The following is a 72,089-nucleotide window of genomic DNA, read 5'->3' on the forward strand; positions in this document are numbered from 1 at the left end:
AATAAATTTGAAAATCACTAACTCAATTGAACGAAAGTAAAGTTAAATAATTGAAATACCAAATTTGAGATCAATTAGCATTTTAGCCTTTTTATTTATTTAATATTATTTTTCATGTACATTTATGCTGTTTTGCGGGTTCTAATTAGTTTAACTGTTAAAGTCTAAAATGGTTGAACAAGAGATCTAGGTTCAATCTCCGCTTACACTAAAAACCAATTGGTATCTTAGGGTGAGTTTGGTTCAGCATTTTGTGAAAGTGCATAATGAAAAAGTTGAGTTTTTAAAAAGTTCATAATGAAAAAGTTGAGTTTCAAAAAGCTAAGTGTTTGGTAAAACTGTTAAAAAGTGCTTTTTGAAAAAGTTGAGTGTTTGGCTAGCACTTATAAAAGTGGCAGTTTGAGGGATAAATTACCAAAAAAGACAATGTATATATAAGGGAGTTTATTTCATACTTTTTTTTTTTAATGCGAATTTATTTCATACTTAAATCAACTACTTCATATACTTAAATCAATTTTTCTTTTTCTAAAAAAATTATTTTTTTCTCATCAATATTAACTAATAATAACCTACCACTTAAGATTTACTGTGAAAATATTGTGAAATTATTGTGATAATTGATACTGATTTTAATTTGAACGTACTCTTACAATTATTGTTTTCTCTTTTTTAAAAAATATTTTTTTCTCACCAATATTAGCTTATAATAACTTACTACTTAAGATTTATTGTGAAAATATTGTGATAAAAATTGATACAAATTTTAATTTTAACATACTATTAAAATTATTTTTTTCTCTTTCTAAAATAATTATATTTTTTTTCACCAATATTAGCTAATAATAACCTATCCTTTAAAATTTATTGTGAAAATATTGTGATAAATATTGTGGTAGTATTTTTAAATTAGTTCTTTGACTTTCTTTCACCTATACGTTTCCTCTTTTCTTTTCTTTTTTTTCTTTTTTTTTTCTTCTCTTGCATTTTGTCCACCACACACGTGCCCCATAGGATTCCTTCATCTCCTTTTTTTTCCCTTTATATTCCACTTGATTCCAGAGCTTTCTTTTCTCCTTATTTCCCCAGCTCTCTCATTCTCTGCTCTCTCTTTTTTTTTTTTTTTTTCTTCTTTTACTTGATTCTCTAGCTCTCTCTCTTTGATACTTGATTCCATAAATTCTCTAGCTCTCTCTGTGATGCTTGATTCCATAATCTTGCTTGCCTTTTGGTGTCATTATCTTCAAACACACACAGACACGCATGGAGAGAAAGGAGAAATCATCTTTGCTCCACCACACCTCCACCGCTGCTCCTCCTCCTCACTGTGGAGTGCATGCAACCAGGGTCAGATCGGCTTCTATTTTTTTTTCTTGATCATTTATTGTTCTAATTTTTTTTTTTTTTCTGTTCTTGATCTGCTGTTGTTGTTGTTGTTGTTTTGATTTTAGATTTGTTGTTTAAATTATATCAGTTTTATGAGAGCAAGAATTTTTTTGCTTTTATTGTTGTGGTTTGATTAATTTTAAGATTATGTTTTTGAGTTTATATTTTGATTATGCTTGAGATGAGAGGCGTGAGAGTGAGCTCGGACAGTCGTGAGAACTGAGGGCTTTTTATCAAGGGTAATTTGGTAATTGAATAAATTAGCAACGGATACTTCTGGAACGCGCATTGGACTTTTTGGTTATGGACCGAAGCAGACCCATAACGCAAATGCGCGTTTCTTCAGAAAAATAAAACGCCAACTTTTTCAGGAAAGTTGCATTTTATACTTACCAAACGCATGTTTTGGTCTGGCTTTTTTGAAAAGCCAACTTTTGGGCTTCAAACGTGCAAACAAACGGGCACTTAGTCTGATTATAAAATGCTATCATCTTGAGCAAAAGCCATAGGTTCAAAATCTCTAAAAATATATATAAAATGTTGCTTCTATTGGGCCTAAAACGATGTTACCACCACACCATTTGTCACACCCTAAACCCAAAAGGGTCAAAAGTATGAAAAATTGAGCCTTCAGGAGATATTGTAGGGGATTTTTTTTCTTTTCTTTACATTTGATAAAATAAATAAATATACTAATCTCTCCACAATATAAGTTAGAGCTCTATGACACACTTGCAAACAATACAAACTACAAATTATGTGTCTCCAAATATACATGAAACTCTAAAGCTCCAAATAAATAAACACAAAGTCACGATCCTCTCTAAGATACGTAACCTCAGCAAAAAATCTATGCCTATCACGCCCAAGTCTAACAAACCTCAAGAGCCCAACCTTCAATAGAATTAGCTATGGCCTCAAATAATTTAGTAAGTTGAGTCACCAATAATTTATAGCACAAATCTCCCACTTAGCATTGTACTTCAATCACCACCAACAAACTAAGCTCCATACCCGATGTATAGCTAATTTATTTGTAAAACTATTGGAGAGTGGAATGAGTTAATGACGTAGGACAACCACACACACAATAGAATAAGAAGATAAATCCTAGGAGTCAGCACCTAAGGCTTGCTTGGAGTCAGCACCAAGCAAAACTGGAGTCGGCAACAGTGAAAGAAAACGCATGTTTTTTTTTTTTAATAATTCTCAAAACTGTTCTACAATAATCCCAAAAGTGTTTAAATAGCTAACAATAATAAGGCATAAAGAAACCCTAAAGAAACCCTAATTATTAAATGTTCAGGCTTGCTTAAACTTAAGCCCAATAACTGATAGGCTCCATCCATAAGGCCACAGGTTGGACCGTCTTCTTTCTCCTATACGTGCGTGTAATTGGGGGCTTGTACCTCGTGTCTACACCAACTCCTCACGGGTGAGAAGAACTCGACCCCGTCGAGTGGAAATCTGAAGAGCTCTGATAGTACTCCAGCAAGTCAGGATCCAGTCGCTGTAGCTCATCTCGAGTAATCCAAGTGCAATCAGAATCTGGTCGCCCTCACCACCGGACTAGGAAACGGTGAACTCCTCCATCCCTGGTAGAAACAATATGCTCATCTAAAATAGCATCAATAGATTCTTTATGTGCATAAGGTAAATTTAAGGGTAGAGGGGTGGGAATAGGGGCATTAATAGGATCAGGCAACGACTCATCAAAAGGGGTATCAGGAATAGCTGTAGGGCTTTTATAAGCAACTAGATCCTCAATATTAAAGGAGGAGCTAATACCATAATCATGGGGAAGGTCAATGACATATGCATTTGGGCCCATTCGTTTCAATACCTTGAATGGTCCAGCATTACCAGCCTGCAATTTTTTAACGGTCCCAGAGGGAAACCGTTCAGGTCAAATCCAAATCATGACATAATCCCCTACTTGAAACTCTGCATGACGCCGATAAGTGTCAGCGTGAATTTTATATTGAGAATTACTTGCCTAAATTTTTTTGCGAATCTCATTATGCAAATCATGAATATGTCATGCAAATGCCTCAGTAGACTCAAACACCCTAACATATGGGGACATGGGCAAAAGATCTAAGGACTTCCTAGGTGTGTATCCATGCACAACCTCAAAAGGACTAGCACCTATAGACCTATTGACAGAGCTATTATATGCAAGTTGGGTTACAGGAAGAATTGAATCCCAATTCCAATTGGCTTCACCCACTAGACACCGAAGGAGATTGCCTAGACTACGATTAACCACCTCAGTTTGACCATCAGTTTAAGGATGAAATGCTGTGGAAAATTTCAATTTGGTGCCTACTAAATGCCACAAGGTCTTCTAAAAATAACTCACGAAGCGAACATCCTTGTCAGACAATATGGTTTTGGGAAGACCATAAAGTTTGACAATCTCATCAAAGTAGAGCTTTGCAATCTTAGAAGCATCAGAGGTCTTCAAGCATGGTAGGAAATGAGCCATCTTAGAGAAGCGATCAACAACTACTAGAATGGAATCATGCTTCCTAAAGGTGTGGGGCAAACCTAACACAAAGTCCATACTCACATCTTGCCACGGGCGGTCTAGCACAGGTAGAGGCGTGTACAGGCCAGTGTTTTGCTTGCGATGTTTGGCCAATTGACAGGTACGACAATGACCAACTATCTTGGCAATGCCCCTTTTAAGACCAGGCCAATAGAATTGACGTTCCACTTCCTCAATTGTTTTGTCTCGGCCAAAATGACCTGCAAGGCCTCCCGCATGTATCTCCCAAACTAGGAAATCTCGCACTGAAGACCGAAGGATACATAATTGGTTGGCTTTGAACAAGTAACCATCTCGAAGGGTATAATCATCCAGGATTGGCTGTGGGGCATTACTTAGGCTAATGTAGAGCTCCCCAAAATCTGGGCATGACTCATATTCATCCTTAAGTCGCTTAAACCCATTAACCTTAACACTCATGACGGATAGCAAAGACACCCTTCGACTTAGCGCATCAGCAGCCTTATTCTCAACTCCCACCCTATGTTTCACCACAAAGTAGTAGCGTTGCAGAAATTCAACCCAACTACCATGCCTAAAATTTAGCTTCTTTTGGGAATGAAGATAGTGCAAAGCCTCATGATCAGAGTAGATGACAAACTCTCAAGACAATAGGTAATGGCGCCAATGCCAAAGAGCTCAAATAATGGCATAAAACTCTTTGTCATATGTGGAGTACTTTTGCTTAGCGTCATTCAATTTCTCACTGAAATAAGCAATTGGGTGGCGCTCTTGACTAAGTACTCCTCCTATACCAATACCTGAGGCATCACATTCCACTTCAAAAGGCTTGGTAAAATCAAGGAGACGCATGACAGGTGCTTCAGTCATCTTTTGCTTTACCTCATGGAAAGCCTTAGTAGCAGTTTTAGTCCAAACAAACTCCCCTTGCTTCATGCAGTCAGTGATGGGGGACATGATGGTACTAAATCCCTTGATGAATCGGCGGTAAAAGGAAGCGAGCCCATGAAAGCTTCGAATTTCATGGATATTCTTGGGCTCGGGTCATTCCACAATTGCTTGAACCTTTTGGGGGTCGGCAGAAACTCCCTCAGAGGATACTATGAAACCTAAGAAGATGACTTTATCGGTGAAGAAAGAGCACTTCTTGAAGTTGCCATATAAACTCTCCTTCCTAAGGGTAGCACAAACTTGAGTTAGGTGGTCTAAGTGTTACTCCCTAGACTTACTATAGATGATGATGTCATCAAAGTACACAACCAAGAACTTTCCCATAAAAGGCTTGAGCACTTGAGTCATCACTCTCATAAAGGTACTAGGAGCATTGGACAATCCAAAAGGCATGACCATCCACTCATATAAACCATCCTTTGTCTTGAAGGTAGTTTTCCACTCATCACCTGAACGAACCCTAATTTGATGATAACCACTTTTCAAGTCTATCTTGGAGAAGATCACTGCTCCAGCCATTATATCCAACATGTCATCCAACCGAGGGATAGGAAAACGATATTTCACAGTGATCTTGTTGATGGCACGACTATCAACACACATCCTCCAAGTTCCATCTTTCTTTGGGGTCAAGAGTGCAGGGACTGCACAAGGACTCGTGCTCTCATAAACAAAACCCTTCCTAAGTAGTTCTTCTACTTGCCTTTGCAACTCGGCATGCTCTGCGGGGCTCATCCTATAGTGAGGCAAATTAGGTAGGGTCACTCCAGGCACAAAATCTATAGCGTGTTGTATGTCACGCATGGGTGGTAAATGATTAGGGAGTTCCTCAGAGAAAACATCCTTAAATTCCTGGAGCACTAGCTTCACTTCTTCAGGTTGCTTCTCACAGGCCTCTCCATGAACTTTCCTAGCAACTAAGACAAACACAATAGATTCTTGAACTACTACCCTTTCAAATGCCTTAGGGCTTATGATGTTCAGGTCTTTCGCCTTTGGTACTTCTTTCTTTTTGCTCATGTCGAATGGTTTGGGTATTAAAGGATTAAGCACAATCTTCTTACCCTCAAACATAAATGAGCAAGAATTTGATCGCCCATATAGGGTGACATCTAAATCATAAAGCCAAGGTCTACCTAAGATAATATGCCCTACATCCATGGGAATTACATCACACCATATTTCAGCCTTGTAGGTGAGGAATTGAAGTGGGACAACACATCTTTCTTTTATGGCTATGGAGGAAGTATCCACCCAAGAAACTTTATATGGGTTAGGGTGAGGGGTCAATTTCAAGCCTAGGCGGGAAACAACATTAGAGGACACCGCATTAATGCAACTCCTACTATCTATAATAACCTTGCAAGTTTCGTCTGCGCACTTAGTGTAAGTTTGGAAGATGGCACTCCTTCGCCAATCATCAATGTCTCTCTGCTCTGCCAAAGCACACCTTACCACATTCACTCTAGGGACACCAAAGTCCTTGAAGTTATCAACCTGGGGAGAAATGACTCTAATGCATGAAAGGTAGCTAGGATCATCTTCCCATTCTGCCTCAACATCTTAGGTTCCTTCAACATTTGGATCATACACTAGCTCCTCAATATCTTTAACCTTTTCATCATCTTCTTGAATGACAAGGGCCTTAGAGGGACACCTAACTGCGATGTGTCCAACCCCATTGCATTTGAAGCATTGGAGGCGAGAGCCTAATCTTGAAGGCTCATTGACCACACCTTTTCCTTTGTCCCCTTTTTCTATAGGGGTACTATTGGGGTTGACCTCAAGGGGTAAGGCAAGTCTAGATCTACTACCAAAAGGTTGAAGGTTGGTGGGAACACTCCGGGGCTCAAAACGTCGCTAAAAGATAGATTTGGATGCTAATTCACAATTCCTAGCAAGCTCATATGCTTCTCTTAAGGTAGTGACTCCTCGGGTGATAATCTCTCCTAGTAGGCTAGCATTTAAACCTTTCTTGAACCTATTGAATGTAACAACCTCTTCCTCGACTATTTGAATTCGTCTCTTGAACTCCTTGAACTTCTCTATATATTCAGCCACAGGAGTATTGCCTTGCTTTAGGCAATCCCATTCCTCAAGAAGGGAGCTCCTATAAGTTGAAGGGAGATAATTTTTTGAGAGTGCATTCTTCATCTTAAGCCAATCAGTAATGGGGGGCTCACGTCGTCGCCTAAGGGTTTCCTCAAAGTCTTCCTAGAAAAGGTCAGCTCTTCCAATTAACTTCATCCTGGCATACATCACTTTCTTGTTTTTAGCCTAATGGTAATAGTCAAAGAATTTCTCCATTTGATGCAACCAATCAGTGAAAACCCATGGGTCTAGGCAGCCATCAAAGGTGGGTGCTTCTATTTTTTCCTTAAACATCCTATCATCATAATCCCTAGGGCCATTGTGATTATAGTGATCAGGTTCAAAGTTTGGAGCCCTATTAAGGTAACCGAAGTTATGTTGCCTAAGCATGTTATCTCCTTCATGGTTAATGGTCTCTCGTTGAGATGCTTCAATTTGCTCAACCCTATCCAGTAAATTATGGACACTTTTTGCTAGTTCATCTATGGTTTGCTCTAAGGAGGTCCTGGACTCGGAAGTGGATTGATGTTCAGAGTTTGACATGATGCGACCACTACGTAGATGCATGCACACTATATCTATGAATGCAATTGAGATTCACAAAAGCTCAAGTAACCAATTCTCAATGTAAAATTAAGGTCAAGTAAGAGTGCATGTAGGGATTAGATCAATGAATCACAGTAATAAATTGCAGTCAAGTAGTGACAGTATTCATAATATTAAAAGATAGTCCAAATAAAAGTCAAATTCCAATAAGCCCCAAAATTAATAATGAGAATAAGATATTTCAAAGAAATTGGTTTTTTTTTTTTTTTTTTTTTTTGAATTTTAGAATAGGTACTGAAAGAAAGCACAATAATAAAATAGCTAACTTAAGCACAAAATGGGTAGGCCAGTAGGGTATGGTGGGACATGCACATAAAAAATATAAAGACATTATTTTTCAATAAGACAAATTGAATCCACCAAAAAGAGAGGAAGAATTATACCCTTGTAGTGGCCAACGTACTGCACTTGATAGTCACGTACTTGGCTCCTTAGGTGAATGGATCTTACTTGGAAAATGTGCCTGTAGATGAACAATTCAAAAGCCCAATACATGCAGTGGGCTATCACAGTAACAATATTTCTTTTCTTTTCTTTTTTTTTTGCAAAAATAATAAATACACTGAATGAACGTCAGACACGGACTAAAAGAAATTCAAAAGAAGGACTTTAAACAGACCTCACGACTCACAATACAGACTAAAAATGAAAACCACAAAAACTAAGAGAAACATTATAACTGGCTCGCGATGGAGAAGAAGAAGAAGGAAGAAAATCACTCTCGCAGGAGGAAAAGGAGAAGGAAAGAAGAAGGCCGACGACTGTGCGGCGCGAAGACAGGGAAGACACAGCGGCACGGGACACGAGTGGTGGTCGACGTCCTCAGCGACGGTGGTGACGAATGACGATGGTGTCGGCGGGCCAGGTGTTGATCTGGGGGCTTCGGCGCTGATGGTCTAATCTCAGCGGTGGGGATCGAAGTTGCCGATGGGTCTCGGCATGGGTCTCTCCTTTTTTTTTTTTTTTTTTGGTTTGTGGGTGTGGATTCTGTGATCAGAGGCGGGCGCGGATGTTGGTCACCGGCTTGGGAGGCGTCACTGGCTTCTTTGTTGGCTTAGGGATGAAAAACTCATGTGGGGCTGCGGGTATACACAGATTGCCGGGGCTGGTTTGGGCTTGTTCAAGATCTCATGTGGCAAAAACTTGAAAGGTAATGTCATCTTTGGCTGGATTGCTCGTTTGATGGTTTTGCTTTCAAGTGGTTGTCTACGGTTGTGTTGTATGGATTAGAAGTTTGCTCTGATACCAAAACTGACGTAGGACAACCACACACACAATAGAATAAGAAGATAAACCCTAGGAGTCAGCACCTAAGGCTTGCTTGGAGTCAGCACCAAGTAAAACTGGAGTTGGCACCAGTGAAAGAAAACGCACGTTTTTTTTTTTTAATAATTCTCAAAATTGTTCTACAATAATCGCAAAAAGTGTTTAAATAGCTAACAATAATAAGGCATAAAGAAGCCCTAAAGAAACCCTAATTATTAAATGTTCGGGCTTGCTTAAACTCAAGCCCAATAACTGATAGGCTCCATCCATAAGGCCACAGGTTGGGCTGTCTTCTTTCTCCTATTCGTGCGTGTAATTGGGGGCTTGTACCTCGTGTCCGCGCTAGTTAAACCCTAGTAAGTAGCATAATTAATGGGAGTAGGGGAAATGCAAGTTTCATGATAATTAGCATTTTTACAAAACACAAAACACGTTACACTTTGGGAGTTTTCAGTTAATTTCTACAAAATCAATCTTCATGGATAAAATGACAAGAATGATTGAAACAGTATAGAGCAAAGCTTTTTCAAAATATCTCCATGTGAAACTACATACTATATACTGTGAGCAACAATAACACCATTCCAAAACCAAAAAATCCAACCCAAAGCACGAACTCAATTGCCAATACAAAGTCGGAAATCATTGCCGACACAAAGCTGAAACTAATCTACCGACACAAAGTTGGAACTCATTGCTGACACAAAACCAGAACTAATTCGCCAACACAAAGCCGAAACTCAATAACCATCACAAAGACAGGTGCTAAGATACCAATGTCACACAGACTATAGTATCTATCCAAGTAATCACCGGGTAATCACATGTCATAGCCCAAGGGTAAAAACATAAAGAGCTCACAATTTACATGAAATCAAAACACAATTCAATTTCAAGTAGTTTCATAAAAACTTTGAAATACCATACCCAATATATTCACAAGGTTCTAAAAACCTTCAAACTCATTTCTTATTAAGAAGATATTGTATCAGTTTTCCCAAATATCACAAGTCAAGATAAAAGCATCTTTAAATTTTGCAAATAATGCAATAAATTTATAAAATCCATCCTCTAGAATTTAATCAAAGATGCTAGTCTTTCCCATGCTAACAAATCATGCATTTCCTCATATGTAATAAGAAATATAGTACACTTTCAATGCTTCATGCATTTTTTTATAAATGATTAATAATAATAGTACACATAGTACGTTTTAGGAAAGCCATGAATAATGTTCCAAAATGGGTTTAACCATGAAATACTTGAGTGCAATAATAATTATTTTTCAAAAATCCCATCAAGAAGTTACTTACCTTGGAAGGCCAACCAATTTTACCTCAATCGGGCACCATGAAATCAACCAATCCCATCACTAGGTCCATCATCAAAAATCTCGGAACCTAGAAACAAAATGATCAAGTCTATAAATAACAATACCCATTAGAAAGTACAATCAAACTTGTCTCCATGGATCGAAAATGTCCCCTGAAATCAAATTGAGGGCCTAGAGCTTAACTTGACTATCCAAAGGCACCTATTCCCAAAGAATACCAAACAAGCATACCAATGATCCAAAGGACCATAGCACAACCAAAACATTATAATACACTACCGCAAACAATATGCATTTATTAGATAACATAACACATCACTTCAAAAATGAGGTAGCTAGTCTCAAGAATTTCTTTTGGGTACCAACTAATAAAATTAAGCCATTATAACAATCTTATAAATTCCCAACCATTCACAATGAAACAACCATGTTTAAGTATTACACTAACTCATGTATTGATAATGTCAATACATATTACATCACATAGAAATCAATTATAACATCATCTAATTACTTTCAAAGTTCTAAAACTCATTACATATCTCACAAAGTCCAGCTTTGAATTGAATGAACAACTATAAACAGTTAAACCCAATCTCATAACTGTAAAATATCAAACACTTGATGTGCAAAAAGTACATTCTCAAAGCACTTAAGCTTCTATGGTTAACACTTTCATTACCCATTTGTTTTAAAACAAATTCATAGCAACCATATCATCAAAGTTTCACATACCCACCTCCCCACGACTCCAAGACCTCCATACCCCCATTACCCAAGACAAAATCGTGATTGGGTGAACACTCAAGACCAAACCAAACTTTTCATTCCAAATAAGAATTTCTTACATAAACCCAATAAGCTTGCTCTAGCACAAACCCCATAGCTAGATTTTATTTGGTTTTGTTAGGAATTTCACCTCAAATTCCTTGCTTGGCCGAATGGGTCCCTCTCTTTCCAAAATCTTTTCTTCACAACTGGTGGTGGCGGCTTGAAAAGAAACTCATGGCTGAAGTATTTTTAGTGGAAGACCATGGAGAGACAGAGAGAGAGAGGGAGACATGAATGTGAAAGTGAGGGGTGCCTGACTTAAGGGGATGACACCATTGTTTTTTCCTCCTCTGGTATCGTGGTCAAAAAAAGAAATGGGAAAAGGGGATTCGCCGTTATTTAAAAAGTATCAGATTCCACATGAAGGTCAGGTACTCAATGTGTGATTCTAAGTTCAACTCATGTTTTTAAGATTACTTTCACTTCGGGCACATGGTAGGGAGTTTATTAGAGTACTCTCTCTGTTGTTGTCCGACATTTTTCTCTGGTGTTGTGTTTTATTTGCGTGTGTATGTGATTTATTTATTTAATTGTTTTTGTTCAGTGTTTGTGTGTGGGTGTGTTTTAGATTGGCAGTAGATTGAGTTGGAGAAGAAACTATGCGGCCGAAGATATAAAATTCTGGGTTTAGGCCCAGTCCTTTTAGTCTTATCACTTAATGCTAAAGGGTGTGAAGGAGCTTGCTGATGCTGTCAAAGTCACCATGGGTCCTAAGGGCTAAGGAATTCTATGGCTACCTAATCACATCATTCTTTAATTCATATTTCTGACTATTGTTGTCTATGCAATTCATATCTTAAAAATAAGTTTGATTAGCATTGGTGTTTCTACTCACTTTGGGCCCAAAAATGAATCATTTGTTATATAATAGATATATGTCAAATTGCTTATTGCTTGAGTGCTGAAGATATTTGTGATTTTACTTTTTGTCTGTTTGAGTTAGTGTGATTGAAAGAGTTTTAGAATTATTACTTTACAAGTCCTTTTACAGTGTATGGAAATTACTGTAAATATTTGCTTCCTATCCACTAAAAAACAAGGGAAAGAAATATTTTTTTTTAAAAAGTAAAGATGCCTGTTGTTTGAAGTTCTCTACATCTGCTTTCTTCATATAACAAATTTTGCAATGGATGGCAGATATAGTAGGATAAAAGAAATTATAAAATCCATGTGTTTTAGTTATGCAATACAGTTTACCTTGTCCACTACCTTGAACTTAAGGCTTACATGCCAGATAGAGTATACTTTGATCTCATATGCATGGTTGGGAATCCAAATAGTCTTTTAAATTTTAAAATTGTGCTTCCAATTAGCTGTATTATTTTTCCCTATTTGTCCCATTTTTTTTTCCTTTTAGGACATGATTTTCTTACTTTTCTTTTTGTATACAATCAAAGCATTTAGTAGATTGCATAGTGTGTACTAGATTGTAAAGACTATAATCAACTGGTAGTAGGTTGATTCATGAAAGCCATTGAGATTTTCCGAAATGAGGTTAGCCAAAGAACAGCAGAAAGCTCTGGCATGATGCTAAATTTCCAATTACCAGCTCAGGCATCAGGATAGTTAGCTCTGCCTTGATAACTCTTTAGATCCCAATATGCCAATCTCAGCAAATTTTCTGGACAACATAAACGCCATCCTCATCAAACTATCAATTACCCACTCAAGTATGTGCAAAAAGTTAATGAAATTTTAACATGTTATTCAATCCATCCGTTAAATTGCACTAAAACTAAACAGAAAGATATTTAAGATTAGGTATTGGGACATTTAATTTGATAGTTATTTTCAGGTAGAAAAAAAAAGCCTTCACCAAAAATTGATGCTTTAATTTGATATTTAAGATTATTGACTTGATGCAATATCCATTTTGATACGCTAGTTTTTTGTTTCAAAAAAGATGCGCTTAGTCCTAAAAAGAGAGAATAGTCAAAGACAGGGACCAGAGAGAGAAGACTTCATAATTCTCTCTTTCACACGGTAGGAAGACTTCATAATTCATCAAACCAAATGTCAATATTTTTTGCCCCAAACCCCAAAAAAATGTTATTTTAAGTGAAAGACCAATCACACAAGCATGGATGCTGAAAAACTGATCATGTATTTGATTCTGATAATTCTTTTCTTCCCACTTTGCATTTCCCTTGACACCTTAACATCAGACCAATCCATCAAGGATGGCCAATCTTTGATTTCCAAAGAAAACAATTTTATCTTAGGCTTCTTCTGCCCCGGCAACTCTAGCTATCGGTATCTTGGTATTTGGTATGCCAAAGTGACAAAACAAACTGTGGTGTGGGTTGCAAACAGAAATGATCCTATCAATGATTCCACCGGAGTTCTCTCCATCAACCAATCTGGAAACCTTGTTCTCCATGACAGTCACAACCGTCTACTTTGGTCTACAAATGTGTCTGTCCAAGGGACAACCTCCTGTGTTGCTCAGCTTAAAGATTCAGGAAACCTGGTATTGGTCCAGGACAAAAGCAAAAAGTTGTTATGGCAAAGCTTTGACTATCCTACAGATACTACTCTTCCAGAAATGAAGATTGGGTTGAACAGGATAACTGGGCTCAACAGTTTCTTGACGTCTTGGAAGTCACAAGATGACCCTGGGACTGGGGACTACTTCTTTAAGCTGAATCTTACTGGCTTTCCACAATTGCAATTGTAGTCCATGGCCATGGAACAGACCAGCATTCAAACCCTCATTCGGTTTCAACTCAAATTTTGTTAACAATGAAGATGAGATATCTTACTTTTTCTCTCTTGATGACCCCTCCATCATTACAAGATTTGTGGTGGACAGCTCTGGATTGTACCAACAACTTACTTGGAATGATGGTGATCGGCAATGGAAGCAAGTATGGTCAACACCTAGATCATGTGATAACAATGGAAGCTGTGGTGCATACAGCATATGTATTGTTGACAGCACTACCAGGTTTGTGTGTACCTGTTTGCCAGGGTATGAACCCAAGTCTCTCAGAGATCGTTCTGAGGGATGTGTGAGAAAGAAGTTGGGGTTGTCTATGTGTGGAAATGGAGAAGGGTTTGTGTAGGTGGCACATTTGAAGACTCCTGATACATTTGATGTAGCTTGGAGGGACATGAGTATGAGTAGCTTACAGTGCGAGCAGGCATGCTTGAGGAATTGTTCCTGCACAGCTTTTATCAATTACAATACTAATGGTAAGGGATTCGGTTGCTCATCATTTTATGGTGAACTGATCGACGTTTTAGAGTTTACAGATAATGGGTGGGATCTAAATGTTCGTATTGATGCGACTGAGTTAGGTAGTCTTCTTTTCTGGCTCTCATTTTCCTAAATATTCATTTTTGTCTCTTCCACTCTATGGGTTAACAGTTATTTTTGTTCCCTGCAGCTAAGTATACAAGGAAGTCCAAACGTTTTCTTGGAAAGAAGAGGAAACTAGCAATCACAATATTGTCTCTTGCTGTGCCATTGTTTTTGGCATCCTTGCTAGCGTATATATGGCTAATGAAGAAAAGGAAAACGAAAGGTAACAAAATCACTTGCATTGTATTGTTCACACACACATATATACCAGGATTCATTTAGACTAGTCCTCCACATGATGAGGGGTATATAGCTGCTCCATTGTGAAATTATAGTGAGCAATGTCTTTCTACGTGTTAGGACAGTGAAGAGAAAATTGCACAATCAATCATTAAATTTTACTGGTACCAAAGAGTATTTGGAGGGAAATGAGCTCGAGGAAAGTAGCAGGCATCCAGATTTATCAATTTTTTATCTAAGCTGCATAGTTGCTGCTCCTGACAATTTCTCTCCGACCAACAAACTTGGGCAAGGTGGTTTTGGTTCTTTGTTTAAGTTATAGTTACAATTCATAATGACGTTGAATGTTGATATCTTGCCTATATTCCTTTCTGTTTCATATTCCATTATTGTGAATGCACAGTAAATGAGTTCCATAAGCCAAGACATAAGTGATTGAGAATCAGATTGTGGTATTGAACTCAATTGCTTTGAACTAATTGTTATGACTAAGCTTAATTTATGATCATGAATTCAGGGTCAATTATCTAATGGACAACATATAGCTGTAAAAAGGCTATCCAAAAGTTCAGGGCAAGGAATAGAAGAATTCAAAAATGAAGTTATGTTGATTGCAAAACTTCAACATAGGAATCTTGTCAAAATTTTTGGCTGTTGCATTCAGGAGGAAGAAAAGATGTTGATTTATGAGTACATGCCAAACAAAAGCTTGGACTCCTTCATTTTTGGTACATTTTCTTTCCAAAAATTTATTGCATGCATATGTTTTACTTTCTTCTGTCATATATGTTGAATGAATATATTTGGAGTGCATAAAAACTGCATATTTCAACACTATGTATATCACATTTGAATACATTGAACCGAATTATTGTTGTAGATCATACAAGAAGTTCATTGCTAAATTGGAGGAAACGTTTTGAAATCATAATTGGGATTCCTCGAGGGATTTTTTATCTTCATCAAGACTCAAGATTAAGAATTATTCATAGGGATCTTAAAACCAGCAATGTTCTACTTGATGGTGAGATGAACCCCAAAATTTCGGATTTTGGCATAGCACGTATAATCAAAGGGGATCAAATTCAAGACAAGACAACTAGAGTTGTCAGAACATAGTATCACTCAAACACATGCCCGCATGTGTGCATTGAGATTTGCACACTTGCCATACATACAACAAATAAAGGCCTATGCAAACTTTAACATTTTCTTTAATATTGTTCACATATAGTGGTTATATGTCACCGGAGTATGTAATATTTGGGAAATTTTCAACCAAATCTGATATCTTTAGTTTTGGTGTCATATTGTTAGAGATCATGAGTGGCAAGAAAAACACAAATTCTTATCAAAACCACCCTTCCCTGACATTAATAGGGCATGTAAGTAACAGAAAACAATAATCTTTACTATTTGCATTTATAATACAACCCATATATGGATAATGCTATGACTCACACAGGTTTGGGAACTTTGGAGGGAAGATAGAGCCTTGGATATAGTTGATTCATCAATAAATGAGTCATTTGTTTCCCTAGAAGTCTTGAGATGCATTCAAATTGGGCTCTTATGTGTGCAAGAAGATGCAATGGACCGACCAGCAATGTTGGCAGTTCTTCTTGTGCTGAGTAGTGAAATAGCTCTTCCTTCTCTGAAATAGCCTGCTTTCATTTTCAAAAGTGCTACCAATGATTTTGAATCAATGAGCTTTATTCTATAAATGACGTGACAATAACCAAATTTGAAGCTTGCTAAAGGCAAAGATTATACTTAAGCTGCATCTAATTTGCTTCTATAAGGATTCTAGTTAGCTGCATCTAGATTGCTTCTATAGGGATTTGTAGGACAAATTAATTGTTTACTCATAAATATTTGAAATATCTCTTTATGATTAGTGAGACATTATTTTTGTAATTTTTTTTTTTTTAATACAAGATAGAATTCTATTCTAGCCTAATTTAAGTGTATATGTGTGTGAAGTTCCCTCCTAAAGACTTGAACCCTGTCCCTTACCCTCCACACTCCACAAGCACTTATACTTGTGGAGTGACCATCGCACCTAGGGTGTGCTGTGATTTTTTGTAATTTCAATATAGTAAAACTTGTAATACCGGTATGACTCATAAATTAATGTTGTCTTGTGTGGTGACCGAAAAGCCCATGACACAAAACACTGACAAAGAGGCCATAAAAATTGCAAACAAAACAAAGGTTTTTTTTTTGGAGCCAAGATAAGCTGGGAGCATAAACACCCACTTGCTTGTGTTCTTTGTGACCAAACTCAACTCCATTGTTGAAGAAAAATGCGAGCTTTGAGAGAGAGAGAGAGATTGTTGAGACTTGAGAGTGTATTGTTTGAGCTTGCATTGTGGTATTTTTGAGAAAGAATGATGAGTCACTAAGAACAGCACCCAACAGCAGGTGAGAGAATCAATCAGTGGTTGTAGGATTATCTATGTTAGTTAATGTTTGTAATGATCCCCCATTCTGTGTCTTGTGTTTTATTTGTGTGTGTGTGATTTAGATTGGTAATATTTTGAGTTGGAGAAGAAACTATGCTGCCAAAGATATAAAATTTGGGGTTTTAGCCTGGGCTCTGTCTTATGCTAAAGGGTGTGGAGGGGATTGCTGTTGCTGTCAAAGTCACCATGGGTCCTAATCACACCATTCCTTAATTCATATTTCTGACCATTCTTTAATAATGCCTCAATAATAAGTTAGAACCAAAAATCAATCATTCATTTAAGTTTTCCATATATGCTTTCTTCATATAGCATATTTTGCAATAGATGGGAAATATGGTACAATAAATGAGGTGAATATAATGTTACACTATTAAATGGTCAATAAAAGACTTGTGTAAGCCCATGTGTTTTGGTCATGAGATAATTACAATATACTGTTAATCTCACAACTCCAACCCAATACACCAATCTTAACCCATTTTCTAGATCCCTCATTTGCCAACCTATTAAGTTGCTCTAAAACTTAAGAAAAATATATTTAAGATAAGTATTGTGATATTTTGTCACGCCCCAAACCTGAAAGGGTTCAAAGCATGAGAAATACATCCCAAAAGTACCTATAGATTTTTCATTTTTGACAATTCAATCCAAACAATTCATACCAAGTACCAACATCAAGAACTTTCATAATAATTTCATTAAAGATACTTCCAAAGTAAGTCAAATCTTTATGCAATAATTACAAGGACCATTGGCCACAAAGAATGGAGGTCTAAATTAACTACATATAATCATTTTGTTTCTAAGATGGGATAAAAGTCATCACCAAAATCAGTTACAAAACATTTGTGCAAAATATCCTAGTGTGTGCAGATCCAACACTAGGTCAGGAGTCTCATACTCCTAAGGTCTATAATACCAAAAGTCTAGCCTCCAGAAAGTAGTTGCCTATCTACTATAAGCCATAACATCTAACTCAAAAGGTCGTTGCCTACTCTGTAAAAATTCATAATTAAACAGTAGTGAGACAAAGCTCAGTAAGTAGCAATGTTAATGTGCTACTGGTCGTGTCACAAAGACCGCAAGTACCAGTTACAGGCTACCATGTCACACAGACACAGGTGCCATAATATAATCCACCATGTCACAAAGACTTAGATGTTGCACTACTGGCTGAGTCACAAAAACTGCAAGTACCAGTTATCGACTACTATGTCACGCAGACTTAGGTGCCATCATACCAACATCACAAAGATCCAGGTATTTGGCTGGGTAATCACTAGGAAATCACAATTGCCATGACATGAGGTAAGGTGTCATAAAGAGCTGGCAAGTTTATATAATCGAGTTTCGTAACACATTTCTAATAAATTTGCATAATTTCCAAAGAAATTCCTATCTAGTAGGATTTGCCACCCACTTGTCAAATGACTTCCCAAATGACTTCTCACCCACTTGTCAAATGATGCTTGCCAATTCTTTAAATTATCCAATTATTTGTAATATCCATTATAAATGAATCACATCAAAGCCAATCTCCTAGAATTAATAAAAACTTCGCATTATTACCACATTATATACATACACACATTACATGTTTTAATTAGCTACTTACCTTGCAAGACCGCATAAAAGCCTAGCTTCCAAGTGCTCCAACAAGAATTAGTTAAAACCTAAAGAAAAGGTATACAAGTTTATCAAGACAAGTTTGAAAATCTTAAACTAAGTCTAGTTAAGTAACTTTAATCTCCCCTAGAAACAGTTCACTTAAGCAAGCCCAAACTTAGAATGTTGGGCATATTTTATTAGCTCCTTTGAGGCCACCCTCTTGCCAATCACAACTTTACCCAAAAATCTCCTTAATCTCATAATTTCTTCACTTGAAAGATCTCCCACACCCACAACACTAGCATCACAAACATTTACCAAGATAATAAGGCATCAAAACTGCCAAATCTTAGCTATAGAAAACCTCAAATGGCCACCATTCATTTAAATAAATACAAACACTAAGCCCTTCATCAGAATATGTTCACCAAATCAAAACTCTTAAGGCTTAATCATGTGAATATCACTTCAAAAGCTTAGATCAACAATATGAAAATCCACCAAATTATTCTGAGTTTTTACCTTAGTAGTTTGAGATGAAGGAGCCTAGAGATTCTTATGAGGTTCCTCGGTGAATCTCATCGATAAAAAGATGGTGGTGGTGACCCAATGGAGTGGTGGTTGGTAAGGGTGAGAGAGAGATGGAGGTGTATATGTGTGTGTTTTTGTGTGAATAAAAGAAAGCAAAGTGGGAGAGAAGGCCTTAGGTGACCCGTAAAGAGAGAGTGAGAGATATTTTACGAGATTGTGCGGTGGGGAATAGATGAATAGTTGGGAGCTCACGTGGGGGATTTTAAAAAAAATATCTGCTAGTCAGTGAAAATTGATGCCTAGAATGCCTACAGTCCCTTGACGCAATTGATTCCTCAGGTGTTCTCTCCATCAACCAGTATGGAAACCTTGTTCTCAATGACAGTTCTAAGCGCCTTCTTTGGTCTACAAATGTGTCTGTCCAGGGGACAACCTCCTCTGTTGCACAGGTTCAAGATTCAGGAAATCTGGTATTGGTCCAAGGAAATTACGAAAAGGTCATATGGCAAAGCTTTGATCATCCTACAGACACACTGCTTCCAGGCATGAGGCTTGGGTTGAATCGGAAAAATGGGCTAGACAGGTTCTTGACATCTTGGAAGTCGCAAGATGACCCCAGAACTGGGGACTACTTCAAAAAGGTGAATCCTACTGGCTCTCCACAAGTCGTCTTGTATAAGGGTTCGACTTTATATTATCAGTCATCTCCATGGCCGTGGCCAACATCATCATCATCAACAACTTTCTCATCGGGTTTTAATTACGATTTTTTTAACAACGAAGATGAGGTATCTTACAACTACTTTTTTGATGACCCCTCTTCTAGGGTAGTGGTTGGCAACTCTGGATTACTCCAGAAACTTATGTGGAATGATGGTGATCTTCAATGGAAGGAATTCTGGTCAGCACCTAAATACCGTTGTGAGAACTATAGCCACTGCGGTGCATACGGTATATGTGGTCCCGAGTCTGCTGACAGTTTTAATAAGTTTGAACGTACGTGTTTGCCAGGGTATGAACCCAACTCTTGGAAGAATTGGTACCACAGAGATGGTTCTGGGGGGTGTGAGGAAGCAGTTGGGGTTGTCGATGTGTGGGAATGGAGAAGGGTTTGTGAAGGTGGAGCTTTTGAAGGGTCCTGATTCATTTAATGCAGTTTGGATGGACAAAAGTATGAGTAGCTCAGAGTGCGAGCAAGCATGCTTGAGAAATTGCTCTTGCACAGCTTTTGTAAGCATGAATATTGATGGGAAGGGGATGAGTTGTTTGGCATGGTATGGTGAATTGATTGACGTTTGGGAGAATTCATATGAAAGGTGGGATCTAAATGTACGTGTAGATGCAACTGAGTTAGGTGGCCTTCTCCACTTGCATTTTTCGTAAATTTTCATTTCTGCCTATTTCACCTTACAAATCGTGGACTGATTTTTTTTTTTTTTTTTTTTTTTTGGTCCTTCAGCTATTTACACAAAGAAGTCCAATGGTTTTCTTGGCCACAAGAGGCAGCTGGCTATTGCAATAATTTCTGTTATGGTGACATCTTTTTTGGTATGCTTGATAGCCTATATATGCCTAATGAAGAAGAGGAAAACAAAAGGAAACAAAATCACTTCCATTGTATTGTTCACACAAACACAGAGGAATATATATATATATATGTGCATATTAAATCAAGCGTCATTTTAGTAGTCTACATGAGCTATATAAATGCTCAATTGCAAAATTATAGTGAGCAATTTATCAATATGTTTTTGGACAGTGAAAAGAAAATTGCACAATCAATCATTATATTTTACTGGTACTAAAGGCTATTTGGAGGGAAATGAGCTAGAGGAGAGTAATAGACATCCAGATTTATTGATCTTTGATCTAGGCTGCATAGTTGCTGCCACTGACAATTTCTCTCCAATCAACAAACTAGGGCAAGGTGGCTTTGGTTCTGTTTTTAAGGTACAGTTACAATTCATAATGACATCGTCTAACGTAGGGATCCTGCATATTTTCCTTTCTTTTTCAAATTCCATTATTGTGTGAGTGTGAATGCAGGAAAATGATTTACATAAGCTAAGACATAAGTTATTGAAGAATCAGATTGTGGCATTGAACTCAATTGTTTTGAAGTAATTGTTATGAATGAGCTTAGTTTTGGATCATGGATTCAGGGTCAATTATCTAATGGACAAGAAGTAGCTATTAAAAGGCTATCCAACAGTTCAGCACAAGGAATAGACGAATTCAAAAACGAAGTTTTGTTGATTGCAAAACTTCAACATAGGAATCTTGTCAAGCTTTTTGGCTGTTGCATTCAGGGGGAAGAAAAGATGTTGATTTATGAGTACATGCCCAACAAAAGCCTAGACTTCTTCATTTTTGGTATGTCTTCTTTCTATAAATCAATTGCATTCATTTGTTTTATTTTCTTTTATTATTTATGTTCAAAGAATATATTTGGACTACACACAACCAAATATTTTTACACTAATTAATCACATTTTGAGTATACTGGAGTTAAATTTTATTGTAGATCATACAAGAAGTTCATTGCCTAATTGGGGAAAACGCTTTGAAATCATCATTGGGATCGCTCGTGAGATTTTGTATCTTCATCAAGACTCAAGATTAAAAATCATACATAGGGATCTTAAAACCAGTAATGTTCTCTTAGATGGTGAGATGAATCCTAAAATTTCGGATTTCGGTATAGCTCGTATATTCAATGGGGACCAAATTCAAGACACAACAACTAGAGTTGTCGGAACATAGTAAGTATCACCCAAACACATGCACGCTTGCATGCACAAAGCCTTGCACAGTTGCCACCCTTACGAAAATGAAGGCCTATGCAAACTTTAACTTTATTTTTAATATTGTTCACATGCAGTGGTTATATGTCACCAGAATATGCAATATTTGAGAAATTTTCAACAAAATCAGATGTCTTTAGTTTTTGTGTCATATTGTTGGAGATCGTTAGTGGCCAGAAGAAAACAGTTCTTATCAAAGCATATTCCCTAACTTGATAGGGCATGTAAGTAATAAAAAACAACAATCTTTACCATTTGCATTTATAATACAAGCCCTTATGGATAATGCTATGAACTCACATAGGTTTGGGAACTTGGAGGAAGATAGAGTCTTGGATATAGTTGATTCATCAATAAATGAATCATTTGTTTCCCATGAAGTCTTGAGATGCATTCAAATTGGGCTCTTATTTGTGCAAGAAGATGCAATGGACCGACCAACAATGTTGGCAGTTCTTCTCATGCTAAGTTGTGAAACAACTCTTCCTTCTCCAAAACAACCTGCTTTCATCTTTAGAAGACCTAACAATAATTTGGGATCAATCACAAGTGAGCAGTTTTATTCTATAAATGACGTGACAATCACCGAATTTGAAGCTCGCTAAAGGTAAAGATTCTAGTTAGCTGCATCTAAAATGCTTCTATAAGGATTTCTAGGACAAATTAAAATTTTTCTCTTTTTGTATTTATGAAAAAAATGTAATTTCTTATTCATTTTCTTCTTAAGTGTTAAATTTTTTTTTTTTTTTTTTCAGTTGTTACTACTACTACTTATATTGTTACTAATAATCTGTTTTTTTTAACTTAGGGTACGTTTGGTATACTGAATGGAGATTACGACATAAATTGTAATCTTTATTACTAGTAATAAAATATGTTGTAATGTAATAACTAAACATGTTCATTAGTTTGGTTGTGAGTTATAATATTAGAATGAAACTTAATATCTATTTTAAGAAATATCTTATTGATACAATGATATCTCCTTAAAAATTGTTATTTTTAAATTTAAGAGAAATATATGTTATTTTTTATGATTTTTTATTTTTATAATCGTTAGATGTATATAGAAAATTTGTTTATTTGGAAATATATAAAGTTTTGAAATTATTGCACTTACTAAGGAATGGCTAATACAACTTTTTAAAGAGGAATAATTATTCCTCATTTTGAAGAATAGCTATTCATAAGGAATAACTATTCCTTATAATAAAAACATAACCAAACTAAAGAATAACTAAACTATAGGAATAACTATTACATTACAGTGTCTATTACAGCTACCAAACATGCCCTTAGTAAGTGGCATTACATGTAGGGTTTGAAATTCCACTCTCATTATTGTAACTATTAAATTCTTTAAAAGTAAATACACATTTTTAACTTGGTTTTTTATCATAAGATTCAATAATTGAGACAACCGCTGCCTTTCTAGTTCGATTTTTCAATTAATTCTCCAAGTTTGTTCAGCTCCCTTGTGAAAGTAACAATAATATTCTCTAATTTCTAAATAAGATGAAATATAAAAATAGATTGACTCTCCTTTTACTCCAAGTGATCCAAAAGTAAATAGAATTGATGGTGAATATAACCTACTTAGGTGGACTGCACTCTCCCTTGACCTTTCAAGGTCATTCTTTTTTTTTTTTCTTTTTTGCTGAGACGTTGATCTTTCAAGATCTATAGACTATAACGCAGTGCAAGCCTCAACATATCTGTATATATATATATATATATGTATTTAAAGCCAAATCTAAAAGAAAATTCAATTAAATCTCAAATTTGAGTCTAATTTTATGCTATGGGTGTCTCATCCATTTTTTTTTTTTTTAATTTTGGTGCAACTGCTTACTACACTATAAAAATCAAGGAATCTAATTTAAATTTCTTAATTTTTTGTGTTAAATGAGTTATTAAGTGTGAAAATTATAGAATCAAAATTAATAAACCTTAAAAAAAGTCACCATCATTGATTCATTTTTATGGTATTATTATTATATAAATAATGGTTAGACAAACTTAAATTAAGAATTTCATGGATAACAATTTAAATGATTTTTTTTTTCATTTGTTTCAAATAAACTTATATTTATTTTATTAGTAGCTATTTTATATTTTCAAATATACATCTTTGTGATGAGATAGAAGCAATGATGAGAAAATTCTGGTGGGGTCAAAGAGGTCAAGAATCTAAGATTGCTTGGGTTAGTTGGAAGAATATGTGCAAGTCCAAGTTGAATGGAGGAATGGGGTTCAGAAATCTGCACGCTTTCAACCTTGCTATGCTAGCTAAGCAGGGTTGGCGGTTGGTTTCGAATCCTAACTCTCTGGTGGCCCAAATTTTTAAAGCGAGGTATTATCCGCATGGTGATGTTTTTCACGCAAAGCTTGGATCCAGCCCTTCTTATACTTGGAGAAGCATTTTCCATGGGTTGGAAGTTGTAAAGAGAGGCACCCGATGCCGTGTTGGTAATGGTGAGAGGATTTTGATTTGGGAGGATAAATGGTTACCGACTCCAACTACATACAAAGTTATCTCCCCCTTGAAGCCTTTTAATGATTACCCTAGGGTCTCGGCGCTTATTGATAGAGATACTAGGAGGTGGAAAGGTGATGTAGTGAGATCTCTATTCTTGCCCTTTGAAGCAAAGACTATCCTAAATATTCCTCTTTGTCACAGCCTTCCAGAAGACCAGATTATTTGGGTGGGTAATAGAAAAGGAGAATTCAGCGTTAAAAGTGCATATTATATTGCTCTTGGGGTAGTTGATACTTTGGAGGAAGGTGAATGCTCATCCGGTGATTCTAGAAGCCCTTTATGGAGAAAGCTATGGCACTTGAAAATTCCTCCCAAGGTTCGTATTTTTGCTTGGAAATTATGTATGAATGCTCTCCCTACTTTTGTGAATTTGCAAAGAAAAGGTGTTGAAATCTGTGATGTTTGTCAGGCTTGTGGCATAGAACCAGAAATGAATTCTCATGTGTTTGTGAAATGTGAAATGGCTAAGAGGGTTTGGAGATGTTGGCCGGGTTGTCCAAATGTGCTGCTGAATGCTAATATGAGTATTGTAGATATAGCTATGGAGATTTTGGAAACTGGTACTACTAGTGAACTAGAGTTCTTCTTTGGGGCTGCTTGGGCTATTTGGTACAATAGAAATAAAATTGTGTATTAGTACTCAAGTCAAATTCCTGATTTTATTTGGGGTTTTGCAAAGAAGCATATTCTTGAGTTCCAAAATGCTTCAACAGCTAGTTCTCAAAGTCTGTCACAGTCAGAAGGAAAGTGGTTAGCGCCTCCTCCAGCTGTGTTCAAGATCAATGTTGATGGTGCTACTTCCGGAAGTGAAAAGAACTCAAGTGTGGGAGTTATTATAAGGGATGCAGCGGGTAAAATAATTGCTGCTTGTTGCAATTATTTTCAGGGTCATTACTTGGTGGAGGAAGTTGAAGCTTTGACTTTGGAATGTGGTCTCCTTCTTGCCAAAGAACAAAAGCTCCCCCAAATTATCTTGGAATCAGATGCTTTAACAGTGGTCAATAGTGTCATAGCAGCTGAAGTTGGTGGCAATCTTGGCCATATTTATCAAGGAATCCTTAGTCTTCTTTCTTCTTTTAATAGCTGGAAAATCAAGCATGTGAAAAGAGAATACAACAAGGCAGCTCACGAGCTCGCTCAGTATGCGCGGCAGATGGAATCATCTCAGGTTTGGAAAGGAGTTTATCCTCCTTGGCTGGTGCGAGTTGTTCAGGAAGTTAGTTTGTAGTTGATTCTGTGCTTTGTATTTCCTTTCTTGGCTTTGTTGTACTCTCTTTTTATTTGGCAATGAAGTTTTCAGCAGGTTGCTTTGCCTTCAAAAAAAAAAAAAAATTATATTTCTAAACATAAACATTAAAATCCAATAAAAAGTGAAAAAAATAAATAAAAGGAAAGAAAACCATAACAGAGCTTATCATTGAAGCAAACAAAGGTTGGTGGACAGCGGCCGAGCAAGCTCCAGATGTGATGAAAACTAGTGGGGATGGCAAATTTGGAGAACACATGGTGGGTGGTCTTGTTCGTGATGTGGTCAATGATGGCACAAATGGGTCGGGTCGTACCCGGGTCACGTTGGAGATACCCATCTATGTCTTTGGTCGGTTGGAAATGGAATAAAGGGGAATGGAGGAGAGAGGAAGGGATAGAAGAAGTAACATCAGAACCAACAAGAAGGGTAATGTTGTAATTTCGGGAGAGGAGGATTTTGCAGATCTCAATACAAGGGAAGAGATGGCCTTCCGCTATTTTGCGCACCACCGAAATCTCACCTGAGCTTGAACTTGAACATAAAGAAGACATCTTTAATTGAACTTGTTTTTCATAAGCAACACAGAACAAAGCTGGTATTTGAGTTGATTTGAGTTGAGTGTACTAAAATTTGGTTTGGTTCAATGGGTTCCAACTCTAGTGAGACAAGTCTGGTTCTATGGGCTCTCTCCCTCTCTCTCTCTCTCTCTCTCTCTCTCTCTCTAAATCTGACCCCAAGGTTTCTCTCTCCTCTAGCATCTTCTTCATGTATTAGAATTGGTTTTTTGAAGTCCACCTAACTCTCACGTGACTGTGCTGTTAGTATTCTAAAAGGAGACTAACATATGTATTGATTTGACAGTTATAAATAGTTTATAAAGTAAATTAACAAATTTAAAAGTTTAAGCGGGCGTTATGGCCAAAAAGTGTTAAGACCATTTTTCCTGCCTATAGACCTAATGAACCTTTTGTAGACAAAAAGTTAAAGAATGGCTCTTTTAAATAGGTGAAGTAAATAATGTTTCCCTTTTAATAGTTACAAACAAATGTACTAGTAACCAAGCAAAAAAAATAAAATAAATGTACTAGTATTATATAAAAATGACTTTTCAGTATTTATTTGTGGGAGAGTTCATAATTCTCACTATAAACTATAAATTGAGCTGTCTCTCTTTAATAATTAAAAATGAGTAGATATTCCTTACCTTTAGTTAAACAGTTAATACATAATGGAATCTTTTCCTTCCTAGAATATTCCACAATAAAATGTCGGAAACACTCCCAACTAATTAGTTCACCTAAATAGCCACATTACCAAACCACTAAACTAAATTATCCTTTTTCTCCAAAATAAATAAAATAAAATTCTCGCAATATAAACTCTTCCTGAAAATGGCAGCATCCTTCTCAACCAAAAGGATGAACCATACAGTTGTCAAGCAGAGCTTTTTATTTTACCAAAATTTAGAAGTGTTTGGTATATGGTGTTTGAGTTGTGACTTTGAAGTGAGATATATGCATCTTCTTTTGCATAGTATGTGACGCCTACATATTTATGTGATACATATACTATGAGAATTTCCAGATGTGATGAAAACTAGTGGGGATGGCAAATTTGGAGAACACATGGTGGGTGGTCTTGTTCATTATGTGGTCAATGATGGCACAAATGGGTCGGGTTGTACCCGGGTCACGTTGGAGATAACCCATCTATGTCTTTGGTCGGTTGGAAATGGAATAGAGGGGAATGGAGGAGAGAGGAAGGGATAGAAGAAGTAACATCAGAACCAACAAGAAGGGTAATGTTGTAATTTCGGGAGAGGAGGAGTTTGCAGATCTCAATACAGGGGAAGAGATGGCCTTCCGCAATTTTGGGCACCACCGAAATCTCACCTGAGCTTGAACTTGAACTTGTTTTTCATAAACACAACAGAAAAAAGCTGGTATTTGAGTTGATTTGAGTTGAGTGTACTAAAATTTGGTTTGGTTCAATGGGTTCCAACTCTAGTGAGACAAGTCTGGTTCTATGGGCTCTCTCCCTCTCTCTCGCTCTCTAAATCTGACCCCAAGGTTTCTTTTGTGGTAGCACAGAAGTAGATAAGATCATTAGTTGTTGTTGTTGTTCAAGAAGAGTTACTAAATTAAATTGAAGGGTCAGGATAGCATAATTTTTCCTTTGTTGCTTTTATTTTTAAATGAATGTCTTCCTCATTTGTTAATGCTTGATAATTTAATATAAAAATAAAAATAAAAAAACCAAAAATAGTATATGCAGATTTTCACATATGTACTATTTGTAACCAAAAAAAAAACTATTAAAATTACTTTTGATCCTTGACAATGTTATCATAGAAAATATATATATATATATATATATAATGCAATAGTAGTATGTCAAATATTATATATAATGCAATGGTAGCATGAAAAAGAAGGCAGATGATAATGTTTGAGAAGAGAACCAAAAGAAAATGGCATGGAAGACGAAATAATTTCGAAACCGTGTATTAGAAATGGTCCTACACTAGCTAGGAAAAACAAGAGAATGGTCATGGGAACAATTGGAACCATCTTCTGCTAGAGTTTCATTTATACTATGTTTGATTTAGTTGCTCCAAAGGAATGGCCAATATGCATATATTATGCTATTTCTTGAGGCATAAGTTACTTAAAGCATTAGTCATTGCAGGAAATAAAAAAGTTCATAAACATTTAGAAAATACAAATGACATAAACCTCTGAAAGTTTTTTATAAAATATTTTAGAATTGTTATGATATAATGTTTATACAATCAAAGTCTGAAGTTGGTTGATTTCAACACTTAATTAAATTGTATTATGCTATTGCTAGAATTTCATTGTATTTAGAATATATATCCTGAATATTACTTTTAATTTTGATCCTTGATTGCAACTAATTGTGCTCTAATGTGTTTCTTTATTACATTGCAGGGAAAGTTTTTCTTAGACAGTCTGACAACATTCTTAAATTTCCTGGATTAATGGTCTGCATTTAGGCGAAACTCAATGTTTTTTTTTTTTTTTTATCCCGTATTTCTTTGTTTGTTGCTCTACATTTACCTTTAGTGTAGAATTTTGTAAGACTATTTACGACTGTAGTTTGATGCATTTCATGGATTAATACTACAGGATTTGAGTATCATAATATATTAATTATTAATTATTGTTTGTCGAAGTCGCTTATATTTGCTTCTACAAAAAACAGAGACAGCTATAATCTCTCTTGGACCACCATAATTTTATTTTGATAATCTTTTGAACCTATGGAACATGTTTTGAATAATAAATTATTGGAGTAAAAAAAAACATTAAAAAAAAAAAACACTTTCTTTTTGCTTGAGTGCATGGGTGGTAAAGGAATACAAATTTTCTAAATCTATTTCTAAAAGATCTATTTAAAATTTTGTTGACCACCACGAAATTTCAAGATTAAATTTGGAAGTCTCTATGACTCTCTAGATTCGCGTCTTCTTCTTGTAAGTAATTATTTGATTTTATATTTTTGGTATTATCTTAGTGAAAAAATGTTTATATTTTCAGTTACCAAGTCTTTTGTAATAAATAAAAGTATCCCGCACACTGTGCGGGTTATAAGCTAGTTTTACTAAAACTAAAAGAGCGTTACTTGGGAAAAATCATTTAAGTGCATGATAAAGAGGATAAACTTAACCAACCTATGCACACGGTTGGGCATATTCTCTCTCCCTCCAATTGCAACCATTTTCCCCCTTCAATCATGAAGTCACCATGAAATGACTCATAATATCATACTGTACCGTTGGACTCATTTTATTATGCCACCAAAATGTTAGAAGTCCATTAATATTATATAGTTGGAGCCATAAACCACATAAAGATAAATCATTATGTCCTTATCTCTAAATTTACATTATTGAATATATTTTACTTCATTATCACTGTACCGCTGGACTTATGTTATTATGTTGTTGGAATGTTATTAGCTCACTGACGCTATACGGCTGGAGCCACAAATCATATAAAGTGATGCTATAGTTGGAACCACAAAGCATAGTAAGATAAGTCAACATTTCTCTATCTTTGAAATCACATTGCTTAAGAGAGTGTGTTGTGTGTAGTATAACTTGTCTCACCCTCCATTAAAAATTATCATGGCTTTTGAGTTGAATTTTGGTGTGCCTTTGTGTTAGAACTCCTTTCTCTCTCCCCTTTGTGTGTGTGTTTGTTTCTAAAAAAATGGGGTAATTGTCCCACATTGCTTAAGAGAGTGTGTTGTGTATAGTATAACTTACCCCACCTTTTCTTAAAAGTTACCATGGCTTTTGAGTGGAGTTGTGGTGTGCTTTTGTGTTAGAACCCCTTTCCCTCTCTCTTGTGTGTGTGTGTGTGTGTGTTTGTTTCTCAAAAAAAAAGGGGAAATTATCCCACATTGCTTAAGAGAGTGTGTTGTGTTTAGTATAACTTGCCCCACCCATTCTCTTTCCCTCTCCCCTCTGTGTGTGTGTTTGTTTCTAAAAAAAAAAAAAAAGACATACAATTTTGGACATGAATCACCGCTGGACATATATTATTCAGATATAAACCACCACTGGACATATATTATTAGGACATAAACCACCGCTGGACATAAACTACTACTAGACATAAATCACTGCTAGACATATATTATTTGGACATAAACCATAGTAGGACATAAACTATTTGACATACATTATTTGGACATAACCCATTGCTGGACATATCGTATTATATTGAACATGAACCATGAACCACTGCTGGATATGAACTATTTTGGACTCATCCCATTGTTGGACATATGACATTCAATTAATTATTCTCTACTATTGGACATCACTTAATATATATAATAATAATGTTCAACTCATCATTTAATCAAAACTATTATGCTAGACATTTTATTTATTTATTTCAACCATTATCACGATTCTTAGACTTTGGGCTTCGTCTATTTTATAGGCTTAAAGATGCACCGAAAGCCATTGGTTTATGCAGTCCAATGTTGAGTTCTGGATTGAACTCATCAAAATAAATTTAGGTCTAACAAAGTCACCCCTCCAGCGGAAAACAAATGTCTTCGCAAAAAAAAAAAAAAAAAGGGCCCATTCAAACCTCAAAATACAGTATCCCTTAAACCCCGTAACCCCTAAATCCAAATCAGGTCTTGGAAAAGTCTGCACTCCTCCTTATTTCAAATATCCGACTTGCCCCTTGTCATTAGGTATAATAAGACTTTGGATAGTAGAATCAATCATCTTGTGAACAAAACTCCTCCACTAATTGATAAACTTTGTTATTTTATGTCAAACAAGAGTGATTATGTGCCCAAAAATATGCTAGTCACTTAAGAATAAGAGAATGACCTTAACTTGTTATTTGTATATATGTTTTTTTGAATGATAGGATAAAAAAAGATTCATCACGCGATGTTGAAGAGGCCACTTTCAAACCGATTCTATTTTTAGAATTAAATTCTATCAATTCTTCACCCCTACAAACAACGCATAAATGTTTAAGAGAACTAATTTTTTAAACGGGTCTTGGAAAGGTCCTTAGTCTTCCTTATGTCGAGGATTCGACTTGCCCATTGCCATTAGGTACAATAAGAGTTTGGATAGTAGAATCAATCGTCCTATGAAACTCCTCCCCAAATTGATAAACTTTGTTATTATTATGTCTAATAAGTGTGGTTTTGTGCACAAAAATATGTTATTATCACTTGGGTGAATAGGAGAATAACCCTAACTTATTTACATATATAAAGAAAAATTTCATATTCAAGCAATGTTGAAGAAACATTTTCAAACTAAATCAACTTTCAGAATTGAATTCTATCAATTCTTCACCCTATTCAACAAGAGTCCAATCTTCTGTCTCATAAATTATGCTTTACTCCATACTCCACTAATAAAAACGTAGCATCTGGCTTTTTTTTTAAGTGAGATAATGTGTCATTTTGACGTTAACATGAATGCAATTGAGTTAAATCTCACATGGCTCCCTTAGCTCTACCTCACATGATTAACCTTTTGTTAAGTTACAATTTTTTCACTCATGCCACATGCCCCAATCCTATTTAATTACCTTTATTTATTCACCCAAAAAAAATTTACCAAAATATCAGCCATAAATTATTTTGGGTTTCCATGAATATTTCTCATTCCATTGGCTCACAAATATTTCATATCTCATTATCTAAATTGGGCCACAATATAAACCATCCTAAAAAACTCATATCTTATCCAATTTCATTATCATTATCTAGCTAAGCCCAATGCACACATCCCATTCTTTTTAAGACCCAAGACTACTTATGCTTGAAAATATTTCAAAAGCCCCTAATTCGAGTCCATGGCAAACCAATTTTATCAATGGAATTCAAAACCATAATCCAAACCCAAGGTTTAAACCCATGGCAATTTATTTTTCAAAAACCCAATTCTCATTGGCAACATCAAAAGCCCAATTTACATTGGCAATATTAAAAGCCCAACTCATATTGGCAACATCAAAAACTCAATTCACATTGACAACATCAAAAGCCCAATTTACATTGGCAACATCAAAAACCCAATTATCATTAACAATATCAAAAGCCCAATTCACATTGACACTATTAAAAGCCCAATTTACGTTGGCACTATTAAAAGCCCAAGCTAACTATTTGACGCTATTTTATCAGAAGTCCAAGGTTATTAATACTTGGCAAAATACTATATCATAATTATTTCACTTAAAGTCTAATGATGAACAATGGTTTAAGTTCTTAAATCTATTATTATAATATTACAAACTAATGAAATCTATAACAAATATCTATTCTCAAAACCCATTGCAAACATATATCAAGCCCATGGAGAATTATGAATTTGTGTTACTAATATAAAAGGCCATGGAAAGTTATGATTATTTATTTTAGACCTATGACATTTATTTATTTCATAGTATATTATAAACTCATGGAATTTACATAATAAGAACCCATAATCACTATTTATCTTATATCACAACATTCATAAGATTTATTTCCAAAACTTATGATAATTATTTATCCTACAAGCCCATTATGATTATCTATAATAAAAATAAAAAAAATAAAAAAAACTCATGAGAATATCACATTATTCCATTATAACGTTGTTACCATATTTTATTTGAAACACATGGATATTGCCTCTATTAAAACACATGGAAAATATTATTCACAAGAAACAATTGAGGTTACTATTTAAAAGTCCCAAAGAAAATATCATTTACAAAATAATCTATGGAAAAAAATTATGAGAATCTAAACAAATTGATATTTAAAGCCCATGGAAATTAATACCCAAAACCTATCATAAATATTTATTAAAGCTCATGAATACATTTCATTTTTACTAACAACTAAAGCCCATGTGGAATAAAAATCCATGGTAATATATGGTAGCTTTGCCCATTTTGTAAGGCTCACAATGGGAAAGCAAAAGGATAAACCCAAATGGAGAAAACCACCAAGTCAGAGACTCACCAAAGTACTCAACCCTCATGATCAAGCCCAACATGAAGTCTCATCCAAAACAGCCCATGTGTGCAAACTGACCTAACTAGAGAACTCCCTTCAATTCTGCCTTCCGCTGGAGAGCACCTCAAGAAGCAACCAAACTCCCAAACCAAATTAGGAGTTGGCCACCTATCCCATCAGCCTCTCAACCATTACCAACTTTGACGTGAACAGTACCAGAGGTTGGGCTGACACCTAAAAGCTAATAGGCAATAAATACCATTTTTCTTCAAGTTTTGGTCACAACTCAAGGAAGCCATAACAAGACCTCCAAGCTCATGAAATTCTCAACTAAATAGTTATTTTATTACTAGAAACGTATGTAATTGATCCATGAACCAAGCTCATGAATCCCAAAATGGAGAAAATTAGGGAAAAGTGGTTTGGATGGCATAAGGGGGTGTCCAACAGAGGCATCAATGGTTGACACCTAGCTTAGAGTGTTAACCAACCCTCTTGAGCTCTAATCCTAGTTACAGCAAGCAAGATCTCTAGTCCTCATACTTGCTCTAATCCTATTGGATGAAATTAATCTCCAAATCCCAACAATTAATGCCTAGATTAGGAGCATCTCAACCTCCAGTTACATTACCCAAATATGCAAAACACTCTAAAAGCAAGTCTAACCATTTTTGGCCAAATCTCAAAGGAGATATTCTGAGATTTTGCTGTTGTCTAACCTGGTCCCTTCTAAATTTTGTTAATCAATCCCTTAAGCTTCACTATAAAAGGAACTACCATCAACTCATTAAAGGGACAAGATCTCCTCATAAAATTCATCACCCATCATGCTATTTTCATCTTATAAATCAGTTATTTAGTTCATACATTAGCTTTTGATCCATAAATACCCATGTACGCTTACCCTTAAACATCACATTCCATCTCCTCAGAAAATCTCAACACCTTAAAATAGTCATAAACAGCCCCTCTTTACACCATACCCGAAATGGGCTAAACACCACTTCATCTCTCTTTCATATTTCCATATGTCCACTCATACTTTCTATAAAGTCATTCACATCACTTACCATACACATATATTCATCATTATGGGCATGATATGGCACATAGAGATCTTATTCAAACATTTGCTGCACTAGATGGACACTCTTTCTCTCCCTTCATTCCATCCTAATTTTTCATCTTTTACTTATAATTATGAAGCCTTTAATCCTTGTTTATTACTATTATAATGAAGGCCATAATGTCTCCTATGGAAATTTTCCCTCGTGTTGATTTAATAATAATGAGGAAAATATATAATTTTTATCATGTAAACACATTTATTGACTAATCAGACGTTACCGCTGGAGATCTGTCATATTCACTGCTGGACCATTTTCCTCTTGTGTACTTGTTATAATGGGCTCACTTTTATATTAACCGACTATGGAAGAAATGCATAATTTTTACTATACGAATACATTTATTAATTTTCCAAACATCTATCGCTAAACGTTTCTCATGTTTACCGCTGGATTATTATTTAAGCACTTATTGTGGTGGGTCATCCTAGGTGTTAGATTATCTTTGCAAGAGGTATTTTTGAGGCCTTATTATAATCTTTATTGGATGCAACCCAAACTTTGAGCAAAAATTGACTTTTAACACTTCACCGATAGCCTTTGGGCCATATTCCAAGCCCAAAGTCGAGTCTCGGTCTTGGCTTCCCAAATATCATATTGGCAACGGAAAAAAAAAGGCCCCTGACACCCTTTTTCTCTCGACTCTCTACAACTGCCTTTGTTTTTGGTTTATTTTTTCTCTAGCCTCAACGTTTCATCTTCTTCCTTAGTCCTTGCTATGCATAGATCATCAAAAGTTTTATTGTTTTGCTACCACATATTTTTGTTTTGTCTTATAGCTCCATTTTTTTACTTTTTTTCTTTTTTTAAGAGATTATGGCTCTAGTTGAGAGAAACAAGCAAGCAAGCAAGTTTGATAAAATAATAATAGTTCTAGCATTCTTAGTAGATAACAATCAACCAAGTCATTCCTTATCAGATAAAGTTTGATAAAATAATATAATCTAAAACTCAAATCAAATGTTATCTGTATATTCAAATCAAATTGTAACCTCTGCAATAATATATGTACAAGAGAACAAGCTCCCAAATTAATGTTAATAGAAACCAATTATTTTCTATCTATATCAATTGTTTTAAAAATCTATACATGTCGAGGCACATTACACATTAACTAATCACAAGAGATTCTCCTTTTGATTAGTTCACATTTGATTGAAATGCCTCTATAGTTCTATGGAGGAGCTTCCCTTCCCTAAACTAATTCAAGAATTTCAACAAACATGTAAAATATCTAGCAACCCCAAATATTTACTGAATACAACCTTTATTGAACATAGAACCTTTTTTCTCTCCACACTTTTCCTAATGGAATAAAAATCAAACACCATCATCACCATAGACAAGTCATTTTTTTCTCTCCACACTTTTCTTCAACAACTTGAATTTTCCACAACCTAGAGAACAAGATTTCAAGAAAATTTCATATCATAAACCTAAATCTCAACTTTCAAAAATCATTACTCCCACATCAAACCCTGAAAACACTTGGTAATGAAAAAACACACTATTTCCTTTCCACAAACCAATAATGTAGAATTGGTTTTCGAAAGAAGCCAAACTTGGATTTGTTGGCTGTGGCGGCAGTGAAGTGAGGCGTTTATGGAAGAACAAGAAAAAGATTTGAAGAAAGGGAGAGTTGGTGATTGGTAGTTGGTAGAGAGAGGTGTGTCTTGAATTTCCAATCAATACACAATAAAATCCACCATTATGAGAAAATATTGCGAGTCCTAAATACAATACTATTGCGACTCCCTAAAAAAAAGGACAAATGTGGAAAATAAATAGCTTATTTAAGTGGGATATACAAGGAAAAAAAACCATAGCCACAATAATTATAGAGAATTAATGATCAATTGACAATAAAAATATACTCCTAATATAATGCACATTATTAAAAGTATAATACCATAATTATGGGCCGATTATCTAATACCATAATTAAATTACTCCTAAAATAGCTCTTTCAAAGGTCAGTGCTTCTTCATATTCTTTTTTCTCCACTCATCTAATAGTATTTTTCTTAGTAAATAATAGTAAATTATTATAGAGATACAGTTATACACTTATAATGAGTAGACCTTTGGATTTTTTAATATTTTCTATTATTGACTATTATTAAGTACAATAACTACAAAATTAAATTGCATGTCTTTTTGTATATTGGAAGTTACCTTTAGAGAAACATAAGCATAAATGAGCAATGAAGTAACATGTAGGGTAGAGCTCTATTTAAGTTTGTGGAATGTTTTGGCTAACATCCCTTGAGAGATATGCAATAAAGAATTGAAGTCTATAACTCATGCACTATTTTACTTGCCAAACATGACAGAGGTCTAGATGGCAAGCAGACTAGACATAAGAGCATTAGCATTAGGAGTTCTAAAACTCCCAATTTACTATTTTATAGCATCAATCCACACAAAAAACACTCTTTACCTGGGTGTCTATTTCTAAACAAATTTACCCACATGCTATGGTAAAATTGTATATGTACAAATTACTATAGCAAGTTGTATTTATGTTTTTAATCGCTTTTATTCTCTTTCTCTTGCCTTTATCTCTTCTCAGTCTTTGGTATCTTTTCTTTCTTTGTTTGTCCTCTTTCCTCATCCTTATCCTTTAGTCTCTCTCTCTCTCTTTTTCTCTCTTTCTCTCTCTTTCATCTATCCCTATAATGTTTGTGTTAAGGCTCCAAGGCAACAAAATAGAGAAGTAGCAAAGATCAATAGGGATTAGAAGCAAAGATGGTTGTGGGTTTTAATTCGGTCTCCATCGATTTGTTGGTTGCTAGGTGGTGGTTGTGGTGCTGTTTTGGTTTTGGATTTGGATTTGGTGGTGGTTTTAGATTTAATGGGTTTTTGTGGTGGCATGGTGGTGCTGATTGTGTTTGTTGTGGTGTCAGTGGTGGTTTCAGTTTCTGTTGGTGGTGGTGGTTGGGATGATATGGGTTTAGATGGTGGGTGGTAGATGAGTTGATCTGAGTATGCGTTTAGGTGGTCGGTGGATGAGTTGGTCTTTTTTTTTTTTTTTGGGTGTTGGGTGGTTGAGAGAGACAAAGGGGAAGAGAGACAATTGGAGAAGAGAACAGAGAGATGAGGAGAAGAGAAAGAGATGAGAGATGTTATTTTATGGAATAGTGAATTTTATTTTAATGGGTTATATGTGAAAATAGAGTTTGGTAATTGGTATATTATAAAGTAGTATGATATAATAGGTAAAATAACTTTTTAGATAATAAAATAAAAACTATTAAGTGAACCGAAGAAGTTTGCTGTTATTAATACCAAATATGTTCTTGGCAGAGTTGAATTTTTATTTTTTTTTATAGTATTTTTGCATTCTTTATTTTTAAGAAAAAAAATTCTTTTTAGTAATTTGTACATGTTTATTATGGTGACTTTAACATGGATGGTGAACCACATATAAACCCGTGCAGGACCCAGGCGTACAAACTAGTATAAGTTTATGAGCAAAACCATGAAAAACTCAAGGCTTTAAACCGATGAAAATAACTATGATAAAAAAACAAAAATAGTGAAAATAATAATCATTTACATTATATTTTAATTTACAATTGAATAAAGGAAATAAAAAAATGGTAAAGAAGTTTTGGGCAATACAGTTTGGTGAAAAATTGGATTGGTTTAGCACTTCAGCTTATTCCTCAAGTCTCGACATGAAGATGCCACGTGTAAGTATTGAAAATCCTGCACTGTTCGCACGCAAAAGGCGTTGAGAAAGTGGAAATGAATAAATAAATAAAATAGTTAAGCTAAAATCTGTTGTTGAAATGAAATGACTGAACCAGAACCTCCTCCATTTTCTTCTGCTTCTTCTTCAGTAGTTGAAGAAGTCGAAATCGTTGAAAGCTTAACCCTAATTCCTGGCCTCCCAAAGGATGTGGCGGCACTGATCCTGTCGTTGATCCCTTACTCCCACCAGGCGCGGCTGAAGGCCACCTGCAAATCGTGGCGCCTCTTCCTCTCATCGAAAACCCTCCGCCGACTTCGACTCCGAGAACTTTGTTCCCAGTCCCACCTCCTCTGCATCTTCCCTCAAGACCCATCACTGGCGTCCCCTTTCCTCTTCGACAGGGACAACCTGGCCTGGGCCCCACTTCCAACCACACCCCCAAACCCCCACACCTACGGCCTTTGCAACTTCACCTCCCTCTCCATTGGAGCCCACCTCTACGTCCTCGGTGGGTCCCTCTTCGACACCCGATCCTTCCCCATCGATCGCCCTTCCCCTTCCTCCTCCACCTTCCGCTTCGATTTCACCACCCATTCTTGGGAATCCCTCGCCCCTATGATACACGCGCGGGGGAGTTTCGCCTGCGCTGCTGGATCCAACAACCACATCTTGGTGGCCGGAGGCGGGTCCCGCCACACGGTATTCAGTGCGGCTGGGACTAGAATGAATTCGGTGGAGCGATACGATATCGGGAAGAACGAGTGGGTGGAATTGGAGCGTTTGCCTGGGATGCGAGCCGGGTGCGTGGGGTTCTTTGTGGAGGAGAATGAAGAAAAGAGCGGGTTTTGGGTGATGGGAGGGTACGGGGAGGAGAGGACGATAGGTGGGGTGTTCCCCGTGGATGAGTATTGCAGGGACGCTGTGGTCATGCAGTTCAACGACAGCACTGGCCCTGGGTGTGGGAACTGGAGAGAGGTTGGGGATATGTGGGAACAAGGGGAGAAAGTCAGGGTTGGCAAGATTGTGGTTGTCGAGGATCACGAGAGATCGGGTCATCCCGGGGTCTTTATGCTCGACGGCAACCATATTTTCAGGTTCTTTTTCTTTCTTTTTCCAGTACAGTTTTTATTTATACTCAAGTATTTCATTTCAATTACATTTTCTGTTTTTGTTTCTCATTTGTAAATTTGGCTGTGGCGCGTTTGCTTAAATATGTGCGGTAATTATATTGATTTCTCACTTTTGTGTTGCTGAGGTTTAGTGTTTGTAAACTGTGTTCTGGTGTGAACACACTTTGATATACATACCTATACTAGCTTGTTAGCGATTATTTCCTTTTGCTTGAATTAGCTTTTAAATATGTGTGAGTGAGAAGAGTGTAGAATGCTTCTATGGTTGGAGTAGTTCATGCTTTGCGTCTTGGAGTCTCTCTGGACTCTGGACTCTGGGGTGGTCCAAGGATGAGGAGACTGGTGAGGGAGAGCTACTGTTCTAATGATTGCATTCCCCTTTTTTTTCTGGTCTATATAATTCACTCCCACCTAAAATATATTGATTATTTGAGTTCAAATGAAAATATATTTTAATTAAATAAGTACTCCAGTCCACGTAATTGAGAACGCACAGAGTACATTTTTGAATAATTTCTCAGAAGACCAAATTTCTTTACATATCGTAGTGAAATGGACTATTTTGAGTGTACCTTTTTTTCTTTACCCCCTCCTCGCTTCTTCCATCATTTTGATACTGGATTGGATCTTCAAATTGTTGATAGAAACTGATGTATTGGAACAGATTGCCATAAATCCTTATCTGTTCCTTTTCTCTTATATGTGCCAGAATCTTTTGGCTTGCGAGTGAGGATGTTAAATTTATGTAAAATATTGGGAAATTGGATGGTGGCTTATATTATATGCTCTTAACCATATATTCACATTCATCACATACTTGTACTATACACTAAGGCACATGTGGTGATGAGGTTATCATTACTACCTATGGTTTTGTAAAAATATGGAAGAAGCAAAAAGAATTTGAAATTTGGAGTTGTAAAGGTGCTTTTGTTTAGCATTAATCTACTATTCTTTCTTCTGTTTATTTATTTATTTTTGAAAACTTTTTATTTTATTTTAAAATAGTGATAATCAAGATTTGTGTTGAAAATGGAAACAACTTTTGAAGTTTGTGAGAATTGAATCATTTTGTTTTAGAGAGGAGTATTGATGTAGGACAAGGGGAACAGGGTTTAATAGGGCTTTAGGAATGAAACAAAGGTGAAAATCAAGATTTTGGTTGCTGTGAACAGTGCTGTGAATAGTAACCGGAAATGGTAAATAAAAGATAAATTCCTAAGAATCACTCCTAGGGTTACTTGGCATCACCCCTAGGAGTAGTCTGCATGACACAAACTGTAACATGCTTATAGCTCTAAAGTCTGAAAATATTATTAATCTCTACCTCAATAGGAAACACAACTCTTTAAATAGAAGATTAAACCTAATAAGATTTGGACTTGGACTCTTTGGGCTTTAATATTAAACCCAAATTAAATAACTAAACTTAAATAAAAATAAAAATAAAACCCAATGGACTAATAGTACAGCCCATTCCAGAAAACATGAAACTAATTAAAAGTCTTTGGACGCTTTTTATATGTCTTCAATGGTTGCTGTCATGGTCCTCCATCAAGTATCTAGATAAAAATGCAAAACAATAGCTCTCTCTCTCTCTCTCTCTCTCTCTCTCTCTCTCTCTCGTGCATGTGCACACGTGCAAGTACATGTGCTTGTTCTCACCCATTATCCCACTCTCTGGATGGTAGAAAGTGAACTATTCTCATAACTGTTACTTAAGTTGCTATTAAAGTTTTAAAGTGGCTTTAATTTAAATCTAATGTTAAATTGACATGCTGATGCCATGAACTTAGTTTCTCTTGAATATAGGAATCCAAGCTTTATGAGTTGCCAAAGAGATAAATGTCACTTCTGAGTTACCTGAGAAATTATAAGATTTACATGGTGGACAAGTGATGTGGTCCACCATTCCACTAAAAAACTGCCACTTGTTTAAAATTGTTAGTTAGAAAATTTTTTTAAACAGAAATTAATTATTGACCCGGCAATTTTAAACAAGTGGAAGTTTTTTAGTAGAATGGTGGACAAGTAACGTGGTCCACCAGAGGACTCTATAATTTCTCGAGTTACCTTACCATAAAGGGGTAGTTAATACAGGAAGCTCCATAGTAGTAGTATTCCTTAAAGAGAGTTCCATTAAAGCCCTATAGCTATTCCTATCATTGGTATTCCTATTACAGCTATTGTTAGACTAGTACTACTAGCTCATAACTCATAATGTACTACGAGCTTCATAACTCATAGTATGGATTGTTCCCCCTATGGCTTTAAAAACCAAACCGGGAGCCAAACCGTTTTTTTCAAAATTCCTGGTTTAACCCAGTTTTCACCAGTTTTTGGGGTTTTTATTGGATCGGACTGGCTCTCAGTTCCCAGTTGAACCGGTCGGACCGGCCGGTCCGGTCACCCCCTAAGTCTCCCTCAGGGGGATTGAGAGTAGTTGAGCTCCTTAGTTTACTGATAGTTTGGTTAAGGAGTGAAGCTCTTAACTCTATACTGGCTTGCTTTCCTTCGCTTGTCCATGTGAGAGTGTTCGTGCCTCATATTGATGAGTCACTTCACTCCCTCGAAAGCCTATTTATAGGAGTTAAGCGTTGATATCTACCTTTAACTCATTTCTTCATCTTAGCATAGTTCCCGGGGGCACGTCCCCCGGGGACCCCCTGGTTACTTTCCTTGTTCACTACCTTTAGGTGAATGAAGCATAAGGATAGAAACGGTAGTTTCGTGCCTCATATCGATGATAGGACTCATGTCATAAGTGACTATTGAGCCTTCGTGCCTAATGTCATAAGTGACTATTGAGCCTTCAAGTGACACTCTTTAAGAAACTAAAGGGATGTTCTTACAGGAAGCATAATCGCAGTATGTGGTCATCTCCTTGTATCGCACTTGAAGACAAGGTGGCAATAGTTGTCCAAAGAAGCTATAGGATTCATGTGGCCCTTAACTGGGTGGGGGAAGGACTAATGCGGTAGATCCTTTCTGTTTCCTTGCTGCATACATTGGGCGTGGATGGTGCTTAGGACGAGGGGTGGTGCCCTCTATAAAGCCTTTTCGACATTCCACTGCCATACTATACGCGTCGGTCGGCTCCATACGGTACAAAACTATGGTAGGAGAGACTTCGAAAGAGTTCTGTGTAAATGCACTTTTCTTTACACAGGCTTTTTCGTTGTGCTCCATACCTATAAGGCCTATTGTGCCTAAGATAGTTTTTTAACTGTATCAATTAGGGTCTTGCATCTGACTGATTAATAAAATCAAAATTATGCAATGGCAATGGAATCTTGCTTGTAATAACCTAAGAAAAGAAGAGGCACAATTTTATGGGACTTCATACTACATTATTTGATTAATTTTGCTGAAGGTAGCATTATGTATGTAATTAATATACAATTTCTTAAATCATAAGCCATGTACATCCAAATCCATGCATGTTCATTTGGTGTGCTCACTTCTATTCCTTTGCCTTTGCCTTTACCTGATTTTGTGGACTTGTAGTAATCCCCCAACAAAAGCAAAACTGTGATGACTTGACTGGCATATGGTAGCCTTAACTATTGCTGTTCCCTTTAATATGTTAATGATCAGTTTAGAACCCTGCATTTATGGTTTTCACTTTTTTGTTAGTTCCACATGATTAACAAAAGTCATCTTTGATCTACTTGGGAACACTCATGTGCTTTTTATCTTTACTGCATTACAGATATGACATGGCTTCAAACCGTTGGCAGGAGGAGTCACATGTTCCAAAAAGAACTCCTCATAACTCAGCATTTGGTTTTGTTGTATTGGATGGGGAATTGCATGTATTGACCCTATTGAATGCATTTGATCCACAAGAAACCCGAAGGAAGCAGCATCATAAGAGGGCTGGAACACTTTACATCCAGATCTACCATCCCAAGAAGAAGACCTGGAGAACTCTCATTACAAAGTCACCGTTCCCTCACCCTTTAGATTTTAATACTGCAGTAATGTGCAGCATTCGATTGTGAACTATAGTAATTCTTATTTGTGTGCTGCAAGTACTCTTACCAAACCACAAATTTACTCTATCTCAGCAAATAGAAAAGAGGGTAAAGCAAGGAAAAAAGAAGAATGATTCATGTGTGAGTGATTGATGTTAATTGACGTGGTTGTTTGCCTTTGGCTTATTTGTATAGACCTCAATGTACAGCTTTACGTGTTTGTTTGAATGGATCTAAGTGCTATATAATGTCTCGGTTGTAACCTTAATGGAGTAAATAACTCATTCAGCCCAGGAAAAACAATTGTCTATGTAAATTTTCAGTGCTATTGACTTTCTGTACACACACACACACACATACACATACATATATATATATATTTCTAGTTATGCTTTTATTTTGTCTAGTTTGGGCCTTTGTTTGTGGTGTGATAAAACAGCCTTAGAAAGCCTAAACAACTGGTGGTAAGTTTGTTGTGTTGGTCTTGACTGTATAGACATGTCAAGCAGGGGAGAGAGTCGCTGAGGGCAAAGGATGATTGAAATGATAGGGGCAAAAAGCAGGTGGATTTCTACCTGCTCAGTATTTGTTTATGGGTTTTGAGATTAGAGTGTGAAAGAGGGAAGCAGATGATAAAAGGGAATTCTCTGTGGTTCTTGGACCTTTGGCTCAACACAACAGGTGAATCATCTCTTTTTCTTTCTTTTTTTCTCCATCCCTTGCAAGATTTCAGCTCCAGTTTAGGTTCCTTTCTTTCCTTTTGGTGTTTTGGGTTGGAGATATTTTTAAAAGAATTTCTTCTTCGTAATTTATATGATAATAAAATGCTTCGTATGAAATAAATTTCTTTCTTAGTTAAATTAAAGTTTGTTTGGTAGCTGAAAAAAGGTAGGGAAAGAAAGGAAATTAAGCTTACAAATTTAGGTTTAGATTTAGGAATAGTTTTGAACCTTCACTTATGATCTTGTTGTTCTGGCTTTCAGGTGTTTGTTGTTAACCAAAAAGAACTGTGATGCTTCAGAAGTTTTCAAGTGCATGCATGACGATATTATTATGGTAAAATGCCATTCCTTTGTGTGCTACTGGCTGGAATTACCTGCCGTCATTTCTTTGGTTGTTTTGTTGATAGTTATTATTTGCCTTTTTTAAAGACTACTTGCTTTTATTTTAATTATGTTATTCAGCCAGAAAGAAAGTTCCTTTTTTTCCTTATTTACTCTTACTCTCAAGTCTTCTGTCCTACCTAAATTAGCTTCCATTCTTCAACAACAGAGGCTTTGTAATTTGTACGACCATTACACTAACCTTCAACTTGCATAAGATCAATGCACTTTGCTGTGTCTTTTTATCCATTGGAAGCATGCTTATACATTTGAATAATTTTGAATTTTTGATATCCTCATCTTGAATAAATGTTAAATAGTGTTAGTAGTGGCCTATACGTTAATAACCCTAATGAGCCCATTCTTTAGGTGGAAATTTCTCATATGACAAATTGTACTTATATTAAACTCCTTTCTTGGAAAGAATCATTAATCTTTGGTCGGATAACATTTCTTAATTCCTCTATAAGCTTCTCTTTCATGCTTTAATCAGGTACCAATGCAGGGTTTATTAACCCCAGAGCACTTTATAGGTTATGCAACGGCAATAGTATTAATGAATGATTTGATCTGGTTTAAAATTTTGTTGTATTGGAATGTTTTGTAGGCGGTGATGCTTCTATTCATTTTCTTTGTAGGACAAAACTTAGGTACTGTTCTATAAGGTCTCCTCTTAAAATTTTGTTATGTAGCTACTTAACAAAAAAATATATATTTCATTCTCATGAGAAAAAATCTACATGGTAGAATCTTAAAAGAAGAACCTAAGGAATAGTACCTAAGTACTGTTCTTAAGTCTTGCTTTTCTCTATATTATGGCTTTCTTAATTAACTATTTTATATTTTTTAATGCAAATCCCAATTCAGCTCTCAATGGTTTTACTGAACGGCAATAGCATTAATGAATGAAGAAATATAACAAGCTTATTAGAGAACATGACTAGCATAAACTTATAGATGCCATAGTATCACTTCAACATTCTAACCTATTGTGGCGATACCGAATTGTAATATTCTGAACGCATTCATGATGGAAGGTCCATGACTACACAACAATAATGAATTAAGTCTATTGATTCATGATAAAAAGATACTTACGGTGTCTATCGGTTTAATTGATGATGACCATTGCTTTCAATGTTCTTAGAATATTTTTCTAGGCAGATTAATGACTGAATGTTCTTAGCTGAATATCGTTATAGAGAGAAATGACCTCAAAGCAATTTGGATAATTATATGTTTTTCTTTTATATAAAAAAATAATAATAATAAAAATTTTAAAAAAAATAAAAATAAAAAAAAACTATATGTTTTTCTTTATTTTTCTGTTGAACCAGATGAGGACATCTGCTGATCCTCTCCCTTCCTCAAAACAGAGCTCGGGTTTTATGGCATACCTACATGTGATTGCTTTAAAATAAATTTTAATGGAATTGTGTGTTTTTTTTTTTTTTTTTTTTTTTTCAAATGTTAACCTAGTTTAAAACTGAGCTAAAAGATAGCACTGTACTCATATATGATAAGTTCTCTTGTACACTATTTTTGTTTTAATTTTTTTGGCCGAGTCCCTTGTACTCGTATTTTAATTTGTATATATAAATTCCGAGAACATGATAGTGCTAAGAACTAAGGAAAATTAATAATTTTGGTGGTTCTGGGACCATCTAGAGCCCAGACCATGACTCCTGACGAACGTGGTGGTGGGAGAAACCAGTTTGCTCTGTGGGACTGTATCTTGCTAGTGGAGTTTCATCAATCACTCGAGCAAAGATACGAGCGCCTTGGGAGGCACAGTGGTTTCATGGATCTCACTGCAGATCTGATGCAGAAAATGGACAGTCCAGAAATGGAGCAGTTTTTTAAGTTTGTACACGGGGACACTTGGAAAACCCGAGCATTATTTTAGAGTATGCCATGTACAAACATGAATATCAACAAATCAAACCAAATTACACTTGGAATGTTATTGGTAGTGATGTCAAAAAAACCGTTCTTGTTTGTTTAAATAGTGGGGCTTCTTTAGAAAAATAAGTTACCTATATCATTCTCGTTCTAACAGTGAAAAATCTTGAGCTTGTCATTGAGCCAATAAATCTCAACGTCATTATTTTGATCGATCCTACTGTTTCTGTGTTTAAGGAAGCGAAATAACCCCAACCTGCTAAATTTGTAGGATCTCTTCAGAAAGCATTACTTGCAGCCAGCCTACAAACCTTAGGTTAATTATTCTGGATTTTGTGGCAAATACAGCAAGCCAGAACAATGTTTTTATTTGTATTTGTGGTCAGCACATGGGCTTGCTCATGGACCTTCATTTTTTACAAGTGTTTCCAACTCACAATGAAAAGCCTAGGTTTGGGTTCATGGGTAAGCCCAAATAGGCTCACTTATTACCCTCTAAACCACACTCCTTTAATTCCTCAAATAAAATATAAGGGGCTTGGGAAATATATGAAAATAGAACGCTGTACATAGAGACATTAGGCGCACAAGAAATTCGGGTTTTGCCTCATGTGAAGCTANCACACACAACTCCCCTAAACAATCAAGCAGAAGACTCATGGATTAAGGAATCGAGCACATTAGAGAATTCGATTTCCATAGAAGAAATATGACATCATGCCATTTGAAAAAAAAAAGTTGTTCATGAAATTATAATTTATAAATCCCTAATCCTAACCTGATGATTTTCAATGATATGATTATTATTACCATGCATATAGCTATATGATCATGCATTATATTAGATCTTAATTTCCATAAATATCACACAATAAGCACATTTAAATTCAAGTATTGCATCATAATGACACGTTAGGTTAAAAAAGTACATAACATACTATAGCCTTCAATTTCTCGTAGACTGATTTATGGATTGGGTAGAGTGGGTGTTTTATACCTTTCTATCAGCCAAAATGGCCAATTATCATCTTTGGTTGAAATATTTAGCAATCTATCACTGCTTATGAAATACTTAGCAATTTATCACCTTTTTAATACTTGATTTTGTAAAACTCGAGTTCTATAAAAAACTGACACGATGGCACTTGCTAACCTAGATTGTTTCAATTAAAAAAGGCCACATAAAACTCGAGTTCCTTATAACACGTTACTTGAGTTTATAAAATTTGAGTAATATAAAACTACACTGACCAAAAAACTTTTATTGAAAACGGTACTCTTTGAATTACAACAATTTGTAAGCACTATTATTATTCCAGTGCACATACGGCACAACTTCTTACAATTCGCACAGTAGCTTTTTATTTAATGCACTCACTCACCAAATACTCTTGCACACACTTGACACCTTACTTCTAGACACCTACACACTATGACTTTTAGACCTGTTGCTTTTTACACACTTCACTTCATTTCATCTGTCCTTCACTTCACAAGTCACACGGCATGGGCATCATTCTTTAGTATATTTCTTTTCTTATTTTCCTTCAGCTTTTCTAAAGTGTCCTTCACTAATAAGGCTACATCTCTGACAAGAAATAAAGCTTGTGAGACAAGCTTTTTAAACGAGGCTTTGACTTGTGGACTCTAATGACCACACTTGCTCCCGAGGGATGGTGTGATTTGACTGGTTTCAACTGAGGCTTGGGTAAAAACAATGAAATGAGAAAAGAAAAGAAGTGGTTTAAAATTTTAAAGGAATTCAAGCATGAAGAGCTCGAGTTTCATGTTACAAGAAACTTAAATTTTTAAAACTTGAGTTTCATGTCAATTTTTAAATTATAAAATGTTAGATTTTAGCTTTTGTCACCGTGTTATTTTTTTTGAAACTCGATTTTTATAAACTTGAATTTAAAAATAATGATAAATGGTTAAATATTTCACAAATAGTAATAGATTGCTAAATATTTCAGCAAAAGATGATATTTGGCCATTTTGATCCCTTCCCACCTTCATAACCTAGCATTCATATTCAAATCTTGAGTCTAAAGACCAAGTCCTTATAATTTCTTTTTGCTTTTCTCTTAGATTGTATCTAGGAAACAAATCAATGTACTGAAAGATTGATTTATAGATCTAACAAAATGGGTGTCTAATAATTTACATGTTGTTCTTGCCTAAAACATTCTCTTTTTTAGAGCTTGACAGGTTTCTATCCAGTATGTACATTGTGAAGCCAATAAATGTGCTTGATAGTCAAGCTAACTTGGGAACCATGCTTTTCTTAATCCTTTTGTTTGTATTGGACTTACCCCATCTATACATTTTGTGTACTTATGCCAAGTCCAAGGACTATCAACTCCTAGACTTATTACATAATTTGTGTTCTTCTTCTCTTTGTACCCTTAATCTTTTCCTTTTAATATATAATTAGTTTTCGGTGCCAATTGCTAGTTAAAAAGTTTTCATAAACATACACATGTAATAGAGTTTGAAACTTATGATATTTGCTTATAACGTGATAATATTTGACACGACATACGAACATGAAGCAAACATAATATAGTTTTTTGCGGAAAAAATTTTAGGTGTAAATGGATTCATGTCAAAATGATTCGACATGCTTTGACAAGATTAAAAATTTGATCAATTTTGTATTGATCTATTTAACTAGCAATAGTTCCTTAATGCTTTGTTCATGTACCTTGTACCTTAACTTAAGTTTCCATTTCTATCACCATATAGAAATAAAAATTCTAATAATTCTTGCAACAGCATCAAAATCATTAAAAAAAAAAAACTATATCATAAATGATATAAAATAAGAAAAATGTAAAGTTAAATGATGCAAAAAAGAATTAATTGGACACTTGGACTATTCATGAGAAATTTAAATATTAAAATCACAATACAAAAGTAGACGAGCTAATTGAGAAATATAGCATTGTTATGGTACGATTGAGACACTGCTTGCATCACAAATTAGAAACAACTTCAAGTTATCAGAAGATAATAGAGCATGCTAAAGGAGAACTCATTCACTAAAAACAAAAATTATGCAATGGAGATCATCATGGCAAATTCTAACCTCTTAAATATTTTAGATCACCAAAAATAGAGATATGCAGTGTTGATATTCTTACAAATCTTAATATTATTTTAAGAAAATTTAATTTAATTTAATTTAATTTAATTTTTGAGAATAAGGCCGAAAATTCCATTAATGAAAAATCATATCAATTATGATTATAGCATTAAGGTGTGAATGAACATTTTTCATCCATACTAATATTCTTGTGACATGTTTAGCATGTCTAACAAGGTTATGAGCCCCAAAGTTATATTGTCATCTAAAATATAAGAAATTAATTTGCCAGAAGACTTTGCAAAAATCTTAGCATCCTGAATCAAAAGACCAAGCGAAGCAAGACAAACCTCATATGATATCAGGAAATTTATAATAAGCTGTGAATCTCCCCAACTATCATCTTGGTAATTCCTATAAGTCTAGAGAAAACTCCAAGGCACATTTTGATTCATAGAAGCAATATTCATACCTCTACTATCTCGGACAATGACCCCTATACCAGCCCGCTCTTCTTCCTTAAATACAATTCCATCATTTGCTCAACTATCTAATAGTGCATCAAAAAAAAAAAAAAAACCAAACATTTGCCATCTAATGGTTCGCTTAGCCCGAATCCCCAACCTACTTGACTCGTGGTCTTTATGCAATCAAAATCAAATTTCAGAACATGAATAACTGCATGAATTTAACAAAGCAACATCATTCAGCCATCTGAAGTTAGATTACAGATCATTAATGGCAGAGGACAATCTGACGAGTCAGTCAAGAACAACAAATTCCATTTGTTTCTTCAAAGAGATGCATTGGGTCACCTAAACTCAAACTTAAGTCAATTCACTTTGAAAGGGCGCCCACTAGCTTCTCCTTCAACTGCTCTGCAGCACCACCTTGAGTCTGAACGGAAAACGTATGAACAACCTTGTCATTTTCTGTTGAAACGCTAGACTCTTGAGCTACAATTTGATGTTCCCTAAACATTTTGATGACTCCAGAAACCGGGTGAGCATCTAGTGGGCAGCTCATCCTCACAACTGAATCCTCAGGCCTTTCCTGAAAATCAATCTCTGATGCGGGTAACTGCTTGTGCTTATTTTTTTCTAGTTCCTTTTCAGTTTCCAAAACCCTGATCTTCATCTGGAGATCGGTGATATAGGTGATGGCATCACCAAGCAGAGAGGCCTTGTCCATCTTAGATATATTGGGAACAACAGCTCTTAATGCATAGAACCTCTGGTTAAGCTTCTCACGCCTCTGCCTCTCAGCTTCCACATGGTTCAATGGTTCTTCTCTCCCATTGGCAGGCTTTCTCCCTCTCTTTCTGGGTTTCCGCTCATCAGGCTGAGGTGATGAGTCATCCTTAGACAGCTCCAAACTAGAAACTCTTGTTTGAGCACTAAAACCCCCAACAACCATTTGGTTCAACTGCGGAAACAGTTTTGCTTCATTATCATCGCTTTGACATCCATTAGAAGAATTTCCATAAACATGATTGGTACCTATTGCTTGTACTTCAAAAGTGTCTGAAGCAAAACCTGTATCATCTTCCACCTTGGGGGAAAAATTAATATTGACTGATCGGGATTTTGTACCAGCCAGACTAAGTTCATGTCCAAAGATCTTCGGAAACACCTTTGACTGTACATAATTAGATTCCCCAAATACAGTTTTAACCATATCCAAGATAGTCTGCTCTTCTGGAATTGATTTGATTGACCCAAACTCCACAACTCCACATTTCACTGGTACAAACACCACAGTTTGGAATCCAGCTGATCTCGCTAGAAATGACCTCTGTTGATAATTATTTAAAGAACTAGACATATCTGAAGCCCAAATTGATTTACCAGACATATATGACTCCCCAAGGCGACACGGCAAATCACACCGAAAAGTAAAATACATTGAAGAGAGGTAAAGCATCTCAACATCCAACACACCATCTAACCTTGCTGCAAAATTATCCTCATCCAACCCACCAAAACACGCCTGAAGCTTTTGGAGCACCTGCTTCTTCACCTGCTCTTTCTTCTCAACCCCCTCCAAACTGCCATCCCCTCTACTATTCCTGTCTCCAGCTCCTGCACCTTTTGGATCTCGGCAGTGCCCATCACCCCAAATTAAGGCAGACCCACCAGATTTCAAGCTCACAACCCTCCAGAAAATAGCATAATTCCAACAGGACCCTTCAACAAGTTGGCACAAGCCCCGCTGCACACCCAATTCACTGCGCGGTGTAACTAAATCTGATAACACATTTTCAGAAGCTGATGAGACCAAGAACTCACATGCTTCTGTACCCAATACTGACTCCACCATGGCCCTGTCTTCTTCATTCACCCAAAATTTGTCACCCATGTTTCTTCTACAACTATCTTCCACTTCCGCAAACCCTCACCCCCAAATTCTCAAACTAACTAAAAAAACTTTAGAGAAGTCAAGTGCAGCCAATTAAATAAATACATGAAGGCCTTACAAAGACAAATCTATAGAGCAAATTCCTACAAGCACTTCACTGAGATTATGCAAAAATCAGGAATTGAGGTCTTCCCAGATGGAACATCTATGAGGGCTTCTGTTAACAAATATTTTCAGTTCTTCTACACTTAAAAAGTCTTCTAAATTACAGCAACATATGAAACTCGGCAAATTCCAGAAATTTAGCTCTACCCATCTAGCAGACCTTCGAAGCAATCTCTTAAAGAAAACAATAAATTCTCTCTGAAGCTCAATTCAAGACAAAGAAATTCAACAAAATTCAGGAATCCGCGTGGCACCCAGTTAACAAATCTTTCAGAAGAGATCCTATATACAAAAACTAGTCAGTTTGTGATTGTTTCAAAGCTCAAGTATTTAAGAGTCCCAGAAATAGTTTACAAGACTCTGAAAAGGGCTCTAACTAGAAGTAATAGACTTTACCTGAAAATTAACGTGCTGGTCGAGATTAAAAACAATCCGGATCCTCCAGTTTCACCTGACTACCACAAACGCCCCAGACAAGGAGCATGGATTCTTTTCGTTTCAGATCTGAATGCTTATTTTCTTTCTTTCTCTCTTTCTTATTTTAGCCCCACATGTCTTTTCCCCTCTTTTGTTTTATTATTATTATTTTGAACGTGACATTCTGGTCGGCTTGGATCCACTCATGTTAAAAGTTGATACGGTAAATAAAGATAAAAATTAATTGAAATAATATAGTAGAATTTATAAATAATACTAAAAAATATAATGAACCCATAAATAATAATAAAAATAAATTAAAAAATAAAATAAGTTAGCAAAATTAAACAAAGACATTATACATGCCGTCGTTTTAGGCTCAACAAAATCAGATGTGAACAAAATGAATGGAGGAAGTGCCACAAACCACAATAATTACAATCGATCTTGTCCTGCTTAAAACGCTGCAAAATGTAAATGGACAAAGGTGTTTATCAACCTCTCGAGCTTTGTCTCGTGAAGTGACTTGTTTATGCGTTTGTTTAGTAAGCAAACTAATCTCTAATTCAAGTTTATAGTTTATACTCAACTAAGGCTGGTTTGGTAGTAGTATTGGGGTATTAGTTTTCAAAACAATCTGAAAATTGTGATCTAAATTGTATGGTGAAAACATGTGTTTTGAATACTCAAAATGTTTGCTATCATGTTTTTATAACATTTTATCAAAACTGAAAACATAGCATTGGTTATTTGGTATGAATATGTGTTTATTGGAAAAAGGTGTAATTTTTTTACAAAAACAATATCTTTTTATTTAAGTACAAAGTTTAACTACAAACTTGATTGTAATTTGTAGGGTCTCAGTTTGTAGCTCAGGCCCAAAAGATATGAGATATGAGCCTAACAAGCCCAACACAATGAATTTGTAGAGAGTAAGTGAAAGAGCTAGACTGAATGATCTAAGCAACGACTCATGCAGATCACAAAAGATGAACAAATATGAAAACACACGTGAAATTCAGATATATTGATGTCCAAAGAGACAAATTAATGTTTTAAAGGCTAATACAAATATCAGAACTACAGTCCTTCTTCTTTCTCCTTTCTTTTTCCTTTTTTTTTTTTTTTCCTCTGTAAGAGGTCTCTTACATTTATATAGTTTCCTTTTAGACTATCTTGATCATCCACTTGTCTTTATCTAAACATTCATTTGAGTATACGTCCCATCAGGTAGTTTCGTCAGTTCTCCATAAGTGGTGGTAGTTGAGATTACACTGTTCAGAGGTCTTCTCCACATTAATGCGGCCAGAAAAGTTGTTGTAGTATATTTAATGCGATGATAGCAGCTTTTTCCTTAAATATTTCTCTATTCTTATCATCTCCATACATTCCTGAAGTTTAGAACCGCAGCTATTCCAATTAATTTCTGGACCTCTTTAGGATTTCGAGGAGGTTGTAAATTGTTGATGGCCTTTATTTGATCTGGGTTGACCTCAATCCCCCTATGGGTTACCATGTAACCTAGGAATTTGCCTGATCCGACGCCGAATGAGCACTTTAAGGCATTTAAATGCAACTTGTATCTTCTGAGAACTTCAAAAATGTTTTCAAGATCTTTCACATGCTCCGAAACAATCTTGCTTTTCACCACCATGTCATCTATATAAATCTCAATACTCTTACCTAACTGTAGCTTAAACATCCTCGTCATCATTATTTGGTAGGTGGATCCTGCGTTTTTCAAACCAAATGACATCACTTTGTAGTGGTAGTTCCCAATAGGGGTGACAAAAGTAGTCTTCTCTTGATCATCCAGGGCTAATGGTATTTGGTGGTAACCTTGGAAAGTATCCAGGAAACTTATCTGAGGACGGCCAACGATGGCATCTACCAGCTGATCAATTTTTGGCATAGGGAATGGATCCTTAGGACAAGTCTTATTTAAGTCAGTGAAGTCTACACATACTCGCCATTTCTCATTCTTCTTCACCACCACAGTATTCGCTAGCCACTCAAAAATAAAAACTTCTTTAATAGCTCCAGCTTGTTTGAGCTTTATTACTTCTTCTCTTACTGCATCAGCATACTGCTTGGATGGGTGCCAAGAAGGCAGCTTCTTAGGGGTGATCAATGGGTTGACCTTCAAATGGTGACATATGAATTCTGGATCCACCCCTGGGGCTTCGTAAGCGTTCCAGGCAAATACATCAAAGTTTCTTTTAAGTAACTCTAATAGCTCTTCCTTCTACTGCAGAGGTAGCTGAAATCTAACTTGAAAGAACTTTTCTAGATTGTCTTCGATAATAACTTTTATCAAATCTTCACACCTAGCACCTTCGACTGAATCTTCGACGGGTGATGCTCAAGGTTTTAATTGCTATAAATCTCTTTCGGCCTGGGCTGAGGACTCAATTTCGGGCTTATGCTGGATGGCAGCCACTAAGCATTGTCTGGCCACGGATTGATCTCCCGGGATTTCACTAACTTGCCTTTCAGATGGATACTTAACCTTCTGATGCAGGGTAAAGGAAACAGCCCCTAGCGTATGAAGCCAAGGTCTAACCACGATTGTGGTGTAAGGCGAATATGCATTCACAACAATGAAATCTACCTCTACTATCTCCATACCAGTTTGCACGGATAATCGTATTTGGCCTTTGGGATAACAACCCTTCCTTCGAAACTCACCAGGGGAGAACTGTATGGCGTTAAGTCGTCAAGTTTTAAGTTCAGCCCTTTGTATAGGTTAGGGTACATTATTTAAACTGCGCTGCCCTGGTCTACCATTACTCTTTTCACATCATACCCCCAATTCTAAAGGTGATTACCAAAGCATCGTCATAGGGTTAGATGGTTCCCACTTTATCTTCATACGAGAATCCAAGAATTGGAGGAATATCCATTCTAGATCTCATCGGATCATGATTACCATCTGTGGGTAACCGGACTACCGACATTACCCTAGATGGCCAAAACCCTATTCTCCCCGGTGCGACGAAGATGACATTGATAGTTCCCAAAGGGGGTTTTGAAGAATCATCCCTTCGGGGCTCCAAGCCCGTCTAACCTCCTCGACCGCTAGAATGATGCAAGAGTTGTTTCAATTTACCCTCGCGGACAAGTTAGTCCAAATGATCCCACAAGCTTCTGCAATTCTCTGTGGTATGCCCATGATCCTGATGGTATTGACAATAGAGATTATGATTGCGTCTTTCTGGGTTTTCCACCATCTTATTCAGCCATTTGAAGAATTGGTCATTCTTGATCTTTTCTAAAACTTGATGTACTGGCTCTTTGAATACAGTGTTGACTACTTGAATATTCGCTGATCCTGACTGCCCAGAAAAATTCCTACGCTGTTTGTTATTACTGTATCTATCTGACCTGAAATCCCTCCTCTCCTGGGGGATAACCTTATCTTTTCCTTTTGCTTGTTGCTGATGCTCTTCGATTCTCTTATACTTATCAATCCTATCCATCAGTTGAAAAATGCTAGTGACAGGTTTTCCAGTTAAAGACTTTCTTAAACCATAGTCAGTAGGTAGGCCGAGCTTAAACCTATTAAGGGTCACCTCATCAAAATCGTCTTCCATCTCTTTGAACATCTCTCAGTATCTATTTGAGTACATTTTCAAAGTCTCACCTTCTTGCATGCTCAAGGATAGCAGTGAAGCTAAGGGCCGAGCAACTCTTTGCCAGGTGACAAAACGGGAAACAAATGCTTGAGTGAGCTCTTTGAATGAACTAATGGAATTTGCTTTCAGGCTGTCAAACCATCTCATTGCAACTAGTCCCAAACTGGAAGGGAAGACTTTACACATCAAAGCTTCATCCTTAGAATGGACAGCCATCCTCTGGTTGAAGTGGCTCACGTGCTCCATGGGGTCTGTTTTACCATTATAGATAGTGAACGTCGGCTGATGAAAACGACGAGGGAGTATTGCATCTTCAATCCTACGTGTGAAAGGTGATTTAGAGATTTGATTCAAGACTTTGCTCATAGCGTCGTTCCCTACGCCTCCATGTGATAGGCTTTGAGGCTGCCTCTTACGATAATGTTCCTCTTCATAGGAAAAGGATTCACTGACTAGTGTTCGAGATCTCCGTTTATAAGTGACGTCTAGTTCGTTGCTAGAATTATCATTAGAGTATGAAGAGGATCATTTCCTCTTTGCATAGCGCAATTCCCTCTTTAGCTAGTCAATCTCTGGTTGCATGTTTCTGTCCTTCTTTGCATGAGACACGTGACTTCCACCTCGTGGATGACTTTGGTCAGTATGTGTAGTATGTACACTGCCTTCACAATCATGTCTTTGCTCCAAGTTGAGAAAAGGATCGACGTGTTAGAATGCCCTAGATTCTGCTGGTTGTTGTCGTGGTTCTGCCATCGTTTCTTCCACTCTTGCTTAACCTCTTCCCACAGACAACGCCAATTGTAGGGTCTCAGTTTGTAGCCCAGGCCCAAAAGATATGGGATATGAGCCTAACAAGCCCAATACAATGAATTTGTAGAGAGTGGGTGAAAGAGCTAGACTGAGTAATTTAAACAACGTCTCATGCAGATCACAAAGGATGAACAAGTATGAAAACACACGTGAAATTCAGATATATTGATGTCTGAAGCGACAAATTAATGTTTTAAAGGCTAAAACAAATATCAGAACTACAGTCCTTCTTCTTTCTCCTTTCTTTTTCCTTTTTTTCTTTTCCTCTATAAGAGATCTCTTACATTTATATAGTTTTCTTTCAGACTATCTTGATCGTTCACTTGTCTTCGTCTAAACATTCATTTGAGTATAAGTCTCATCAGGTAGCTTCGTCGGTTCTCCATGAGTGGCGGTAGTTGAGATTACATTGCTCAGAGGTCTTCTCCACATTAATGTGGCCAGAAAAGTTGCTGCAGTGTATTTAATGCGGTAGTAGCAGCTTTTCCCTTAGATATTTCTCTGTTCTTATCATCTTTATACATTCCTGAAGTTTATCTTTATCATTGGAATCATTAGGAAGGTCAATCGAACCTCCCAAGAACTTGCTTGATCGAGACTTTATATCCGAGGAGAACACACTCTTCGGACTACTAATGCTCCCTTCATACTATATTCATTGATCATTTCCAGGTATATCTCTCTCACCTGAGGTCCTTCTCAATTATTTATTCCTTTTCGGACAAACTTTTAGTCCCTAAATAGGGCCTTAGGCCCAATACATGAATTTGTACTTTTAGCCCCACATAATCAATGATTACAACTCTACTTCATATCTTTTTACTGGATGTAAATTTTGAGAAATCGACATTTGCATTACATTTTCTTCTTACATCTTTCGTGCTTGCAAAATTTTCAAAAATCAAAGATTAATAATTATGTTAATACTCAAATGTTTTAATTTCAAGTTTTTGTAGTATAAAATTATGTATAAAAATTATGTTTATAGATCAAATAGTGAATTACATCCAATTTGACAAAATTTGACAATACATGTTAAGAACATAAAAAATATGCAATCCAACGGTTGGATTTTCAAAATATGTAGCTATGTTAATTTTTTTGGTGGACATTGTAGGCATGTAACTATTGGGTATAACCAAGTTTGTAGTTAAACTTTTTCCTTTATTTAAAAAAAGAAAAATTCCCACACACCGCAAAGTTTCCTCTCACTTATTCCTCTTCTTCCCAAACATTATAGCATGTGGGTGAATATGGTTTGTGGTGTGTTAATGGGTTTCTTTTTAGGTAAAAATACATTTTTGGTCCTTATATTTCGGGTCATTTTTTATTTTAGTTCCTAAAAATTGAAAATTATTTCAATTTAGTTTCAACCGTTATCTCACTAACGGAAATATCATACGTGACAGATGAAGTGCACTGATAGCACACTAAATACTAATGTAACCATTAAAAATTTTATTTCGCATTTAAAAATGCCACGTCTGATCCACATAAGAGCATCTCCAACGGTAGAGGCATCCACATATATTAGCTAAATTTTGGAGAATATGTGCTTTGTTAGTGCTCCAACAGACTCGGTAAACTTAGTTTTTTTTTTTTTTTTGGGGGCTCATGAACAGTAGCCCATCAAGTCTGATGGGCTACTGTTCATTCTTCAAATTCTTATTTTCTATTATAATAATTAGGTGTTGAGTAAAAAAATGTTGGAAGATGTGTAGTTGTTAAAAAAAGGATAAATAATGAATGAAGAAATAATATTTAAATGAGATAGAGAATAGAATAGAGAGTCTGTTAGAAAATGTATTTGAAAAGTGGGTAGACAAAAGCTAAATGTTACTGTTCATTAGCCAAACAGTACAAAAATTTGGCTATTCTGCTGGAGATGCTCTAAGCTTCAAAATTTAAAATAATTCCTTCAATTTTATTTTTTTAAATAAAAAATTATTTTTCTTTTGTTTTTTTTTTTCTCAGAAACAAACACAAAATTAAACACAAACAAATCCAAAAAATCAAAACCCCACACAACAATCAAGACCATAACACAAATTCTTGTACATCCGGCCTCCTGTAATTAATCTTGCTTCTTCTTTTGATTTCTTCTTTTCTTTTATACTTCACCTTTGAAGTAGCTGGTTCTGAGTGAGTTGCATGTTGAAACCTGAAAAATTTAAAGATGTTAAAAATAAATAGTGATAATAGAATTATAGAAAAATATGAGAATTTTCTTTTAAAAAAAAACAAAGAATTTTAAGGCAATTACATTTCTATCATGTTTTAAATGTTTTAGGGATAAACGGTATTTTAGTAAATTTAAATAGTACATATCAAAAAATCTTATTATAATACTCTCTCTGTCCCAGTTTGTTTGTCCTTTATTCCATTTTGTGATGTTCCAAAATATTGTCCAATTTCTAAAAATAAAAATTATTAGTTTACTAATGTTCCTATTATATCTCTACTTTATTTTCAAAACTATTTGAAAAGAAAACTAACAAATATTTAAAAAAATCAATCTAATTGGGGCACCTTTTTAGTTGCCTCATTAAGAATAACTCTTTTTAAAAAAAACTAATAAATTTATTTAAAGGTAGTTTTGTAAACTTATACATTTTTATTAGGTAGACAAAACAGTAAATGACATTTCCTTAAAAAGTTTGACTTTTTAAATAGAACAAACAAATTAGAACGGAGGGAGTAGTAATTAGTAGTATAAGAGCATTAGCATCTGAGATTGTATAAAAATTTTTATTTTACTATCTAAAAAATTACTTTGTCTTTATCTATTATACCATACCACTTTACAACAAACCCAATATTCCAAACTTTATTTTTTACAACTTTATTTAAATATTATTTTTTATTCATTATTTAATATTTCTTTATTATTTACTTACTATCCCTTTTCTCTTCCTCCTACAAGAGACCACCACCCTACAACCAAACTTCGAACCTAGCAATCATTGCCACTCACATCCCAGCAAACCCACTAGCCATTGGCTAGCACCGCCATTGCAAAACCACATCAGCCATCACAACCGCAATAGCCACCACCACGCCACTACGATGCTAACCACCAAAACCCATTAAAAAAAACACCACTAAACAATCACAACAATGCACTGTCACCACCACTCGCATCCTAGCAAACTCACTGACCACCATGAACCCACATTAGCCACCATAACCACAATAGCCACCATAACCACAATAGCCACCACCATGCCAACCATCAAAACCCATTAAAAAAACCACCAAACAACCACAACAACACACCGCCACCACCACTCACATCCCAACAAACCCACTAACCACCACGAACCCACATCAAACACCACAACCACAAATAGCCACCACCACCATGCCAACACCATGCCAACCACCAAAACCCATTTAAAAATAATAATAAAATAAAAACCAAACCAAAACCACGCTACAACCACCAAAAGTTGCAAAACTCAACCACCATCAGACTAACACCTAGCCACCAATGGATTGGTGGAGACTAAGCTGAAAACAAGCTCGATCTTTGCTTCTCTATTCCGTTGGCTTGGAGGCCCAACATTGGCATCAAGGGTGGGTGTGAGAGAGAGAGAGAGAGAGAGAGAGAGAGAGAGAGAGAGAGACCAAAGGAGAAAAGAATGAAGAGAGAGAAAGAAGCAAGTGTTTTAGGAAGAGAGAGAATAAAAAGTATAATTTTATTTTTCTAACCTTGCTACAGTATGTTCTATTTTGAGGATGTTACTATAGCTGAATTGTAAATTTTTTAACAACTAGCTACCCAGGTGATGCATGTATTTTGTGGTTTGATGCTAGCTAAAAAATAGTAAATTGGGAGTTTTTGAACTTTCAATGCTAATGCTCTAAGAGCATCCACATTAAAGGTGCTTAAATTGTTTAAAAGTTATTTTAACAACCAAAACACCAAAAAAAAAAAGAAGCTATATCAATGGTGCTAAATCTACAAATTTTAGCAACCAAGCTACAGTAAACTGCCATCTTTGGCACTTTAGAGCATTCATAGTAGAGTTCCTAAAACATTTAGCTTTTAGCAACTCAAAAAGTCACTTTATCTATTTTACCACATTACTTTATAAAGCATCTAATATCAATGGTTTTATTTTAACGTTCAACATATTAAAATAATTTAAATAACACAATAAACAATAGCCATAATCACCCATAGCAACAACCACCACAGTCATACACCAGAACCCAACCAAAATCAAATAAAACATTATTATGAGTTGTGGTTGTTATAGGTGGTTGTGCCTTTGGCTAGGTTTCTGCAAGTGGTTGTGGCGATGGTTGTTATGGGTGGTTGTGGCAGTGGTGGTTGAGGTTGTTGTTTATTGTGTTAGATATATTATTTTATTGTGTTATTTATATTATTTTAATGTGTTGTATGCTTAAATAAAACCATTGATGTTGAATGTTTTGTAAAATGAAGTGGTAAAATGAATATATGTTTTTGAGGTGCTAAAAGCTAATTATAATTAATTATCATGGTGTAATTATAATTATAATTATTATATTAAATTAAGCAACATCCACTAAATAGTTGAGTGCCCCAAGCTTTAATATATATTATGCAAAGGCGTACACCTTTTAATGAAATAAAGCATCAAACCTTATACACCGTTCAATTTAGTTATAATCGTGCTGACACTCACATTTAGTTCTTCGCTATTGATATGTTTCCTTCCTGCGAATATATATATATATATATTAAAACTTTTTTTTTTTTTTTGTCTTCTTTGTAGAAATTGATGTGATACACATGCCACTTGCTGCATACTTATGATTAAGAAAAGTAAAATTGTCCACTTTAATATATATTATATTTTGGTGGACAAAAGAGATCGAGAAGAAACAAATTAAAAAGAATAATTAAGAATTAATTATAACTATAATATTCTATATATAGAAAAAAGGAAAGCGAGGAAAAGAATAACAAAAAAAGGAATCTAAGATTATGATAATAGTCATTATGTATTCAAGCCTAGGAATCATACCCTTAGCATAAGAATTAGAAGACGTGTCCTTTCCCAGTCAAGTACTTAAATAAATGTTAATGGCTCCGGTCTTTGTAAAATATATATTGTAGGATTCACTTTTCTTGTGATCTTTTGCCATGCGCATTGGCCTTTTATATATTTGATTCAATGAGAGACAAGAGCAGCAAATCTCGCCCAAATTTCTTTTATAGGCCTCCTTTTTCCAGCGAATCGGAACCATGCATCCTCAGTGCAATGTGATTGCTACTGCACATAGTTGCACATATTCAAAGCAACTCATTGGACCAACTTCAACTTTATAATATATGATATATAGTTCCAATTCATACGGGTAGCGTAAGTGCGTAACGACCAATGCCTATGGATATGGTTCTATATATATTTTTGATATTGAAGTAATCACTTGCAAGCTCCAAATGATCACATATTTTCTAGAAAATTCTCATCCCATCTCAGAAACAAGAGAGAGACAAATTGAATCATAAATCATCCATCTTTGTGATCATTTGGAAAATTTTGTGATAAACAGAATTTAATTTTATGTCCTGACAATGCATACAGATTTTTCCTTATTTTATTTTATTATCGTTTGGTCCACTCTTCAAACCTCAAAATCAATGGTAATTAATTATATAGAGACAACAATCACATCTCAGGTAGAAATGCAACATAATCCTTTGCAAAAGAACTAGTACTGCCAAAAGATTTATTTACTTTTTTCAAAAATAACTTTGGAATTAAGAATATGATATAAGTAATTAGTCCCCACAAATGAATCTGCTACTTAGGTCATCAGTTGGGTTGGAGCTTGCAAGTGATTACTTCAATATCAAAAATATATATAGAACCATATCCATAGGCATTGGTCGTTACGCACTTACGCTACCCGTATGAATTGGAACTATATATCATATATTATAAAGTTGAAGGTGGTCCAATGAGTTGCTTTGAATTAATGATCTGAAATATGGAGCCGTAAAGTTGAGTTGATGAGGGACAATGACTAGTGTGCTTTGCGGACAACAACTTATATGTTAATTAAATTGCTACAATAATAATCCACATTAGATTAATTATTAATTAATTACTGGGATTACTTAAAGGTGCAAGCGAAACTATATGTCAAACTCAGTTCATTTAGTTGGCTCGGCAGGCTAGAAGACTTCTAGACCAGAAAATTATATTCACTGTTCAAGTAGATTAAAGCCAAGCTATCTTCTTTAAAATAAATAGTGAAAATTAAAATTTATCACCCTAAACTATATCTCGATTATACTTTGCACCCTAAACATTTTGAATGCACATTTTACATCTTAAATAATGATATTTGTTACACTTCACACCTTGACATCAATTTTGCTGTTAATTTGGATGAAAATCCAAGTTTTATGGTATAAAGTGTAATAGGTAGTATAGTTTAAGGTGTTAATTTGGATGAACAATTGAGTCTTTTTCATCTAAGTTAACAACAAACTTGACATTAGGATCTAAAGTGTAATAAGGAGTGCAAAACGTGTATTCAAAAAGTTTAGAATGCAAAGTGTAATATGAGGTATAATTTAAAATGATAAAGTGTAATTTTTCCAAATAAATAAATAAATAAGAAGAAGAAGTAGATGAAGCCAAGTGACCTTAGAAATAGTAATTAAATATACATAAGAAAGCCGTATTGAGTAATAATTAAAGTACATGTTTGAATTTAATTAATTGAAAAAGAAACACTGAAAGTATTACAAGTTTTATTACATAATTTTTACAAACTCATGTAGTCATATGTCACAAATCACAGAAAAAATAATTTAAAAATTCATTAATTATATTTTGAAATTTACCAATCATGCATATTCATTGCTACATCGACTTGTAAAAAATATTTAGTAAAATAAAGGTCAAGCATAATGAATTTTGTCCAACTATTGCACATTACTTTGAAGTATCTTCTCCCAAAAAAAAAAAACCTTTGAAGTAGGATTTACCGACTTAGCATAATAATTAAGATATTACCAAAACTATCTACTGATCAAGACAACGATGATGATAGATGATTTGTAATGAGTTTGGACTCATTGAGATTGTAACACATGTCCATTTTTAAATATATGTTACCATCCTAGCGGAGTCTAGTGCACTGAAAACACCAGACTCAAACTGCCTCCATTTGTAATAGCATATTATAACTCTTTTTAATTCTCTTGAAAACTACGCATGCAAGCTTGTTTGGAAACTAAGGTAATGCTTTCAGTGCCCAGTAATGACTTTTATGGAAAAAGCCTGTGATATCAAAAATTAGATAAAGCAAACCGTTGGATTATTTTGAAGGAAATAAACGAATTGTGTTTGAATTAATTATTGCCGTCGAATTTTGTACACATCACTAAAAGTGAAGTGATGTCGTTCCAGCTTTCTGTGGAATAGTTCAAGAATTTCGTGGAAACAATATATTCTGTGTGCGCGCTCGTTCAGAGAGAGGGACGGTATTAGTTCTTTGACAATAATATTATACTTTTTTTTTTTTTGTGTGCTGGGATTGACAATAATATTATTCATGGTAAGAGCATCGGTTCTAAAAATTTAGCAATTTAACACCACAAAAAGTTATTTTATCTATTTTATTATTTCACTTTACAAAATCACTCAACATAAGTGGTTTTATTTTAGTATTCAATAAAATAAAATAATATATTTACTACAATAAATAACAGTTACCATCATCAATACAATAAAATAATATATATTTTAATAAAATATTTTTTTTTATCATCTTAGTTACAGTACACAATCATTTTTAACTGTGCACCATAGATCAATAGTAAAAGAATATGGCTTTTGCTTCATTGATGTATTAGCCTTTTTTCCTCTTTTATTATATTTACTATTGAGTTGCTAAATATAGCATTTTTTCTATTTGCCTTCACCAATAGTAATGCTCTAAGTCGTTAAAAAAAATTTCATTATTAAGCCAAAAAGAGGAAATATATATCAGGTTGTTTTCCTTTTTTTTTTTTTTTTTAGAATCTATATAAGATTGTTTTAAGAATTTGGAAACATGAAAACAAGAAAAGAAACTTCGGCGTAAAAAAAAAGGGCGAAACTTTCGCTTGATTTGCCTATACACACGATACAAAATTAACTCAAAGCTCGGCCAGTAGTATGAGTGTATGACCAATTAGATTGAACACTGTTGGCATTGGGCCGGGGTTTAATCAGTACTACGTACAGAAGGCCGTAGGCCTAGATTAAAGCATTACTAGCATGAACTACTCGATCAGTCCAAATTCTATTGTAAAACCTCCATCGATCGTGCATGATTTAAAAATATCCAAAACCAGATATGAAAGAATCCAACACACTCATTTTGTTTTTTTTTTGAATTATAAATTTACCTCTGGTTGACATCTACAGGGATTATATATAAAGCGACAATGTAAAGTGGACTAGTATGGGTTCAACACGAAAATAAGTCAATGAACGCAGATCTATATAAGATTTTCGATTGAAACTCAAAGCATATTAGAAAAGATACGGTGATCGTGAAAAATTTTACACCGTCTACAAGATCACAAATCACGAGATTAGTACTCTTCAAACTACGCGTGAAAGGAATTCTATTGGTGTGCATATATATATATATATATATATCTTTTTCCATACTTAAGGGGAGGAAAAAAAAAATTGAATCCAAGAAAAAGTTTAATTTTAATTTTTAAAAGAAGAAGAACAGAGCGCAGCTGCACCAACATATGTTGTAGGTTTAATTAACGTTGGAACCAAGAGAGATTATAAATCTTCCACTTGTGAGATGACTCCTTAGGGTTTTCCTGTAGATTTCCAACAGAAGAACATCTGCAAAGAATCAGAGAAAGGAGAGAAGAAAACTAGAAAAGTCTATCATCATATTCGATCATAGCAATATTCACTAAGCTATTTTATGGGAAGAAGTAAGCCTCTCGTTAATCCATTAAAACATATAAGCACAATTAATGGTTGCACTAGCGAACTATATAAATATATATATATATATATATAAGCACAAACATAACATCGATCAGTCTTGTTATTAGTTTAGTGAATACCCAAACCACAAACGATACCATCACATGCACAGATGAAGATGATCAGACTTGCACCAAAGCAGCAATATTAATTAATAAAAGGAAGTACACTCATGGGTAGTTGGGGCAATGTCCTTGTCCTTGACCATTCCCTGAAGGGACAGGGTAGTTTATGTAAGTGCAAGGAGAAGGACCAGATGGTGGGACGGGTGCTCTTTCAAGAACAGCTTTAGCAACAGTACTCGTAGTCGTAGGGACTCCTGCTTTCTCTCCTGTTAAGGGCCTATTAGCTAATATTGGTTTGGTTGTGAGAATTAACAGCATAATGACCATAGCTTTGAAAGACCTGTAGAGAACTTCTTTGCATCTTCCATTTTTGTATAACGAATTAGGTGCAAATGTAAGAGATTGCAGTAGGTACGGCTTATTTATCTTTTGACTTCTCTGTAAACCAAGCTCTAAGGAAGCTTTTTTATATATAGTAATATAGATGGATTCGCCACTGTTATTGTCAATAGCATTTTTTTTTTTCCTTGAGCATCGTAGTTGTTAAAGATGATGATATTAGCAATCAAGCACTGCATAGTGCTGAGTGGAAAGACAAAAGAGTCCTTATGTAGAGGACCCTATGGTCCCTATCCTTCGTTTTTGGGATTTGGGAGCTACCAGAAGGTGCAAGGAATTTTAAGTAGCAACTTAAATTATGATTAGCTCCCACGAATATTAGAGATTAGTAAAACCACAGCTATTGGTTTAGGCTGAGTTTGGTTCCGTAAAAATATTTTATTTTAAATATTTATTTTTTGAAAATACTATTTTTGGAAAAAGAAAATATTTTCAAGTGTTTTGTTGCATTATGAAAATTGTTCTAGAAAATATTTTCATGTGTTTGGTTCTATTCTGAAAATGCTATTTTTCTACAAAATTTTCACATTTTCTCAACTATTTTCTTAGCATCCAAACAAATTTTATTACAGAAAATTTCAAAATCACAACTAAATCCCAATCCACAGAACAAATCACAGCCAAATACCCATCACTTGCAACCACCACCAACAACCCATAAGCACAAAATTTATACCCACCATCGAAACGACACCACACACCACCAAAACTCCAATTCAACCCACAACAACAAACTCCGGCAATCAAAAGCCACAACCGACGGCAAGCAAGCAAAAGCCACGACCCACGGCAAGTGAACTCCAGCGAGCGAAAGCCATGACCCATGGCAACAAACCCAAGCAAGCAAAACGCTGCCTTCAAGATCGGAGAGGTGGGTCTTGGGTGTTTGTGGATCGGTGATGAGGGAGGGGTGGATCGATTGGATGATTGGTGATGAGGGAAGGGTGGATCGATGATGGCTGGCGATCGGTGATGAGAGAGGGGTGGATTGGTGATGAGGGAGAGGCCCGATCGATGATGAGGGAGCTTGGCTGGCCAGAGGGGTGTGCTCTCTCTTCTTGCTCTCTCCCTCTCTCTCTCTGAGAGAGAGAGAGAGAGAGAGAGAGAGAGAGAGAGAGAGAGAGAGAGAGACTATGTTTTCCGGAATCCATTTGAAGATAAAATAGCAATTGAAATTGATTTCCGGCTTGAGAGGGTATTTTATGGTCAAAACTGAAATTAATTTCCGTTGACCCTATTTTCCTGTACTTACCAAACACACATATTTATGGAAAACCATTTCCGGAAGTGGTTTGAAGCCAAACCAAACGCAGCCTTAGTCAACAACTTTTGAAATAGTTCACTGGATTAGACGTGCAAGACTTCTTAGCCACAGAGACTGCTCTAGCTAGACACATTTTTTCCAATAGTCAGTAAAAAATACAAATGCAGATATATTGAAAAAGGATGTATCCAAAACATATGCATCAATGAGTTATGTACAAGTGACACTATCCAAATTAAAAATATGGCGCAACAAAATAGTCATTGCATGCATGCAAATGACGATGTCAAAAAAGCCGACTAGATCTTCACAAACTAAACAAAACCATTTGATGTCACACCCACTAAAATATTCTCTCTCTTTAAAGGGGTGTACATGAGTTGGGTTGAGAGATTTTTTTCAATTCAACACACCATAGTCGGGTTGAAAAAAATCCAACCCAACTCAACTCATCACATGAATCCAACCCATCTGGATCGAGTTAGACCCATGAGTTGGACAATATTTTTTATAAAAATTAATTGAACATTATAAAAATACGAATACAAATAAGAGTAAATTTATAACCTAATAAACCTTAGCATAGCCCCAAATCAACACAAATTATTTTATTAATGCTTCAACGTCAGTAGGAAATCATAAAATTCTACCCAAACTTAGTTGATAAACAAAATAATAAATAATCAAATTATATAATATATTTGTTAAATATATATTAAATATAGGTGGGTCAAGTTAGGTTAGGCGGATTTGTGAATCTATTGACCTCCTCCCAACCCAACCCATTATAAAAAATAAATAAAAAATTTGACAATACAAACCCTTAAAAATTGACCCAACCCAGTAGGTTGGATTGGATTGGGTCGGCTTTGGTGGATCAGCGGTTTGGCTCCACACACATACTCTCATTACAATAGATCTAAATTAAGTGATGGTCTTCCAAATTTTAGGGGAAAAATGTGTGCAATCATTTTATAAGATTGCGTTGTAACTTATACTAATACACAAAAATATTTCACAGTAGTAATAATGACGTAGTCTTAACTAGGTAAGTGAGATTGTTATCTCAGTTTTTGCGCTAAATATTATAAATAATTCAATTGGCGCTAAACTAATGAAATTAAAATGAACACATAACGCAAAAGTAAACAAAAATTAGAAACTAATTTGGATTTTGGGAAGTGAGATTCTCATTTAGACGTTTGGGTCATCGAGTTAATAGAGGACCTAGGTTAGGTGCTAGGAGTGAGTAGACTAAGATCCATGTGATGGAAATATAAAATACATGCACTTTGAGACATACACTCCTCCAAAAGATACAAAAGAGATCCACCGGACCACTGCAGCATGTGTCCATACCACATACGCTAGTAGCGACTACTGGACAGGGAGATGAGAGAATGAATCATTGTTTCCTCACTGTGTGAGTTTGATCTTATACATATATTGTGCCCTATGTGACGTTCAAATGTGTAATAAGATGAAGGCTCGAAAACTGTCTCTTTGCCTTACCCTTACTACTTGAGGTCATGCATGCTTTACTTACAAGTCATGACTTGGAAGAACGTTGAACTAAAGTTAAGTGGCATTAGGCCGAAAGGAAGATGATCTCATAACAAATCTTGGTCTTGTGCATGTATTTGGAATTCATGTTGACTCAAGGCGTTTGGGACATAAATGTGGGTACCGGTAATTGACGAAGCATTTTTCTCGAGTTAGGTTGAGTATAGCTCTAAGTTGGTCATATATAGCTCATGAGGGAACGGCATCGGTCTAAGAGAGATGGGCGACTGGGACGGCGTGGGTCTGAGGCGATCAGTGGCTAGGACGGTTGGTGGGTCGAGCTTCAGTGGGAGTTGAGAGACTAGAGTTGAGAGAGATGGGCAGCTGGAACGGCGTCGGTCTGAGAGAGATGGGCAGCTGGGACAGCATCGGTCCGAGAGAGATGAGCTTCAGAGTCAGATGAGATGAGAGTGAACAAGAGAGAAAAGAATGAAAAAGAAATGTGTAGTGGATTATTTTAATCAAGCCGGGGGAATAAAATAATAGTTTTTTTTTTTTTTTTTAGCTCTCATAAACAGTGCTCATTGATCTTTGGATGTGCACCATAGCAGTAGACCTAAAAATAAAATAGATTTAGCTCAACTACTGGAGCATCATTTTAGTTTTAGTATAGCTAAAATATAGCATTATAGCTACACTACTGCAAATGCTCTTAAAGGACACTTAATTTGATGTAATCAGATAGGTCTCGACCTATCAGTTCAGGATATTGGTGGATGCCACAAAACATCTTCAGGAGCTCCAATCAGTTCAGGCTGATCACTCCCTAGTTGTTCATCCCCCCGACCTTACCCACTAGCCTCCTCCCCTAAGTCCTTTACTCAAAGCCAACTTCGACGGGCCCGTTTTCAAGACACCTTAACTGCTGGAATCGGTGTAGTTATTAGGGACTCTACTGGAAAGGTTGTTGGTGTTCTCTCAAAAAAAATTATGTTAGGTTCTAAAGATTTAGGAATTTATGTATTTAGAACTCTAATGTATAATGTTGGCAAACTATTATCAAAACAATATGTTTAGTCTTGTTTAGGCTTGCTCAAAGTTATATATTTTATGTAAAGTTGGAATCGAGAGGTTGCAGATGCATTAGTGCATTTTGGCCTGGCTCGATCGATCGAAAAAAAGACTCGATCGATCAAATCTCGGGCAGAATGCTTTTTTGCAAAATTTTCCAACTCAACCCTAACTCATTAAACGTTTTGGGTTTTCTATTTTTACCCTAAGTATAAAAAGCAAAACCCTAGCCACGTTTTGAGAATGGCTCCTATTGTGTTGTTGCTCATACTTTTCTGTTTTGTGTAAATCTCTTGTGAGATCTAGAGGAGTTTTCCTTTACACAAAGTTTAGGGTTTTCAAGGTAGAGATAATATCAACATCTTGATGATCATCTCAGTTACTGCCATTGGAGCTTAAAGAATAACAAGCGTGGGTGCTTGTAGCTGATTAGAGAATTCAAGAAAGAAAGAGTCCGTGAATTTGGAGCTTGCACGTGGTCATGTCAGTAAGTTCTACTAGTGGGTAGCATTAGGAAGTCAAGCGGGGAGCTTGTAAGTCATTTTATATGAATTTTGATTCTTTCGCATAGTAGATTCAGGTTTGCCTTGAGGATAACTAGGTCAAATCCTTCTCAGATTTTTACCGTGTGGTTTCCTAAGTGATCATATCATTGTGTCTTTTATATTTCCGCTAATTTATATTCTTGATATGATTATATGTTTGTGATAACCTAGAACTGCATAATTTGACTAAGTTAATCACTTGGCTAATTAACTAGGTTAATCTGGTTGGTTTAAAAGGTCTAAAACTGTTCAAATTACTTTGCCTCCAATAGTGGATGATGTCGAGGCATTGGCTAAAAGAGAGCAATTGCCTTTGCTTTAGAGCTCAGACTGCAAAATGTGGTGTTGGAAGGGGACTTCGAGATTGTTCTCAACCACCTTAAGGCTGGTTCTCCTTGCCTGGCTTCATTTGGGACTGTCATCGAGGATTCCCACACTTTGGCTTTGCAACTCGGTTCTTGTTCTTTTTCTTATGTTCGTAGAAAGGGTAATGTTGTGGCTGACAAACTAGCCAAATTAGCAAAGCAATTTGTTGTACCCCAGGTCTGGGTAGAGGACATCCATAGAGATGTTACACCTCTTGTTTTGTTTGACAGTAATTTTGCTATGGTTTGAATAAAATTCATAACTGGTTTCTCCAAAAAAAAATTTAAAAAAAGAAAAAAAGAAAAAAAAAAGGGATAGGCCTCAGCCCCTGCCTCAGGCAAGGTAAGTCGTTTCTTTTCCTTTTATTTTTTAGGAGTTACACTTGACAGTAATTTTCCTAATTTTTATTTAAATTTTTGTTTAATTAATATTTTTCATTTAATAATTGTATCGAGGATAGAGATTTTTGAGATTAAAATTCTAATGTGCAACATTCATTTTTTTTTTTTTTTTTTTTTGGTGATGATAGTTAGATATCTATTTGCTTTATGTCCGATTACATTAGATATTTATTTGCTTATGAAAGATATCAAATCTAACTCTCACTTTCACAAAACGTAAAGTATCATATTCACAAAACTTAAAGTAAGGTTTTTGTGGGTTTGTCTCAGGTTTTTGTTTTGTGCGTCTTCAGGTTACTAAGGCAACAAAACAAAAGTTTTTAAGGCTATTTGGCACTGTCAACAACATTACATAAGTGACAGTTAAGCTCCATCGCAACTGATATATATATATAGTCGCTACGAACGCTCTCCGTACTCCTGTAGTACTCCATTCCCCTTTTCCCTTCCCCGGAGCTTAGTCTCCCCTTTCATTCCTTCTTCGCCATAGCCTCTCCCTTTTCCCAGGCTTCCCCTCGCCATAACCCCTTTATCCACATTCCTATCCCTCTCTTTATACCCATCAGCACAACCTTTTTCTTCCATGGAGATCTCAGAGCTCGTTTCTCGTACAGAGAAATGCTCATGCCAGGACATCAGACTTGAGCTCCCTCCAAACCAAAAAACCAATACACAAACCGAGCTTCTCCTTCTAGCTAAACTCCTTACCACCAAAAACACCAGCCTTAATATGGTAAAAGAAATCACTCAAAAAGCTTGGAAGCCAGCGTTTCCTATGGATGTCAAAAAACTAAGCCAGAACATCTTCATGTTCTCCTT

General features: G+C 35.7%; 4 protein-coding genes, 1 long non-coding RNA gene and 1 pseudogene across 5 annotated transcripts; 3 read left to right on the plus strand and 3 right to left on the minus strand.

Annotated features, from left to right (window-relative positions):
* Positions 1–10,561: 10,561 nt before the first annotated feature.
* Positions 10,562–16,521, plus strand: LOC136061832 (G-type lectin S-receptor-like serine/threonine-protein kinase RKS1; annotated as a pseudogene).
* Positions 15,985–18,868, minus strand: LOC136061833 (uncharacterized). The gene is made up of 2 exons (XR_010623691.1): positions 18,604–18,868; positions 15,985–16,184 (listed from the first exon to the last, which is right to left on the minus strand). It is a non-coding gene; the product is annotated as an uncharacterized LOC136061833 (long non-coding RNA).
* Positions 18,869–19,205: 337 nt separating this feature from the next.
* Positions 19,206–22,536, plus strand: LOC112020636 (G-type lectin S-receptor-like serine/threonine-protein kinase RKS1). Its single transcript, XM_065760174.1, is given in 9 exon segments — positions 19,206–19,226; positions 19,442–20,193; positions 20,195–20,481; positions 20,587–20,803; positions 20,834–21,077; positions 21,290–21,500; positions 21,652–21,889; positions 22,009–22,109; positions 22,112–22,536. Coding segments are annotated over 9 exon segments (2,496 nt in total).
* A 15,600-nt stretch (positions 22,537–38,136) lies between these two features.
* Positions 38,137–43,498, plus strand: LOC111999681 (F-box/kelch-repeat protein OR23). Its single transcript, XM_024031810.2, has 2 exons — positions 38,137–39,157; positions 42,906–43,498. The coding sequence occupies exons 1-2, from the start codon at positions 38,166–38,168 to the stop codon at positions 43,195–43,197; spliced, it is 1,284 nt and encodes a 427-aa protein (XP_023887578.1). The 5' UTR covers positions 38,137–38,165; the 3' UTR covers positions 43,198–43,498.
* Positions 43,499–49,901: 6,403 nt separating this feature from the next.
* On the minus strand, positions 49,902–52,334 carry LOC111999675 (transcription factor bHLH3). The gene is made up of 2 exons (XM_024031804.2): positions 52,180–52,334; positions 49,902–52,065 (listed from the first exon to the last, which is right to left on the minus strand). Exon 2 carries the CDS (start codon positions 51,616–51,618, stop codon positions 50,098–50,100), a length of 1,521 nt encoding a protein of 506 aa, XP_023887572.1. The 5' UTR covers positions 51,619–52,065; positions 52,180–52,334; the 3' UTR covers positions 49,902–50,097.
* Positions 52,335–55,322: 2,988 nt separating this feature from the next.
* LOC136061828 (uncharacterized) lies at positions 55,323–55,793 on the minus strand. Its single transcript, XM_065760175.1, has one exon. The coding sequence runs from the start codon at positions 55,791–55,793 to the stop codon at positions 55,323–55,325; it is 471 nt and encodes a 156-aa protein (XP_065616247.1).
* Positions 55,794–72,089: the final 16,296 nt, after the last annotated feature.

Source organism: Quercus suber, unplaced genomic scaffold (assembly GCF_002906115.3).
Source record: "Quercus suber isolate HL8 unplaced genomic scaffold, Cork oak 2.0 scaffold_356, whole genome shotgun sequence".
Classification (NCBI taxonomy): domain Eukaryota; kingdom Viridiplantae; phylum Streptophyta; class Magnoliopsida; order Fagales; family Fagaceae; genus Quercus; species Quercus suber.

Coding starts and splice junctions, on each gene's coding strand:
- LOC136061828 (XM_065760175.1), bottom strand. CDS start 55,793: ATGGAAGACGATTTTGATGAGGTGACCCTTAATAGGTTTAAGCTCGGC.
- LOC111999681 (XM_024031810.2), top strand. CDS start 38,166: ATGACTGAACCAGAACCTCCTCCATTTTCTTCTGCTTCTTCTTCAGTA. Junction 39,158..42,905: donor GACGGCAACCATATTTTCAG/GTTCTTTTTCTT, acceptor ACTGCATTACAG/ATATGACATGGCTTCAAACC.
- LOC111999675 (XM_024031804.2), bottom strand. CDS start 51,618: ATGGGTGACAAATTTTGGGTGAATGAAGAAGACAGGGCCATGGTGGAG.